This window comes from Ictalurus furcatus, chromosome 24, assembly GCF_023375685.1.
Source record: "Ictalurus furcatus strain D&B chromosome 24, Billie_1.0, whole genome shotgun sequence".
In the NCBI taxonomy this organism is placed as follows: domain Eukaryota; kingdom Metazoa; phylum Chordata; class Actinopteri; order Siluriformes; family Ictaluridae; genus Ictalurus; species Ictalurus furcatus.
The window spans coordinates 12,579,391-12,651,479 of record NC_071278.1 but is presented as its reverse complement, the minus strand read 5'-3'; the positions used below and the strand labels follow the sequence as shown (position 1 = coordinate 12,651,479).

The 72,089-nt window shown below is 39.4% G+C and overlaps 1 protein-coding gene and 1 non-coding gene across 2 annotated transcripts; one reads left to right on the top strand and one right to left on the bottom strand.

The window, feature by feature from the left end:
- Nucleotides 1–4,894: 4,894 nt before the first annotated feature.
- LOC128600845 (U2 spliceosomal RNA) lies at nucleotides 4,895–5,078 on the top strand. The gene has a single exon (XR_008384610.1). It is a non-coding gene; the product is annotated as a U2 spliceosomal RNA (small nuclear RNA).
- Nucleotides 5,079–23,224: 18,146 nt separating this feature from the next.
- hs3st2 (heparan sulfate (glucosamine) 3-O-sulfotransferase 2) lies at nucleotides 23,225–55,675 on the bottom strand. Its single transcript, XM_053613342.1, has 2 exons — nucleotides 54,977–55,675; nucleotides 23,225–24,084 (listed from the first exon to the last, which is right to left on the bottom strand). Exons 1-2 carry the CDS (start codon nucleotides 55,531–55,533, stop codon nucleotides 23,466–23,468), a joined length of 1,176 nt encoding a protein of 391 aa, XP_053469317.1. The 5' UTR covers nucleotides 55,534–55,675; the 3' UTR covers nucleotides 23,225–23,465.
- Nucleotides 55,676–72,089: the final 16,414 nt, after the last annotated feature.

Below are 72,089 nucleotides of genomic sequence, written 5' to 3'. Positions count from 1 at the left end.
TTGATAGGACACAGCATGGCACAGGAGTTGCTGGTCGTAAAATGGGCCGTGAAGGTCTACAATAAATTCACTGCCTGCAGCGCCTGATCTATCAGGATGCTTTGTGCATTTGCGCTTCATTGCAACATTCTTCCCAACTTTGCAAAGAAAACCATTAGACCTGTTGTCATAGGCAGTATACTGCTGAATTGTAGTTGCTTGTGCAGTAATGCATACACAATAACAGCCAATGAGTAAGCTGTAATGGTGCCATAGATTATTCCCAGCATGTTTATTCTCCACTCCTTCAAGAAAGTAATGGCAAACTCATTACTTTGCTTTAGCAGCTTGCGTTACTCATCTAGGCATGGCAAAGATGATCTCTGATTAGTCTTTGTCTGATAATGAAAGTTCATTCAGCTTTGACTTTACCGGTGACGCTTATTACCGAAGCACAGGTCCTACTGTATTGTTATGGGTCATTATGTATTCTCTACACGATAGAAACCCATAACAAGTGCATAAATATGCCTTGGACACTTCTTATGCCATGACTAAGCTTTGTTGTTTAAAGTTCGTTTGTCAAGTGCTTAGCATCGCACAGAAAAAAAGGGGTAGGGCAGAGTGTCTGTGGATGGCCAAGCTTCAAATTTTGTGAAAATGAAGGCATGGAGACATGCATGATGCAGGGCACCCAGCTGCTGTGCTTCATTTCAATGTGAGAATATCTTCTGCACAGTCTCTCAGCAGACGAGCGAATGTGGGAAGTAGCTAATGTGCTGGCATTACCTCGATTGTGTAATGAGTTGATGCATCATTCGGAGGAGAGGTGGCTGGGATGGTTCTGTGAAAATGTATGTAGTGTTGAAAAGAGAGCCTTTTTGCAAATGATGATTTTTTTTTTTTTTTAAATGATGCATAAGATCTTATAGATGTAAGATAAACTAAAATATATACGTTTTATAGAAGTATACTTATATCAAAGTATAATTTTGCCTATAAAACAAGTGCATGCTTATTATATCATACAAGAATTGAAATCCTCAGTATTCCTAGCTTAAATAATTCCGATAAATGGGCGTTGGGATATATCTCACACAATATACGTAGGTATCATGTGAGAAGTAAATATTGCTTCTTTTTTTTAAAAAAAACAGACCATTTATCAAAAACCTTGCTCTTTTACAATATTGATCCTTTTCACGATCATTTCTGTTGTGTAAAGATGACAAGAAAATGATCAGACAGCAGTGAGGAGAATCTTTGAGATTATTGCATTGCAGTTTTGCGAGTGTCCCCAGTATAGAATCAGTGACAGAAAATATTCACTCTCACATTCATCAGCTATCTCTCACACTAAGCTTGTGCAATCCCTCTCTACTTGTCATAAAAATGTTCCCAACTTACCTGAGAGCCCAGGGGGACTTAATAGCACATTGACTATAATAGCATGCAAATGGAATATACACACACACACACACACACATGGGCACACATACACTTACACACTTAGACACGAATCTGGGACAAGATGGCCATGACCCACAGAGGTCTTCTTTCTGTGCAGAGTATCTGGGGATTCGGTATTCTCTCCAGCCGGAGCTTAATTAGCCTGTCTGTGTGCCGGGAGAAGTGTTCTGCGGTTGACCTTTCCTAAAGGTAAGCGGCCGATGCGTGTTCAACAGAGCCACAGGAAAATGAGCAGCGGTGGGGAGGAAGCTGACAAGTCTGTCTTGGGCATGCCACTGCGCCCACAGCTCACACAGAGCCTGACTAAATAGTCTGATGGAGAGAGAGAGAGATATTTCCAAAAGGGCATCTATTCGGATTATTATCTGAACAAGGACACATCCGTAAACGTGAAGCGTCATTCTTCTGCATTAGCCGGATCGCTCTGCCAACGTTCATCTCCGAAATCTGTAGCTCCAGGCCATAGATATGGGCTGAATTTTGTGAAGGAGTTTGCATCAAACATTTTGAAAAGAGTTTTAAAATTTTAAGTCTCTCGTCCTTCATAACGTGGTAGTTACAGCAGTAGCTATTTATTTCTTCTAGCTATTTCACACTGAACGCCCCCCACCCCCTTTTTTTTTTTTGCACATGATGTTAATAAAATAAAAATCCACCTTTTCCTACTATAAAATTTAACTTGGAGTGTCCCCAACATATTTTCATATAATTATCAGCACGCCAAAAATATCGTTAAACAAAGCAACAGGGCAGTGATGGCTGGGAGGTTGCGGCTCTGGTCGGAAGGTCGGGGTTTCAAGCCCCAGCATTGCCAGGCTCTGGGTTACTGATCAGAAGGTCGGGGGTTCAAGCCCCAGCACTGCCAAGCTGCCACTATTGGGCCCTTGAGCAAGGACCTTAACCCTCTCTGCTCCAGGGGCGCCGTATCATGACTGACCCTGCGCTCTGACCCCAACTTCCAGACATGCTGGGGTATGCAAAGAAAAGAATTTCACTGTGCATATGTATATGTGATCAATAAAGTCTCATTATCATTATCAAGAAAATCATTATCGTTAACCAAAACATGTTTCTCAACATTTTAAATCTGTCATTTGGTCATGATTTTAACAAGCTAACACCATTAGTTCAACAGAAATAAGACGAATCGTGTTCAAAAATAATGTTCTCGGTCAATTTGGATATTCGTTGTATCATTATAAACACTTACTCTATACATTAAAAGGTTTTGCGTAAAAGAGGGGGATTTGATGTTATTACTCAAAAACATGGCGGTGAAATAAAATCTTTGGATACTTTGCATCTGTAACATGTGTTCTTTTGAAATGTTGTAATAAAAATATCAGACCTCAACTGAAATGTGTTAATTCCATTGTTTTTTGACCACCACATTATCTGAAACGTAGCAGCTTTGAACACGGCTTTAAGCTCCACCTACTCGGCACAATCACCTAATCAAAATAACAATAACAATCTAACAATGATAAATTAACTTGTCATTTTTAATACTTGGTTGCAAATCCTTTGCAGTCAATGACTGATTGAAGTCTGGAACACATAGCCATCACCAGACAGTGGGGTTCTTTCCTAGTGAGGGTCTGCCAGGTCTTTACTGCAGCTGTCTTCACTTCCTGCTTGTTCTTTGGGGTGTTTTGCCTTTGGTTTTGTCTTCAGCAAGTGAAATTCAGCTCAGTTCAGCTCAGGGGATTGACTTGGCCATTGCTGAACATTTCAATTTTTTGACTTAAAAAAGTCTTGGGTAGCTTTTGAAGTATGCTTCAGGTCATCTGCAGTGTGAAAGACCGTCCAATGAGTTTTAAAGTATTTGGCTGAATGTGAGCAGATGATATCATCATATACACTTGAGAATTCATCCTGATGCTTTTGGTATCATCAATAAATACAAGGAAACAGTGCCATTGGCAGCTGTACACGCCCACACTATAAGATGAGATGGTACGCTTCAGGTCATGAGCAGGTCCTTTCCTTCACCATACTCTTCTCTTCCCGTCATTCTGCTACAAGTTGATCTTTGTCTCATCTGTCCACAGGATGTTGTTCCAGAACTGTATGTGCTTTTAAATATGTTTTTGACAAACTCTAATCTGATCTTCATGTTTTTGAGGCTTATCAAAGTTTACATCTTGCGCTAAACTCTCTGTTTACTCAGGCGAAGTCTTCTCTTGATTGTTGACTTTGACACAGATACGCCTCCCTCTTGGAGGGTGTTCTTGATCTGGACAAGTGTTCTGAAGGAGTTTTTTCTTCACCAGGGAAATAATTCTTCTGACATCCACCACAATGGTGTTCCTGAGCTCACCAGTGTGTTCTTTCTTTTTAAGAATGTACCAAATAGTTGATTTGGCCACACCTAATGTTTTCGCTATCTCTCTCATGGGTTTGTTTTGATTTTTCAGCCTAATGATGGCTTGCTTCACTGGCAGTCACAGCTCTTTGGACTTGATTTTTAAAGTTAACAGCAGCAGATTCCAACTGCAAATGGAGCTTTAGACCTTTTATCTGCTTACTTGTTGTTGTTTTTTTTTTTAACTCTACAAACTTATGCTTATGCTATATTGCTTATTCTCATATCACTGCGATTTGCCAACACTTACAGTTTTCTGTGGGTTTTTTTCCCGGAAACATGACAAACAGTGCTTTTTTTTGTCTTTTACTTCAAGAGAGAAAAAAAAGACTGGCTGATGAGGGAATGGCTGTTTATAGCTGCTATAATATAAGTGATAACAATGAATGAACTACTAAATGTTAAATCAAAACACCCAGAAAACTTCACATCAATGATCACCTATAGGCTTTTGTTTGTGAAACAACAATCCATTTATTATTAGTCTTAGATTACATGGAGCATCTGCAGTAGATGTCCCTGTGTATGAGCTTTTATAGGAACGATAACAGATTAGAACGAGCGCATTAATATAAACCTTTAATTTATATTACAATCATAAATATTCAGATCCCTGCTGTTTTTAAAAAATGAATAAACACCATCTTATTAGAGAATTCATCTGTGCTGTGATATAAATTCATTGTAATTAGCACACATTCTCTATTAAAAGAAAAATGCTTTGACTTTAATCCAGGTGTGATGCCACATGTGTGCTGCTTAAAATTCCAATGCAAGGCACCATCCTGCATCCCGGATCATAAACGTTTATGGTTTGTTAATGTTAACATAACGCAGTAAACAATATTAGCTTTTTTTTTTACAGTTACGTACAACATTACAAAAAAGTCATAATCCAGTAATTAAATATACTCCAGATTTTTATTAATAAAATAAAACTGCTAGTTTATCTTTCCATCAGAGGATTATTGCACAAACCTGTTCAAGGCACTGACAGTAGGTTTCGTTGGTTACTGATTATAATGTAGCTTTATAATATAGGCCAGAGTTTGATCAGCATGATATGACATCAGGGGTAAAGTAGCTTCTTGGCTTTTTGGCTAAGATGAAGTGTAGTATCTGTTCTTATCAGTTTAATATCTGACATATACTCTACAAGAGGACTTTATATTAAACAGATTTTTAGAGCTGGAAGAGGGGCTTGCTTTGTCCGCTCAACACATCAACCTGGTATTGTAGTACCACCAGTAATGGTGCAGTCGTGGGGCAGTGGTGGCTCAATGGTTAAGACTTTGAAGAACTGATCAGAAGGTTGGCGATTCAAACTGCCACTGTTGGGCCCTTGAGGAAGGCCCTTAACCCTGTCTGCTCCAGGGGCAGCGTATCATTGTTGACCCTGCCCTCTGACCCCAGCTTCCTAACAAGCAAGATTAGGAAGAAGCTGGCATATGCTAAGAAAAGAATTTCACTGTGCTGTAATGTATATGTGACAAACAAAGGCTTGTTCTTCCAGTGTTGAAAGTTTAAACTCTGGAAAACTCTGGAGAGTTGCCACTCCCATCACACTTTCCAAAAGCATCATAAAGTTACGATTTTAGCAGGTAGAAAGAGTGTTCAGCTGATGTTTGCGCTGCCATTTAGTTGACGTGCGTTTTACTTTGGATAAAAGCCTGTGCCAAATATACAAATGTAAATGTGCATTTTCTGTTCGCACCACTTCTCTTCTCAAAGGTGAAGAATTTCCATTGTTGGGTCACTCGACTCCTGATGCTACAGACCTCCTGTCTGTACTCGCTTTGCATGAAACAGCTTTTTGGTTTCTGGCTCTGTCCTTGTGGCCATGCAGACTGTTTGTGTCGTCGAGGTGTTGGCCATCAGTGGCACTGTGACAAGCAAGCACAACAACTTTTGCTGAACTTTTGGTCAATTATTCTGTTTTAGTTTTGTTGGCTTGTATCTGTTTGTACTGACATTCCTTTATTGAAAGTTAACGTAAAAATCAGACTATTCTGCTTCATTAAGATTTGCAATAAATGTTTATAAAATATGCCACAAAACATGTCTAAATTATTAAACAAGCCAAGAAAAAGAACAATTAAATGCAACAACAATAAACACCTTATTTAAAACACTGCAATGGATTGGTTAGCAAAATGGACGTCAATAAGATAGATATTACCTCAGATCAGTCTTTGCATTTTAACTGTAGCTGAAACATCACTATAGTGTTCTGACACCCCCACCCCTCCAACCATGCCACATGAGTAGTAACTAGTTTAAACTCTTCTTTTAAATTTAAAATCGGTGTCGTAGACAAAAATATAATCGTGCCAACGTATTCATTTATTTCATTAGAATAGTAACATTTTATTTACAAAAAAATATTTATTTAAATGGACGAATCCAATATTCCAAAAAGCAGCAAATAAGTGTCCAGCGTAGGTGGGAACTCCTTTAATACTGTTTAAAAAGCATCTCAGGGGAATTCCTCAAGAAATTGGTTGAGAAAATGCCAAGAATACATTTCTGGGAATTCGAGGCAAAAAGGGCGTCTACTTTGAAGATGCTAAAATATGAAATTATTTTGATTTCTTTAGAATTTTTTTTTTATCACAACATCATTCCCATAGTTCCATTTGTGTTATTTTTTTATTTATTTATTTGAGTTTCTATTTGAGTTTTGATGACTTTATTTATTCTAAAATTTGGGAAAAATAAATAAAGAAAGAATGAGTGTGTCGAAACTTTTGACTGGTACTGTCACCACCAGTTAAAAAAACCCACCAAGCTAAAAAAATATTGTTATATTGTTATTCCACACAAGAGGATACACATCAGATTCGAGATCAAGAAATGCCTAGAAGGATCGAATTTGCAGAATTAAACTTAAATTGCTTAGTTGGATAAAAGCCCTTAATGCTACCACTTCATTTGTAAAGATGCCACAAACCTGCCTCAATATGTGATTAAATGAGACGTAAGTAAGTTAGCTGATTAATTAAAATGGCACAGTTGATGTTGTTGTTTTTTTTCTCTCCAAGCAACTAATTTGTGATTGGCAAAGATAAATTGTTCTTAGGTGTAAATAAGTAAGTATGTGTGTGTGTGTGTGTGTGTGTGTGCGCGCGTATTTGCACGCGTGGTGCTCTGAGATGGACAGGTGTTTCGTCCAGACTGTATTCCCGCCTCACTCCCAGTGTTTTCCTGGGATACGAGTGAGTGAGTGATCTAATTGTGCATGTTATAATGTTGCTGTTTGGCAGAACAATCAATTCTGTAGAAGGGTAATAAATTACACCAGAGCCCACCAAGCTAAATATTTAAGCAGTAAAGCACACCTGGCAGCAGTTTTAATTCTAGATGACTTCAGTGCAGTCCACAGTGTGCTAGCCACTTTAACTGTAAATTTACACTGGGAAATTCAGCCAAATGTAGGATACAGGATTATAGAACTATTACAGTAATACCCCTTTTTCATTTGCTTTATGTAGAAGAAGAAGAAGCTGAAGAAGAAAAAAAAGAAGAAAAAGAAGAGAAGGAGCCATCAGAGGTCTCGGCATTTTAGAATGAACATTACAGATGTAACAGGACAAGCCATTTTAGCACACAAACTGCTGTTCAGTGTTGCCTTGTTCAGTGACCATGCTTTACTCTGTAAGATTACTATGTTACATAAATACAGGTACAAAACATTCAAGTAGTATAAAAACTATAAACAAAGCTTGTACAGTATGAGAATATATCGCATGGAAATCATTTTGAGAAATAGCTCTAGTCTGATCTGCTCCTGAAAGCTAGAGCTCTGCCACCAGGTTCATTTACAGCCTTTGCACATTCAAAATAATTGACAGGCAGGAACAACCACCTGCTTGCAAAGAAGTTCCTTAATTGGTTAATACCGATTACAGACCCCAGGGCAATCAAAGAGAGTTTTTATATCAAACCATCTACTTTAGTGATTTAGCTATCAAGAAGAAAATGCAGTTAAATTAAAGTGTTCTGACCGAATTATAGGCCTATAGGAGCTTTAAGATTAATTGCCATGGTTCATTGCTACCACACTACTGCGTCCTCTAACACGTCTGTACGCTTTTAATTGTGCTTGCCTCTCACGACGTGATGATGTTTGAGTGCTGATCTTCATCAAAGCTGGGCTGCCCCGTTGTGCTGTAGCTTTAATAGCTCACACTTCATTAGCGTTTCATGAGACCTGTCAGATAGATGTGGCTAATCTACGCCAAGCAAAAGGGAAAACGAGCAAGCGTCTCGATCACACGCTCTTATCGGGCAATTTTTCCAGCACAGTGCTTTATAACGTGCTCATTTTTGTTTTTGGTCCGTTGCTTTGTAGTTCAAAATGTCATTTTGCTGTCGTTGTTTTGCGCTTGGAGGCTTATAGGAGTTGATGATGCTGATCCTGTTGAAGCAGGTGGAAGCTTTGCTAGCATGGTTTTTCAATACATAATGAGAAATCTGTTGCATGTTATAAATCATGCGCTCCGCTCATTATCTTCTGGTTTTGCCTCAGAGAGGAGAAGGGAAGAGCAAGGTGAGAAAAACACAGCAACCAAACACTGGCCTAAGGCTCTGCTGATGGCTAGTAGCTACGCATTGCAAATTAGTGTAATGAAGGTATGGAAGAAATGGAACAGTCTCAAACGTAATAGCTTCATCCTTGTGTACGGCACATTGTGAAGCCCACAGAAATCAGCTGGATGTTTCAAGAACTCAGCTGGAACAGACTTGACAGACTGTCTCACTTGTCTTAGAAGATCATCTCAGACAGCCTCCATGTTTCTATTCAGAAAAGTGGTGTGTTACTTCATATGTTGTTTCCTACTGAGCAGTAAACAGTAAAACACACAATAATTTTTATTTTTTTTTTATTATTATTATTTTAATGAAATCATGATTTTCTTTCGTGTTTAAAACTTCAGCATGATTTGATATCTTGGTGGCGACCAAATAGCCACACAAAGATAGCAGGGTAGGAAAATCTGACAGTTTTGACAAAAAACTTCAAACAAACAAACAAACAACAACAACAACAAAATACGTTAATTAGACTAAAGTCTTGCTTTTGGTTACTAAGGTTAGAGGTAGACTAAAAAAAGGAAAAACATTATTAACTGCATTAATAATTATGTTAATGGAAGGCCCTTACAAGGATAGTGGTTGTGTGTGTGTGTGTGATGTTATACATACAGTCATGTAAAAAAATAAGTACACCCAATGGAAATTATTGACTTTTTTGACATTTGGACAAGCAAACTTTAATCATCTTTGGAACAGTGCCTATTAATAAAGTTGATATACTTGAACAAAACCACAAGTAAAATTAGTTTTTTCAATCATTTATTCAACAGAAATATCAATAAATGTGATAGTCTTCTGTGGAAAAAGTAAGGACACCCTTGGCCTCAGAAGCTAGCATTGCCCCTTTAGCAGAAATAACTTCTTGTAGGCGTTTTGGATAATTGTCCACAAGGCTTGCTGGAATTTTTGACAACTCTTCCGTGCAATATTCTTTCAGTTGCAAGATGTTTGCGGGTTTTCTTGCATGTACTGCCTGTTTAAAATCCCCCCACAACATTTTAATGGGATTTAAATCCCGGCTTTGGCTAGGCCATTCCATAACCTTCCATTTCTTATTTTTGAGCCGTTCCTTGGTGGATTTGTTAGTGTGCGTAGGATCATTATCCTGTTGAAATGTCCAGTTATGGTTCAACTTCAACTTTTGGACAGATGGCCTCACGTTATCTTCAAGCACTCTTTGATATGATGCAGAATTCATAGCTGACTCAAGGAATGCAAGCTGTCCAGTTCCTGAGGCAGTGAAGCAACCCAAAACTATAACATTTCCACCACCGTGCTTCACAGTTGGTATGAGGCGCTTCTCCTGAAAAGCTGTCTTTGGTCAGTGCCAAACTTGTCTGCTGTTACTGTGGCTGAACAACTCTATCTTTGATTCGTCTGTCTAGAGCACATGCCAGAAGCCCTGGTCTTTCCCTATATGCTCATTGGCAAACTGTAGTCTTGCAAAGGCTTCTTCCTGGCATGCCTCCCATGCAGGTCAAATTCATGCAATCTCTTTCTGATAGTAGAAGCACTTTGATACCAACAGGTGCAAGACTTACTAGCAGATCCTGTGATTAAATTTTGAGGTTCTTTGAGACTTCTTTTTGTGTCACACGGACTGCTCTTGGGCTGAATTTGCTGGGACGGCTGATCCTGGACAAATTGGTAGTCATTTGAAATCTGTGCCATTTGTAGATGATTTTCCTTACAGTGGAATGATTTATTTCAAATCATTTGGAGATCTCTTTAAATCCCTTTCCAGACTCATAGGCATCCACAACCTTTTTTCCGAAGGCCTTACAGAACTCTTTAGATCTTGGCATGATGACACCACACACCCCAATAACAAAGGGAACACCAGACACTAGATATGAGAGGGATATAAATAAGACAGGTTCCACCTGCACTCCCTAAGCAGGTTCTAATCACTGGCACCATATCTAGAACACCTGATTCTAATCTTATGGATTTGAAGGTGTGATAAATGTAGGGGTGTACTTACTTTTTCCATGTGACTGATCTGTTTTTTGTTAATTTAAATTGTGGAAATTACTGCAAAATGTAAATTTTATGTGTCATTTGATAGAATGTATCACGTTTATTAATAGGCAGTGTTTCAGAGAAGATCAAATGTTTGCTTGCCCGAATATGTAAAAAAAAACAACAGCAATTTCCATGCGGTGTACTTTTTTTTTCACATGACTGTATGTAAGTAAACGCAAATTAATTTTTGTAATTATTGTAATTAATTCTAATTAATCAGTTATCAGTTACTTTATCAGTTACAGTTATCAGTTACCTTACTTTTCTCATTTAACCACATACCGAGAGTCAAATGCCAGATTTTAGACATAAGACGGTAGTGTTAAGGTGAATATGCAGCCTTTTTTTTTTTTTTTTAACAAGGATAGACAAATATGAAATGAGAACAGACATTTTTCAGACTCTCTGCTCATTAAGTGAGACAGCATGGTGACACTGGCTCAGCCCCTCACCGTATAGCAGTCAGAGCTCGCAGTACTGCAACTGCTGCAGGACACCAATTTGGCCCTGACCAGGAAAATATAGCGGCGAGGCAGCCGTAGTGCATGAAACCTGAATGCTAATTGAGAGATACCATTTCAGGTTGATATCCAGGTGTAGCTTCTATTCGCATATATGGGAAAATAGCTTTCAAGAAAAAGATTAAAATATTTGAATGTTTGAGTCTCACAGATTCCTTCAACTTCTAATACTTTTCTGGGTCAACATTGGGAATTTGTGCATGGAAACTAAATGAAAACGATTTACTTTATGCATCATTGTGTTAGACTGCAGTTTAAACCTGGTATGTTTCTGCATTTTGACTGAGGCACACAAAGGTTAGCCTATTCATGTGAAGTTTTCACAAATGAAGCTGAGCCATAAATAAACTCCAGCAAAAGCTATAACTGGATGATTCCTCAAGGGCTGGATTCTACTGCTGTCTCGCATGCTGGTTACATTCTGCTTTTACTTTTCCCTCATTAACACATTTCACAGAGACACGGGGGTTATGGTGTGAAAGAGGTCGAGATCCACCACTTTGCCCCTAACAGCTCTGGCACTATGCTTAGTGTGTGTGTGAATGTGTGTATCTGTGTGTATGTTTTAATATCTTGAGCTTGGTGGGGATCTTGTGCAGACATTTGGCTGGTTCCCTCTATTTATTTTGTTATGAAAACTACAGCATTAATTTGATAAATAAATAAATAAAAAAAGCCCAAATGTTTCCTTTTGGTTACTGAGCTTTAAATTTAGGGTTCAATTGAGGTTTTAGGTATGGCATTAATTAGCTGCCTACAACCTCAATTCCAAAAAAGTTGGGACGCTGTGTTAAATGTAAATCAAAACAGAATGCAATGATTTGCAAATCTCATAAACCCATATGTTATTCACAATAGAACATAGAAAACATATCAAACGTTTAAACTGAGGAAATGTGCTATTTTAAGGAAAAAAAATAAGGTAATTTTGATGGCTGAAAAAAGTTGGGACAGGGGCAACAAAAAGCTGGAAAAGTAAGTGTTACTAAAAAGAAACAGCTGGAGGAATATTTTACAACTAATTAGGTTAACTGACAACAGGTCAGTAACATGATTGGGTATAAAAAGATTATCTAAGAGAGGCAGAGTGTCTCTAAAGATGGGATGGAATCTGGATGTGTCACGTATCAAGAAACTCTGGACTCCATTTCCCATCAGCCACTGCACTGCACTAGTTGTCACATGACCACCTGCACCTGATTCACGTTTTGGTTAATGAGCACTCCTGTGTATATATAGTCCGTGTCTGCAAGGTTTGTTGGTCTTTTGTTGTCTTAGACCGCCGTGTTCCATGTTTCTTGAGCTTGTTAGTTTATGTTTAGTTTAGTTTTGCCACAGTATTATGTTAAGTTGTCTTAGACTCATGTTGTTTATGTCTCAGTGTTTTGTTTCATGCCATAGTGTTGTTTCAAGTGTCTTAGTGTCTTTGTTTCTTGGTACATTGCTTCAAATAAATGTCATTATCTGCACCTGCTTCTGGCTCAACCTCGACTTGTGACAGAACGAAAGACCAACAATCAGAAGCAGCAGATCGCCAAGATGGATAACTGGGGCGTCAGGATGCCACCAATGTTAGTGGAGTACTTTGCCACGTTGCGCCAACAGTCGGACAATTACCAAGCTGCGCTACGAAAGCAGCAGGACGCCAGGAATTACCTGGTCTTCAACTTACCGCCTATGTTCATGCAGGACTACGCCATGCCACGCCAACAGGAGGAGGAGTCCAGGTACAAGGGGGAGTTTGTGTTCAGTACAGAGACCCAGCCCGGGACCGACAGGGTGACCTCAGAGCTTGAACCTGAGCCCCACGAGGTGGGCTCACCTGCCGAGCTCCAGCAAAGGGTCAGCGGGGAGGCACTAGCACCAGGCTTTGATGTCCGAGTCCCAGTCAAGTCTCAAGTCCCTAAGGTCCCAGCCAAGCCTCGCGTCCCTGAGGTCCAAGTCAAGTCTCGCGTCCCTGAGTTCACGTTCAGGCCTACTGACCCTAATGACCAAATGCCGCTCACGCCCAGCCAAGCTCCGCTCACGTCACAGTCCGCCGACACGCACCGTCAAGCTCCGCTCACGCCACAGTCTGTAGGCACGCACCGCCAAGCTCCGCTCACGCCACGGTCCGCCGACACGCACAGCCAAGCTCCGCTCACGCCACGGTCCGCCGACACGCACAGCCAAGCTCCGCTCACGCCACAGTCCGCCGACACGCATCGCCAAGCTCCGCTCACGCCACAGTCCGCCTTGCAACACAGCCAGCAGAGTAACCTGAGCATCTGGGGCTTTCCACTGCAGGGGGGCACACCTTGCTGCGCAGTCCAGAGGTGAAGGCTGGCCCAGAAATTTTTTTGGGGGGGGCAATGAGGACAGCAGGGCTCCAGCCTGAGGCCTACGGGGAGGTCTCAGCTGTGGAGCTCTCACCTGAGGTCAACATGGCGACCTCAGAGGGACAGGCCGAGGAGGCTGTCCCGCTGCCATGCACAGCCGAGGAGGCTGTCCCGCTGCCATGCACAGCCGAGGAGGCTGTCCCGCTGCCATGCACAGCCGAGGAGGCTGTCCCGCTGCCCTGCACAGCCGAGGAGGCTGTCCCGCTGCCCTGTTCAGCTGTGGACGTCGCTCAGCCTCCCTGTTCAGCTGTGGACGTCGCTCAGCCTCCCTGTTCAGCTGTGGACGTCGCTCAGCCTCCCTGCTCCATGGCAGATAGCGTTCCCCTCTTCTGCTTCGAGGAGACCCACGCTCCTCTCCCTGGCCGCACGGAGACCCACGCTCCTCTCCCTGGCCTTACAGGGGACTTCGCTCTGCCCTCCAATTCAGCTGGGGACGTTGCTCCGCTTTCAGGCGCAGACGAGGACGTTACCCTGCTTCCCTGCTCCGCCGAGTACAGTGCTCTGTTTCCCTGTTCCGCCGAGTACAGTGCTCTGTTTCCCTGCTCGGCCGAGGTCGTCGCTCTTCTTTCCTGCTCCGCCGAGGACGTCGCTCTGCCGTCATGCTCCGCCGAGGACGTCGCTCTGCCGTCATGCTCCGCCGAGGATGTCGCTCTGCCTTCATGCTCCGCCGAGGACGTCGCTCAGCCTCCCCGTTCAGCTGAGGTCGTCGCTCAGCCTCCCCGTTCAGCTGAGGTCGTCGCTCAGCCCGCCTGCTCCATGGCAACTAGCGTTTCCCCCTTCTGCTTCGAGGAGACCCACGCTCCTCTCCCTGGCCGCACAGGGGACTTCTCTCGGCCTTCCAGTTCAGCTGGGGACGTCGCGCCGCTTTCATGCTCTGCCGAGGAAATATCTCAGCCTCCCTGTGCCATTGTAGAAGCCGCCCGGCCTTCTGGTTTTGCTGGGGACATGTTTTCCAGGGGGCCAGGACCACCCGATGGAGGACGTATAATTTTGGGCGCTCTGGGAGTAGCACCCTTGGGGGAGGGTTCTGTCACGAATCAAGAAACTCTGGACTCCATTTCCCATCAGCCACTGCACTGCACTAGTTGTCACATGACCACCTGCACCTGATTCACGTTTTGGTTAATGAGCACTCCTGTGTATATATAGTCCGTGTCTGCACGGTTTGTTGGTCTTTTGTTGTCTTAGACCGCTGTGTTCCATGTTTCTTGAGCTTGTTAGTTTATGTTTAGTTTTGCCACAGTATTATGTTAAGTTGTCTTAGACTCATGTTGTTTATGTCTCAGTGTTTTGTTTCATGCCACAGTGTTGTTTCAAGTGTCTTAGTGTCTTTGTTTCTCGGTACATTGCTTCAAATAAATGTCATTATCTGCACCTGCTTCTGGCTCAACCTCGAATTGTGACAGGATGGAAGCAGATGTTGCTCTAGAACCTGTATATACCTTTCAGCATTGATGGTGCCTTTCCAGATGTGCAAGCTTCCTATTCCTTAGGCCCCGCTTTAGTCCTCTTTACATTAGAGGACGTGGTGTCCATGGTTTCAAAAAAAAAAAGTCTAATTTTGACATGTCTGACTACAGAACAGTTTTCCACTTTACCTCAGTCCATTTTAAATGAGCTTTGGCCCAGAGAAGACGGCAGCGTTTCTGAATCATGCTCACATATGGCTTCTTCTTTGCATGATAGAGCTTTAACCAACATTTGTAGATGGCACAAATTTGCAAATCATGGTTTGCATTCTATTTTTATTTACATTTTACATAACATCCCAACTTTTTTTGGAATGGGGGTTGTAAATAATTAAGTCAATAATTTTGGATGGTCCTCAAAATCAGTGGTGGCTCATCGAAAGAGACATTTAACAAATGTTCATAAAGTCCTGGTTCTCATCTCCATACATTTTAAATTGCATTGAAATACTAATGATCTCTTTTGAGTGATCAGCAATTTAAAAAATGTTGCTTTTCAACAGATGTAAGCCGATGTTTTCATTGATTTTCTCGCCTTTTCTAATCGATGGGCAGTGTGCTTACTTTTGTACAATTCAAATGTACAGAAACATTCGAGATGTATTGCAAAAAATTAAGAGAGTGAAAGGAAGATTATGTGTGGATAATGTCTGGACATCAGTAATGCTTGTGCACCATGTGATCTTGTTTTCCATGCAAACGCTGAGATCTATTTCCCTTTTCCAGTGCCTGATTTTTTTGGGGCCAGTTTTGCTGGAACCTGTCAAACCTGGTTAATGATATTACCTTGAACAGAGATGAAGGTATATCTAAAACCTTCACAACACATACACTGTGCATAGCCAGGTTGTAAGAGAAGTTTATCCAACTCCAGTTGTGATTTGTTTGAAGCTTGGATGCAATCTGTAACAGTTGCATGAATAATGATGTATATGTGCATTGCTTTTGAATCGCTTCTTATCATTTAACTGTGGAAAGAGGTGGGCTGTGCTTGAACATGGTTTTCCAAGTGTAGTGTGGGAGTGTAGATGCATGTAATGGCCAGAACGTGGGCTTTATGACCTGTGGATTTTCTGGTGGGTCATTACTGTGGCCAGGCCTGGACAGTGCATCACTGGTAAATGTCAGCCTTTGTATGGCACATGAGAAATAAACTCCAGTAGATTCAAGTGAACGAAGCAGCTGTCTCTGAGAGGACTGCAGTTCTGTAATTAGACGCAGGTTTTTTTTTTTTTATAATGAGGGCATAATGATGAAAAGCAGCAGGGACGTGCAGGGACTTCCTCAGGGGCAGTGGCTCAAATGTAAAAAAAAAATGAGCTATAGCTATCACCAAAGAGCTAATTTTACTACTTTACTACTTTATCACCCTGGCAGACATTGTAAACAGACTGTGTGTGGTCATAATAATGTATATGAGAATGACACTACTAATATAACCTAATGGTATTTTACTTTTACATTTATAGAAATTGTAGTAGTAAAAGTTTTTCAAATTCTGTATTGCTTTCTTTTTCATTAATTTGTGTCTCTGGTGCTTCCTTTTCATCTTCTTGTCCCAGGTCAGATTCCACCTCTTCTCTCTCTCTCTCCATCTCAACATGCATCTCTGACTGTTCTCTTACACCTCCCTCTTTTTCTCAATGTTCCACCTCTTCTTTTTCTCTCTTCTCAACAACATGCATCTCTGGCTTGTCATTTTTGCCTTCTAAATTTCATTTTAAAAAGACACATTGAGATTATATCACAATTTTTATTATCACTTAGCTTACAGGACTAAATTTACCATATTAGTTAACAAGGGGCAAGTTACTATATGTATATAGTATAACTATATAACTATATATATAGCTATGCTGAATGGAGCAAATGCTTTCAGTATATAATTGTAGCGTCCACTGAACGTTCTCCAACTGAAAAGAAAGACGACAGTGGGTGCAGTGCCGCGGGTAGGCAAGGGTAATCGGTGTATGTCCGAACAGAACACCGGCTATCGCAGCAAGCCTAACTCTCTGTAAACATATGATTCATTTTTCACAACTATCTATCTCATATTAGCTCACCCTTTTTCACCCAAGTTGATAAGGTAGCTGTTCCTTTCGAAGCCTCCTTCTTCAGTTTGTCTTTCATTTTCTGCCATCTCTCTCTGTTTGGCATCGTGCCTTTACTGACTATATAACATACATATAATCTCTCAAGGTTGCTTGCATGTCTGGAGTTTTAACGAATGTGAGTAGCTAGTACTTACCAACACATTCCCTCTCAATAAATTTGAAAACTACCGGCGATAAGCATATACAATTCTGCTATTATTATGAAAAGGTTAGCAGAAGAGCTAGTTGTTTCAGAATACCTGTCTGCCTGTTGAAGCAAGAAGCATCGTGACTGTGTCATGACAAAGAGACTATCTGACAGCAGACTCGAGTCAGACAAATAAACAGGAAAATTCTCTGACTTTCTTGTGATTAATTTGCTACTGTTTTGTGCACGCTCTCATGTTAATTTGAATTCAAATGCTTTTTACATATGTGATGGCGAGCCTGCAGCCTGCGCACTTCAAAGACGCTGCGCTCCTCACACAACTGCCGACTAGGTGCTGAAAGACAGCGCCACTTCAGCACCATGAATGTTTTGGACAGCAGGAAAGCACATGGCTACGAGGTGGGGCAGCAGAAGCATACACGGCTGGCAGCTCATGAGTGGAGCAGCTGCTTTTCACCCTCCCGGGGAAAGCAAGAGGATATAAAAGGGTGTGTCCAGCGTGCTGAGGGGAGCCGCATCTCAGTTTCTAACCCAAGTAACACAGCCAACTTGGTAGACGACGACGACGACGACGACGACAGTGCTCTCTGGCATCCCCGCCGGAGCCCAAGCGCCACTCCTGCCGCTTTGGGCACGGCCTCAACAGTGCTGCAACCTGTACGCCGCGCTCCATGTCAGGAAGGCTGCAACCTGCTCCTGCTTACTCCGCTCCTGCACCCCTTACCTCCACCTACTCACTTTTAGCATAAACAAAAGAGCCCTTTTCCCCCACGTCTGCCTCCCGTGTATCCGTGTTCTGCCCTGCTTTAGCTCTGAATAGCCACAACATAATATAATTGTTTATTAATTAATGTTGAGAGGGGCACTTTTAAATATTTTAGAAAAAGGCCAGGGGCTCAAGCCCCCAGAGCCTCAGCCCCCCCCCCCCCCCTTTCTGCACATCCCTGAAAAGCAGAAAAGAGAACACCCCTTCTGAAGAGAGACCACTGATGCACCTTTTAAACACTGATCTGAATAAAACACCAGGATACATAGCTCTAGATATTCATTTACAAGGGGAGTTGATTGACTAGCAGTATTACAAAGCACACTTGGATACCAGGTTACTACTGCTTTCTGCTTCTAATTGTGTATGAATGAATGAATGAATGAATGAATGAACCAACCAAGAAACTACCACTATAAGCAAACCATGCAGCTGAAACATATACATGGAGATCTCAATAAACATCATTAAACAATTACCTAATAAACCGAGCTCATCAATATTCCAGTCTATTGTTTAATAAATTGAAGAAGACAAAAATTGAGCTCATGATTAAAATATGATTAACTGTGCAGCCGTAGTATACATCTAATCTGATTGTTTTGAATTTTACAATTGCAGCTACCATTTGATTATTCCTATTAATGAAATATGAATCCCTTGCAATTTTAAAACCTACTCCTTAGTGTAGTTCATGCTCTGAATTAAACTTGACTGTTTTGGCTAGTTCTGACACTCAACCTGGCAAATATTACTTGCTTTGAGATATTTCAATTGACATTTATATTCAAGTCTTTAACCATTTGTAGGTTAGTGTTTTTCCCTTATACTGTATCTATCTACTTTATTCCTTTTACTATGATTCAGTGTAAAATACGAAAAGTAACATTCAATTTGCTTGCATTAAAACAGTGCTTTTGTTAAACCATGTAAAACTCAATTTAACCTGTTTTGTAACTACACTGTTCTCACAAACTTCAAATCTATCGCACTTGTAATTTTCCCAAACATTAATCATTTCAAATGATTGTATGGAGTAATGCTTGAAATTATGAGTTAAAACCATATCCCATTAATCAACTAGAACATTTTCATCTTACTTGAAACTAATACATTTGTGTTAAATTACTCAAAAGGTCCATATAGCAGCAGTTTAATATTGATCATTTCAACTTGTATTTTCGAATTATTAAGTTTCAGAAATGTAAATAATAAATAAGAAAACAGTGAGTGAATATTACAACATAAATTCTTAATATTGTATGACATCAGCTGCAGGCAGATGATAAAGAGAGCTGGCAAAATGTAGTTGCCTCACAGATGCTGCTGTAGACATAGCATAACAGGAGTAACACAGGAGTGTGCATCAGTAGCAGTGGCGAAAGTGCTGCAGACTGATAATAACATTGCCCTAGTGGAATTGAAGCTGGATCTTCCACTCAACACAGCTAATTGAATGCCTAGCCCAATTTGTGGTATGGTTGCCCAACCAGGTGACTGGGCTATCCCAACATGTATCAGCTGGCCACTTATGTACATTAGAAATTGCATTAAAGCTGAGACTGGTTGCAATTGTAGATGCAGAAGCACTAAGATTGAGATTAATGCCTCTGGTACAGACACTGATTGTCTCACTAGTAGAAAGGCTGATCAGCGCATAAACATGTGCACCATTCAGCTGAATATAAAGGAGCTGACACAACAGTTGGCAAAGTGTACAGTGCTATACATAAGAATGCACCCCACTTTAACTTTTCCACATTTTGTAGTGTGACTTGGAACTGAAATAGATGTAATTGGGAATATACAGTTATACAGTATAGTTGCCACCAGAAGACACATAATTAACTGAGTGGAGTTCACCTGTGTGCGATTAAAGTGTCACATGATCTCAATATAAGTACACCTGATCCTGAAAGATTCCAGAATTTCTTAGAAAGCATACATAAAAACAGCATCAAGACAAATCCAGGACAATCAGGGTTTGTTTATCTTAAGCTTTGAACATTTAATGGATCACCATTAAATCAACCATAACTGCATAAAGGAGGCTGTTCACCAAAAATCAGTGATTGGGTAAGGAGGGCATTAGTTAGAAAAGCGACCACGAGAACAAGGGTATCTCTGAAGCAGCTGGATAGATCTACTCAGATGGGAAAAGCTGTTTGCAGGACAACCATAGCCTAGACTAAGCCCTATGTTTCTCAGAAACCCAATACTGCTCATCACCCTGTAAACTCCATCCATACAGTGAAGCTTGGTGGTGGTAGCATATGTTCTGGGGATGCTTTTCATCAGCAGGGACACACATGCAGGGCAATCCTAGCATAAATCCTGTTCCAGACTTGAGACTAGGGCAGAGCTTCACCTTCCCACAGGATAATAACCTTAAGAATACTGCCAAAGCTACACTGGAGTGGTTCAAACCCAAGAACCTGAATGTGTTAGAATGGTTCAGTCAAGCCCAGACCTTAATCTGATTGAGAATCCATGGCAATGCTTAAAGTTGCTGTTCACCAATGGCCACCAGAGCTTGAGCAATTTTGCCAAGAAGAATTGCAGAAATATCGGGATCAAGATGTGCAAAGGAGACATATCCCAAAAGAATTTCAGCTGTAATTGCAGCCAACGGGGGTTCTACCAAGTTTTGGTTTGAATACTTATGAAACCAAGAAATGTCTGTTTTTTTGTTTATTTAACCTTTTGTGTCACAATATAAATATTTTGCACCTACAAATGTTGTGTAAATAAAATGACAAAAATCCTAAATGTCCATTTGAATCCCAAGTTGTAACACGAGGAAAAGTGGAAAAGTTCAAGGGGCTTCAATACTTGCACAAGGAATTGTATGAAGCAAAATAAGACACAGCAGTAAAGTTCAGTAGATCACTGGAATTGTTAGTGCAGATGAGAAGGCAAGTTGGTTGGCTTAAACGCTGTTGCCAGAAGACCCACTGAACCGTCTGCTGCGAATACCATGCAGGTCTTTGGCAGAAATGGCCAGGAGGCATTTCCAAGGTGGTGTACCAGGACTGTCACAACCAAGGTGGTGTTTTACAAGGAACTAGTTCAGCTAATGTGGAACACCTACAGAAGTAGAAGAGCATGCAGATAATTGACTCTCCCATGTAGTTCATAGACAGGGCAGAGACAAAGCATGCATTGGTGCACAATTGCCCAAATCAGCTGCTGTATAAATTGTTGCTCTGGATGACAGTGTAGAGCATCCAACAGACTATAGCCTTACTCCACCTCCACCTGATGTTATTGTTACTGGCAGACACTCTGTTTCAACTGCACTTCAGATCTGGTGCCAGATGAATAGGTCACTGTGGTACAGCAGACCACACACACCTTGAAATTATGGCTTTGTCTCATGGGACAGTAAACTGCCATATTTGCAAAAGGCAAATATTTGCATTTGCATTTATGTGCTAGTTCTTTGCTGGCTAGTAAAAACTTTTCTCATTATGTATGAAATGCTGTTTTTTTTGCAGAGTTGCCTAGAAGCATTTTTTTCCAGGTCTACCACTAAAGTGCATGTCGCAGAACTGTCTGTGCACAGTTGACAGACTGATAGTTTGCCACTGGGAGAGCATAAAATAGTCAAAATAGCCTCCTATGGTCCGACAGAGGGACTTGGATTCCTTCAAAATTTTTTGTTGGCCATCAGAGTTGAGCTGGGGTCTTGAGTTCAACTCTGTCAGACTATGGCTGAATTCAGCATCCCTGCCAAAAATATTGGCATTGTGGTGTATATATATATATATATATATATATATATATATATATATATATATATATATATATATATTAATTATTCAGCCTATCTGTTGTTGCAGAATGTGCCAAGGATCCAGATGTACCAAAACTAGTACATCTCAAGCACTACAAGGAAATCAGAGGCAGGCAACCTAGGTCACTTGAGTTGACAGGATGTCCATGTGGTGTCATGGTGAGGAGGTGGTGAAGAGGTTCTGCTACTGGTCCTTGGCAAGGAAACAAGTGACTGGAAATGCTAGTTCTCAAGGAAACCACAGATCTTGTTGATTGGCAGTCATTCACTCAACTGTAAACCAAGGTAGTGATGAATAATATAAACCATAGCTTGTTCTTGGAATGATATGTGTGGCTCAAAATAATAAAAATATTGGACCTGCTCTAAATGTTAACTAATAACTAATTTAATTTGCATTTGCTTGCTCGTGAGTTCCGGTGCATCCTGTTGAAATTATTTAGTGACATAAACTGTTTAAACCTCTAGATACCTAGCCAAAGGCTGCACACAATTGCAGTACATGGATATTATTCAGAATCTCATGTATAAGGCTGTGCAATAGACAGAGCAGTGAAAAAATCGTTTCGTACGTCATTTTGTTTGATGCAGCCTAATAAGGCGGAGGTTCAAGTTGCTCCTGAGAAGCACAAAGTTCATGACATTTATAACATGGCCTGTTTGTTTCTCGGTATTTACTTTGAAGGTTAAACTGGCCTGTAGCAGTAATTACATTGTTGCCTCCTACATGATCATATCAAATCGATGGAAGACCTTTAAGGAAGACAGAGGGGTTTTAGAGATGCAAGGCTCAATCTGCAGTGCTGCTAATTAATATCATTGTCTAATTCAATTATTCAGGCACCAAAGCATTACAGTTGCTTAACAAAATCTCTTATTTGAACATCCTGTAACAGGACACAGAAGTCAAGTTTTAAAACCTCTAAACTGATCTTTTAAAAGGCAATGGTGATCAGTTAGAGGAATGGTTATGCAGGACCAGTCTTCTGGACAAAGATTGGCATAGCTTGAGACTAAATTGGATGGTCCATTGGGATTCTCTCAGTAGCTTAAAAAGGAAAAAGAACAGCCCCTAGAATTTTGCCAGTTATCCCACAAGGGTGTGACAGGGGTTTCAATTGCCTTTGAAGATCAGATCTGTTTTCAGATGCAAAACATCTGCTGATGACATGCAGTATTAATATATCTGCTGAGAGAGAAAAAAAATTACAAACACATTAAAAAATACATAATTCCACACAAATATGTCAAACATGATCAAATTGTTAACCAAACTCAGAGCATGGTGTGCTATTTCCCATTGTCAGGTTCATAAAACCTTGAATCAATCACTTTCTCTAGTAAAAATAGCCTTAAAGCTAAGTTAGCTGAGGCTGTGTTTAATCTGTTTTTACATTTTACATTAATAACACACTGCAGTTGTATGCTGTATGGGTTTCAGTTTCATAGCAAGATGACACGCTTTTTGTATTTTAAATAGTAACAGGAGGACAGTAAACAGACACAGTGCTGTGCATGACAAGTACTTTGAAACCGAATGACAGCTTCCCAGTTATTCTCTTGATTTAATGAGCAAGTGTCAATCCTAAATGTCGTAAAGGATTTCAAGTGGATGGCACAGTGTCCTGAGCTACAGTAGGAATAGCTATGGATTTTGCCTGTGTAGAATCATTCAATAAGCTTATAAGCTAGTTTAATATCTTAAGAGCATTTGGTCTTCATTTGTTTAAGGTGTCCTTTGAGGTTTTCTGTTTTCATTCACTTCTTCTGTCAATGGCCTTATCTGACTGACAGATCTGATCTAACGACTCATTCATCATTTAAGAAAGTGTACCACTTCAGTCCCATCTGAAGTCATGTCCTACCATTTCATAAAACTTCACATTGAAAGGCCTATAAAAGTCACGCAACTGCTCGATGACCTCCTGGTCGATTTGAACATGTGTCCTGCCCTTGGACTTGCCAAGGCACCGAGGAGTGCTGCTGCTCTCAGGCTTCTTCAAACAGGGGAAGCCTTTTGTTCGGTTGAAATAGAAGTGCTTGTCAGTGATGATGCGTTTAAGTCCCAGAAAATCCTGCACGCGGCCCAGTTCACCAGCCGGGTCAGTGATGAGCCGTTCGCCACTCACAAAGTGGATCTGTGAGATCCGGAAGTACTGCAGCCAGTTCTCTAGGTGCAGTATGTACATGCCTATGCGGATGGCGTTCCACGAGGTGTCCACCAAACCCTGACTCTTGTTCTTGAAGGCAAGCTCCTCAAAGCTGGGGATGTCTGGCTTTTTGGACAGTGTCTGTGTGTAGTCAGAGATGGCTCGTGTTACTGGATTTCGCACCACCACAATGAGTTTGGTGTCTTGGGACATACTGGCGATGCGGCGTGGAGCCTCACGCGTTACATAGTAGCTGGGTGTTTTCTCCATGGTGATTTGGCTGTCCAGTGTTCGTGGCATTAGGCCTCTAGAGAGGAATAGAAAGAAATGACAGTGGTGAAAGACCTGGGTGCAGTCCTGGTTTAAACTGCTAAAAAATATCTGACATATTAGGGACATATGTAAGATATGTAACAAAATAATAATAATAATAATAATTAATAATAATAATAATAATAACAACAACAACAATAATAACACAACAATATGTTATGTGCTTCTTTACATCATACTTTACATTGAGCAGTGAAATACCACCAATTTGAACCAATCGAACCCTTTAAAATGTTCTATATATGTGCATAAATATTGACCTAAAACAGCATCAGATTTTCACACAAGTCCTAAAAGTAGACAGCGAGAACCCAAGTAAACAAATGAGTATGCTCATCAGGTTGGAAAAGATTACAAAGCCATCTCTAAAGAGTTTGGACTCCACCAATCCACAGTCAGACAGATTGTGTACAAATGGAGGAAATTCAAGACCATTTTGTCCCTCCCCAGGAGTATTGACCAACAAAGATCACTCCAAGAGCAAGATGTGTAATAGTCTGCAAGATCACAAAGGAGCCCAGGGTAACTTTTAAGCAACTAAAGGGACTCTCTCACGTCGGCTAATCTTAATGTTCATGAGTCCACCATCAGTTTGCAGTTTCACAAAGCCATAGAACTGTGTAGTATGCAGAATAAGTAATTATTCTGGCCAATATTCCTAATGAAGAGGTAAAAATAACACTGGCCTTTGGGTTTTATTTATAGAAAGAGAACAAAAATCAAGAGGATAAAAGACAACAGCCAGTGCACATAGGTGCAAGCCTTCTTGAAAAATTTAAATTCTTTTACAGTCATGAAATCAGTGCACATACTCAAACACACACAGAAGCTTTTAATACTTTCAGCCAATATTTCCAGTCCCTTATCTCCCCAGTGTGTTTGATGCTGAAGGGCATGGGGAAATTATCAAATCTCAGCCACATCCTGCACTCTTAGTCATAAATCACCATCACCTGCATTACAGATGCACAATACCGAGAGAGGCTTTGGGAAATCTAGGACACTTGATATAGGTCATTATTATCACAAAGTTTTCCAGTAGAAAGACATTAAATCCTCCAACTTCAAAGTTGTTCAAACATGAATTGGTGAACTACGGAAAGTGAGATTTTCTTCTTTCTTTTTCTTTCTTTCTTTCTTTTTAAACAGTATAATAATCAATACTGTGCTATACAGGTTTTCTGTATTGGTATCAATCTGAATTGAGGGACATTTTTATCCCCTGATAAATTTTTCTCAGAATTTTGTCATATTAAGTAATAGATTTAATAACATTATTGATTATTGTTATGTCTCAAAGAGACCCAATACACATAGATAATTTTATGTAGGAGATAAACTGCATTGGGATATTTTTTTATAATACTGAAATACTAGAACACAATACTTTAAACTGCACTGTGATACATGTTTTGTTAAAAATTAAAAAGAAAATGGCAGGAAAGAATAAAATACTCTAAAAAACCATGTACCAGAGCTGTTCCACTGTCCCAAATGGTGCACTTGCAGCTTGGTGGACCTCGTTTGTGCATGCCCATGAAGCCGCAGGATGTCTCATTTCTCATTTACGGATCCAAAAGGATTCTCACATGCACCCTTTGGAGACGCTTGAATCAAAGCGGACTCGGCATCGGTCTCTTACCCAAAATCCCTTGCGATTGTTAGCGAGCACCAATCACAGTGAAAGGGTTTGCTAAAAGAAAAGAGAGCTGCAAGGCATATGAAAGGAGAAAACCAGATCTTCAAAGAAAGAGTCCTATCGTGTCTTTCGTTATTATTTTACATGACATTAAGCAGCATTAGGGTTACAAATTGTGTGAAACAAACCCATCAAAAGTAATCCGTCAAAACTGAGTATGTACTAACCTAAATTAGATCACTAGCTACTGAATGCGTATAGTCTACCTACACATGATGTCATATGGAGCTACTGGGTTTTCATTTTGTACATCATTTGCATTTTTCAAATCATTTCATTTTTATTTTTTTTTTGTGACAAAATGATCATGAACATTTATGTGTGGATAGAAAATGAAGTTTGTTTCTACTGGTCATAGAATTGCAGCCAATTATTTCAAATTATTTTCAGCTGTCGACTTTGGGTGCGTCTCAACCAGCTCCCTAGTTCAGTAGTTCAGGGCACTGGTCGGGGAGTCGGCCATTTTAGGTGCTGTCTCAATCTCAAAATCCTTCCAGTGCACTCCCTAAAAAAAAAAATCCCACAATGCACCGCAAAAACCAGGACGCATCCATGCTCACTATGTTTCCTTACTGGAAATGACACAATGTTTTCTGAAGCCTCTCAGCTAAAAAAAAAAAAATGGCGGACAAACTCTCAGTCTACAAATGTAAGTCACTTGTTATTGTTGGTGTAGCTCTCAAATGATTACTCAGATTTTTATCTATTTTTATAGATTTGAAATTCTATATACGGTTTGTTTGAGTCTAACGACTTTTAAGTGTTTAATGATTTTTTTTAAATCCACTAGCTCGCCTACGATCCTGCTTGAAGAACCATGACAGAAACAAATGTGATTAAGTGAATACTGCCGGTTGTTGATAAATGACAGTGGTGACGTTTTACAAAGCGGGTACGTCGCTGGAAATTGAGTCATCAGTGTCCCAATATAGTCACCTAAAGAACTGCGCTCGGGCTGCACGATTCTTGATGAAATAGGAATCAAAATTTTTGGACTAGGAATTGAATCGTGATTCTCACTCACTTCTTTGACCAATTTTATAAGCAACAATATCCATATTTTTTTAATTCATACAGACCGTAGTAGCTACCGTAGACCGTTTTCCTAGCGGATTTCAATAGGTGGTCTCGGGTAAGAGTTGAGATGAGCGAGCGGGACAACGCTGCTCATTTTTCCGGCCGAGCACACGCACATCGGATTTATGACACTAACTCGATATGGATTAATTTATTCGGAAAATGATTTGAAAAAGCATTTACACAAGAAAAATTCAGTTAGTTGATACATTCGTCTCCTACGAGAGCTCCTGAGTTTGTGTAAATTTGTGTAAGAAAACTCACTAACATAAAGCTCGACTAAGCTTCAAATCATATATTTGCCATTACTGCAATTTTATGTAGGCCTATAGATTATTCTGTCAAGTTTAACTTGATAATTGTAATGAATTTCATGAACATTGTGCCCAACCGCACTTGAGACTTTATGAAAAATACTTCATCCTTTTAACGAGGTCAAAGAAACCAATTCATAACAAATCCATTAATGATGACAAATAAGACTAGCTGTGCTATTAGATGAAATAACTCTTTTGTGTGTTTGTGTGTGTCTGTTGAAGCTGACACACTGCAGTTCATGAGAATTACTGAGCTTACATTACTTGCTTCTTCCTGGGTTCATATGGGTTTCCTTTGGGTTCTCTGGTTTCCTCCCACCTCGCAAAAACATGCAGGTAGGTGGACTGGCTATGCTACATAGCCTCTAGATGTGAATGAGTGTATGAAGGTGTGTGAAATCTTATACCCGGTGTTTAACCCTGACCAGGATAAAGCAGTTATTGAAGAAGAATGAATGAATGAATGCACATAGGAGGTACTCTTTCATCATTTGGTTGTCATTTTGTTGCTTACAGCTGTCTGTGAACTTTGTCCGCCAAGTTTAAGCTTATGGGTGAGTGGCATTTATCAACATATGCGTGTGAAAACATGCAAAAACATTCACACAACTTTAATAAAACACTTATAAATGAAGCACATTGTCTGAATCTCTTGGAAAACAAGTGTTACAGAGTTACTTCTGTCTACACTGTTAACTGCTGAGTCTGCTATACTTAGCTGGGATTCCCACTAATTTGCAGCTGCAAAACTGGTCCCCAAATGCCACAGCCTGAAATGTGTTCTTGTGTCAGTGGAATGTGATTAGTTTTTAGCCCGCTGGCAGTGTAGGGTATTTCTATTTTTTTCTATTTCAGTATTCTTATGACTGTTGGTTTTGGTGGCCCTTGCTACCAAAATAGTCCAAAACAGTTCAATCAGTTTCAAGGCATTGATTAACAGATTTAAATGATGTGGATGCCCAAATACACTTCGATGCAGAAGTCTTAAGATTAAGGCTTTTTATTTCCGATTTCACTGTTAGCTAGTTGTGCTGTCAATGTCACGTAGGTCTCTGTAGAGATTGAATCCTGTGTTCTTCATCACCGAGTAGGGTCTCATATCTGCAGCTATGAACTTCCCAATTGCTGCCTGGATTGAATTAGTGAGGAAAGGCTATCTGAATGCAGTAGAGAGAGTTTGCTCTGCACGCGTGTGTGTGTGTGTGTGTGTGTGTGTGTGTGTGTGTGTGTGTGTTGCATTGTATTTTCTATCACAGAAGGTTGATGTCAGAAATCTTTGTGGTATAATGCTGCCTTCAATTCCTGTCATAATTACGAGGTGAGTGCACTTGATTCTTGATTAGAATTGTGACTTGCGTCTTGATTACAATTCAGGAGCTTGTATTTTCCCACGAGCCCTGACTTTCCGAGACGGGAGCGTGTTAAAAACAAAACATCATGGCGGCTGCCAAAATAAATGTGATGTCTACAGCTGACAGTAATATTTAAGCAGGTAATATGGCATAATTTTTTCATTTCCTTTCAGTAAAGATTTATAAACCCTCTTGTCACTGATGATGCATAAAAAAAGATGTTTTCTTACGCCGTCCATTTTGTCCGACCAAAACCACTTGAACACAGGTTACTTACAAACAAACGTCCGAGGAGGATTTAAAGGCTGCAATAGCACTAGTATATTCTACACATATCTGGCAGATTTCAGTCCACATTTTCATCCACAACTCTGCATTGTAACATACTGGGTAAACTACGTAGCCTCTCCTTTACATCATACCTTAAAATATTTGGGGGGTATTTTCCAGTTCCTGCCTCACAAGCTAATATGCTGATACCCTAGCTGCACAGCTAACATCCCTGAAGCCTCTCCTGATTCAAGATAAGGAGGAAGACATATGGGATTGATTAAATTGAAATCTATATTACATCTGATGTAATATTAAGCAGAATTTAATGACGAATAGCCTACTTTATTATGCAGATATATACAGATATATCGATCTAAGAGCCTCATATCAAACGAAACTGGAAAAAAGGTCACATATTGGTGCCAAGGGTCACATACTATTCACACCATCTTGCAATATTTTAACTGCCATTTCATCTCGTCGATCCGTTTCTTATTTATTAAAGTAGAAACTGGTCTTGGATGACTGGAAACGTCTGGGAACATTGCCAAGATGGCTACCAAGTGGACAGATTTTACTAGAAGGTACAAACATTGTTAGAAATGTTCTTCCACAAGTAGCTTACAATAGCATTTTTCTACCAGAGTGGGCTTCAGAGGCCCTAAATGATACATGCAGCAGCTTTACCCTAGCTGAATTGAGATATATACTGTATATATTTATAAAATCCGGTTGTCACACACAACATAAAACTGTACAGGCTGCGCAGACAGTTCTTAACATTCTTCAATTAATTAGGCAGATTTTAAGCCCATAGTTGCCATTTATGTAATGTCATTGCCAGTCCTTCCATTTTAGTGCTCCGAAGTGTCATTTACACATGAACTTTATACATGAAAATGTCAACATTTTAAGATAACCTTTATTCCTCTAGGTCAGTGCATGCTAAGGGATCTTTTTATTATTAGTGAAAAAAGCAATAACGTAGATTAATATTATATTGACCGCCCCATGGCAATGAAAGTACGGGTTAGAGAATAAGCTCAAGTCTCTATCAGTTGTGAGTCATTCTCAGTTTTTAATAGGCTTTCCTGGGACAGGAATGACTATAAGTTATCTCCACAGTCCTCAGAAATATCGATCCGTTTAGCTTGATTTATAAACAATGCTCTGCTGGCCAGGCTGTCTCAGTTAGCCTTACCAGTTCAAGGCCAGAGGCAACAATTAATCTTGTACAGAATGGAGCAGTAGCTCATCTCCAAACAGCTTAACTGCATGTTTAAATACATGCCACTAATCATAGCTTTATGTTGATGGAATACACAATAAAGTAGCGTAATCAGTCAGGTCTGTCTTGCTATGTGTACACCATAATTGTAACTTTGAATTATAGGTTTATTGCTCTACAGCAGCTCATATAGCTCATAACTCATATTGATCATGTTGCTTGTGTTAAATCTTAATGAACTGATTTTGCTGAAAGAGATACAGTAAATCCTCATTTATTCAAGTTCACAGATAGCACACAAACCTTGGTGGGTAATATTTATAAAGGGTGAAGTTTCTTTTTTTAAACACCGTTTTTTGTTTGTGCATCCCTTTCCATCTTTGAATGAAGGACCCATTAGAAATTAGCCAATAGAAATTAAGCACACAACCGTGTGTACCCGTGAATTTGAAGCAGCAGCAGCAGCAGCAGCAGCAGCAGCAGCAGCAGCAGCAGCAGCGAGTGACCCTGGCTAACAGAAAGTTAAGTAAAATCTTGTTCTTCAGTGTAAATGTAGGTCAAAAACATTTTACAGTACAGTTCCGTAATTAAATCTTAAGTAGTAGTTCCATATCCATCTGGGGCACAAGGCAGGGGACACCCTGAACGGGGTGCCAAACCATCGCAGGGCACAATCGCACAACTATTCACACACTACAGACTGATTGTAGACTGATTGTCCATTTGGAAATGGACAATCAGGCTACAACACATGCCTGTTGACTGGGGAGGAAACCGGAGTACCCTCGGAGCACGGGGAGAACATGAAAACTCTGCACACACAGGGCGGAGGCAGGATTCAAGCCACCAACCCTGTAGGTGTGACTCAAACGTGCCAAACCACTAAGCCACTGTGTTCCCCAGTAGTTCCTCAATAATTCCTAATCATTATAATAAACGTCTATCACATTACTATGCTGATAAAATGTTTTGTGGTAATGAAATAAACTGGGCTATTCATCACAACTATGCTTATTACTCATCAAAATTATGCTCATGACTCATCACAACTATGCTCATGACTCATCACAACTATGCTTATGACTCAACACAACTATGCTTATGATTCATCACAACTATGCTTATTACTCATCACAACTATGCGTATGACTCATCACAACTATGCTCATGACATCACAACTATGCTCATGACTCATCACAACTATGCTTATGACTCATCACAACTATGCTTATTACTCATCACAACTATGCGTATGACTCATCACAACTATGCGTATGAAACACGTTATGACTTCTTATCAATTTTGGATACTAGTTCCTAGTGATTTAATAGTATGATGAGGACATTTATTTATCACTTTCCTTGTCAGTGAAGAAAGGATAATAGGTAATGTTAATCAATTATTAGTATTTAATGTTTTAATGCTTAAGGTAATGACATAGTACGGACATTGTACGACACTAATACATGCAGATAACAAAGTGGTTTAAAATGGTCATTTTTAATATTATTATAAATTATATAATAATATTTTAATATTAATTACCAAATCATTACACTTTAGTTAACATAGTAGTTTATTACAATGAGTAGTGATTACCGAGGAACTACTATGGAAGCACTTGATTACTTACTGCTAAGTTAATCAGTACTTACAACAATATGGAAACGGGTCTGATCATGAAGGCTAGTTCTCTAGCCTTGTTTTGCTAACTAGTTTGGACAGTGTGTGTTTAATAGTAAAATGCTTTCTTGTATGCTTATAGCCCGAGCAGAAACTGACAAGTCAATGTCAAGGTGTTAATGTCCAGGTACACCAGCTGCTCATGTCCTCTAACAGCATGAGTGTAGGCTGCAACTGACTAAACTTCAAATGATAATTACAGTACTACATGCTGTATATAAATTCTTGTTTTTTATTTTTTATAAGATTTGTAAAAGTTTTATATATTTTTTGTTGTGTTTTTTTTTTTTTTTTTTAAAATAAGATTCCATTTTATATTGTCTTTAAATATTGGTTGCTACAATATAGTTCGACAAGTTATGCTGTAGTTTGTCTTTCTAAAGCCTTCATCATTAAATTTGAACACCTTCAGCTCTACAGCCCTGGCATTAATAACATGACAGGCAACTCGTGCCACCAGGTTTACTGATCGTCTGCTGTCCGAGACCAGTGGATGCTCACCAGTGTACTCGCTCATTCCTAGTGATTTGTCATTGATTTTTTTAAACATCCATACTTATTACGATGCAATAAGCAGATTCATTGAATTACCTTAACAATCAATGATTTTTCTAATTTTTAGCGCTTCATTTAAGCAGGTAACAAATGACACACTGAATTCTCACTTGCCTAAGTAAGAGAACTAAGAATATTAACAACATGTACTGACAATGCAAAATGTTGGCTAGATATTTTTGCACTGTCTTCCCTGAATCCTCTTTAGGCAGATTGATATAGGAGTGCTGAGGGTAAATGTGAGACTTGTGTATTCTTAAAATAGCATTAGTCTGGCTATGAATTATCTTTTTTTTTTTAATTTGTTTTTATTTTTTACTGACCAGGCTACACAATTAAATAATCCTAGAGTAATGCTGAAAAGTCCAATCATGTAAATAGGCTGAATAATTTAAAAAGTGGGGGACAGCAATTGATTTTCTATTAAACAGCCTCCAGTTTACAGTTTGTTCGTCACCATCTTAAACAGTCATAGATGTGTATAGTTGATTACTCTCATTAAAAAGGAGAATTGAGATTTATCATCCCCCTACTGTGTCCTTATAATTTGTCTCCTTGCTCTAAGACAGGTTAGATGAGACACCAGGTGATCCTGATTACATGTGTCAGCTTCCCCCCCCCACAAAACTACCAAGACAAACTGTTTGAACAACCAAACATTCTTTCCTTCACTGACCCATTACTGTTCAGCATCACTAACCGTCTAATGATCAACAGCGGTTCCTGCCTCATCTGCGCACATCTGTTTCCTCTGTTTTGACTGAAGATTGGTTTCTAAGAGAAACAGTTGAATAGCTCTGTCTCTGACAGCTCCAATTAAAGGAAATATGTTAGCTGATGATAAGAAGACATTATTTGAGTTGAGTGGATTCTAAAAGCAAAATGGGTTTTAAAAAAAAAACATTCATATGGTTTTATTACATTTCTCTTCTCCCTTCTAAAGAAGACTTTCCTTAACAAGACACTCAATGGTACAGTGCACAGACCAAACGGTTTCCCAAAAGAAGCCACAACTAAAATATTACACTACTCAATTTATTCACATCAGAGAAAGTGCTTGGTCATAACTGTGTTAAAAATTGTTAGTAATTAAAAACTCAATTAGCTTATGATGAAACTACACAAGACACAGTATACAAACCCCCTTTTATCTTCATTCTGAAGTTGGTATTTCATAACAGTAGGATGGATTAAAACCTAATTGAATTCTCTTCATCAACAAGTTATACAATTAACTATAAACAAAAGCTGTCATTTTAGAAATTGGACACTCTTCAAGATAAATTCCTCTCAAACAATTACTTCCTGACCACCGGCCATGCACTGTATCAATACAACATCCACAAAAGGATATTTCTGAATGCATGGTATCAGTGGCGTTTTCTCTTAATAGAGATTGACATTCCAATTCATCCGAAGGCTTACTCAGTTCATTACTACAGACACATCTACCATCTTATTGTAACGAGGACTGACACCAGGCCATGGTCTGATATTACATCTGAAAGATACAGCAGCGTTAATTGTTTGCCATTCACATGCCCTTGTTTTCACCACTACTTTTTCAGTTATGGTAGCTAGCTTGCAGTGAGTTGGACTTCTGAATTGGATGGTAGATGTAAACATACATAGCTATGTCATTAGGCTACAGTATGTGTCCTTTAATCATTATCATAATTTGTATCTATGCTAACTCTCAGCTGGGCAAATCATTTATGCTACACAGAATCCCAAGCTACTATACCACTGAGATTTTTTTTTTAGTTCTTGTATTGACAATTTATTGTAGACTAAATTGGATTACTGCACCAGGCAAAATGTCATCCGCTAATTACCAATCCCTTCATAAGTGTGCTGACATTAGAGAACTTGAAACTATGCAGGGCTGTTGATCCTCAAGACTGCAGTAAAGAAACCTGAGCTAAAGGATCTAGGGCTGTCTGAGTAATTTAACATTTGAGTACATTAACATTATGTTGTTTACAGTGTGTTGGATGGTCCATGCTGCATTTTTCAACAGAGGATATAAATTGTGGATATATAGCAACCAACAACAAAAAAAGTTTTCAATAACCTGGTTGCACACGTGTGCACACCGCTTAACTGATACTTTGTTAAAGAACCTTTTGCTTGTAATACAGCACTCAGTGTTATTGGGTAAGAGTCTACCAATTAAGCACATCCTGTTCTGGCAATTGTATTCCACTCTTTCTTAAGAAAAATTCTCCAGAGACCTCCAGATCTATCAATTTATGAGGACATCTCCTGTACAAAGTCCTGATCAAGTCACTCCACAGGTTTTCGGTGGGATTTAGATCTGGGCCTTTTCTTCTTTTGAAGCTATTCCTTTGTTTATTTGGAGTTGAGCTATGGGTGATTACCATGATGGAAGATGAAATTTTCATCATCTTCATGTGTCTAACAGAGACCTACAGGTATTCTGCCAAAACAGATTGGTTTTTGGAGCTATCCATGATTTCTTCTATTTTGACTGGAGCCCCAGTCCCAGCTACAGAATAGCTGATAGCTATAATAGCTGAATAGAAGCAGCCCCATAGCATGATGCTTCCACCAGCATGCTTCACCGTGGGCATGGTGTTCTTTGGGTGATAAGCTGTCTTGTGTTTGCACAATATGTTTTAAAACTATGCCCAAAAAGTTATACCTTGGTCTCAGACTATAACAGAAAATAACACATTTTCCCCACAAGGTTTGGGGTGATTTCATTGAGCTTGCATTTTTTGTGAGAAATGGCTTCATCTAGCTACCCCTACCCTATAGCCCATACATATGAAGAATACAAGAGATTGTTGCCACATGCAGGTAGTGACCAGTACTTGTGAGATATTCCTGAAGCTACGTTAATGTTGCTGTAAGAATCTTGGCAGCCTCCCTGATAAGTTTCCTTCATGTCCTTACATCTATTTTAGAGGGACGTCCTGTTCTCAGTGATGTCACTGTGGTGCCCCATTTTCTCCACTTGTTGATGATGGCCTTCACAGTGTTCCATGGTACATCTGTTTTGGAAGTTATTTCGTAACCCTCTCCTGATTGATGCGTTTCAACAGTGAGATCTCGTATATGCTTTGTAAGCTCTGTGCAGACCATGCCTTCAGCATTTGGATAAAACCAAGCTGTCAAGAAAATCCTACAGAAACAGCTGGTCTTTATTGGGGGTTAATCAGAATCACTTAATTGAGAACAGGTGTATGATAGTTAGTTTTGAGCATGAGTTTGAATGTGATTGTTTTATTTTGAGGACAGTCACATGCCCCGTTATAAAAGTGTGTGCATGCTTATGCAACCAGGTTATTGTACGCTATTATTTTTAGTTGTTCCTCTATAACATTTATATTTCTTTTTCACTTGAATTTTGTTGGTTGCTCTATCACCCTAAAGAAGGAAAAGTTCTGACATAATTTCAAAAACCTGCAGGGGTGTGTAGAGTTTTTAAAATCCAGTTTATGTTTATATGGTATTATGGTACAGATTCATATAGACTATGCTGTTATATGGTTTTGTGTTTTATTGTAGTTAGAAAAACTGCCACATCATGGGAAAACATGATGCTTATTTATTTAAATATAATCACTTTTGCACAATCAAACTTATTGTTTTAAAGCTATGCAGTCAAATCCAGAATTATTGCCACCATTTATAAGAATGGGCAAAAAATAATTGTATAAAATAAGCATTGCAGTGCTGCACAATGGAGCAGTAGGTAGCGTTTCTGCCTCACAGCTCCAGCACCCTCAGTTCATTCCTGAGCTCAGGATACTGTCTGTGTTCTCCCATCTTCCATGTGGGTTTCCTCTATGGTCTTTGATTTCCTCCCAGCTCACATAAACATGCCTTTAGGTGGACAGGCTATGATATATTGCCCCTAGGTGTGAATGTGAGTGTGCATGATGCTCTGATACCCTGGCATCTCATTCATGGTGTATTCTCAGGGTTCCACCACCACCCTGACCAGGATAAAGTGCTTACTTGCTTAAGATTCCATCTACATAAAAGAATCAAATAAAATAAAGTGTGTGTGTGTGTGCGCGTGCAGATAACCTCGTTAATGTAGGACAGCATCATGAAAATATGCACATGTTAACAGACAAAAATGCTGTTATTATTAGCTATTGCACTGAAAAACGATAAGTGCTGTTAGGTCAGAAAAAAACTGAGGAGTGAGAATGTAATGGAGGAGGAACTGTTACCAAAAACAGAGGAACATCTCTATAAGCACTTCAGTTAAACACACAATGTGTTCAGCAGCAGTGGCTTTTGAAAAAATAAAACCCCTTGTAACAATAGTTTGAGTGGAGCTCATTTCTGAATTTACTTGTTAGGGAGAATTCAATAGGGCTTTTTTGGTGTCTGTCTATAGTATTTTTATCTTTGAATGAGAGCTGACAATCACTATTACGTTCTGCTTCATCTACTTGAACATGTATTGTGCATGACTAAAGCCTCTGTAAGACTGTCTCCTATTGGTTGAGACACATATATGTCAGATGTTGAAGCAAAAAAGTAACTCTGGTAATTTTACTAAGTTTTTTGATTGATACCAAAAGTCTTTGTGCACACAGGTTCACCTTCAGCTCTGTTTTTCCCCCGCTATATTTTGTTCATATAGTGCACTAGGTAGCGTGTACATTGCATTTATGTTATACCCTATGCATAGTGCATGAATGACTATTGTAATTAGCACCATTAACATGTGCTCTGTGAAACACTGGGTGATTGCATAAGAAGTAGGACCTTGAACAAGGCAGTGTTTGCGTCAAAGTGTACGAAGTGTTGAGGCCTGCGAGTTATAAGATACAGTGTGGGATCTGTGAGGGATAGCTAATACGGCTAGCAATTCTAATGAGAGAAGGCTGACCCCTGAGTTCCTGAGCAAACTCTGAAATAAGGGATGCTACATATGTATAAATATTCACTCACCACGCCAGAAGAGATGGGAGGAAACTGTCTCCAGCTTTGCAGGATATATTACTGTTAACTCTGACTGTAGTCATAAGCCACTATTGATTTAGATCCATATGGTGTACAGTACATTTGGTCTGACGTGTGTGCAAGATGAGGAAAAGAAAGTGAAAGATGGCTGTATGACATTTGTATTTACAGTAACTTTCAAAAGTAGGTATACAGGTTAGTCTCAGTACCTGTACTATACACTGCATAACTGGAATTGGGATAAAACAGTAGTTGGTAAAAGCTGAGGGATTTAAATAGCACAGCATTTTAAAGCTTCCATTGAGTTCTGAAATCTGGTGTAATATGAGCTTTAGCCTGACACACAGAATCAGTGTATGGATGACCGCTGTCTTGCATTTGTTTTGGTCTTATTCATTCAAACACATACACAGAAAATGTTGTACCTTGAGCCAGAGGTTAATCTTGGCATATTTGGATAATGTATGCTATAGGCTTAGCAGTACTGCATTACTTGTAGACCGAATGGTGAATAAGATAATGGTGACAGGTTTTCTACATAATTAATCAGAGCCTTACTGTGCTAATTAATGTGTTTTATGATGAGGTAGAGATTTGGACAGTCACGTTTAAGATGCCACTGATCTGATTGTTTTTTTAAATTGGAAAGCATCAATCATGGTCAGTTAGAAAACGCAAGCTGAGACTTAAACAATGCCCTGCATTTCCTGTAGGAGAGCAGATGTTACTGATTAACCAGACAGCACAGAGCCCAACAATATCATAGACTAAAGGTTCAGGCGATTATGCAAACACTGGTGGTTTAGTTAATTTACTGTGTACAAGCTACCTTCAATCTGTTCTTCACGTATCTACAGTACACTCGATCTGTAAATCTTCGTGCCTGATCAAGTCCCAGCAGTCAGAATTATATACAGATTAATACAACGTTCTAATACAGTGATTTCAAGGAGTCTTACATGAGCATACAAACATACATTCATTTTAAACCACTCTTGTAGTAATAAATGTAGCCCTCATACGTGCCAAGCCTCTGCCTCCTATTCCTGCCTCTGTCACAGAGCAGCAGCTTGTTAAATATACAAAGGATACGACAGAATGATTGTGCTTGAGTCTACCTGAAACGAGTCTGGACCTGACAAATCACGAAGATGTGTGTGTGGTGGTGGTGGTGGTGATGGTGGTGGGGGAGGGGGAGAGTGTAAGCTGTGAAATGCTCCAATAAACAAGGTCTGAAATAATCCTGCAGCCAGTGAACAAACTAATTACTAATTGCAGTCCACACTCCCCTGGACTGATAAAGAGGAATGGCTTAATTCTGGCTCCTCTGGAATACATTAGCTCATTAATATTTCATTCACCCACATTTTCTTCTGGCAGGATGTCTGACCATTAATCAGCAGCCACTGAGCCACAGCGAAAAAATAAAATAAAATCCAGCAATAGTCAATTTGGAGTCATTCACACAGTTCGTAGGTGAGCTTTAATATGAACATAAACAGAGATGTCATTATAGCAATAAGAACACTTTTTAAATGAATTAACTATCATATAATTTTTTTCTGCTGATACTGTATAACACATTTCTCTGAAGTTACTTCAATGCTCTACTTCAATGGACTGCTAATAATGTTCCGAAACACATACACATACTGCTTTTCAATCAAATTACACATTACGTGCACCTCGCTTGCCAAAGAAAATACACAAAACACCACAGAACCACCTAAAACCTTTAAGATACCTGGACACCTGTCCATCGCATCCATATGTGCTTGTTGAACATCCCATTCCAAATTTATTAGCTCTTTGCTGTTATAATAAGCGCCACTCTTCTGGGAAGGCTTTCCACTAGATTTCGGAGCATGGCTGTGAGGATTTGTGTTCTTTTTATGGGAGCATTAGTGATGTTGGGTGAGGAGATCTGGGGTGCATTCAGTGTTCCATTACATCCCAAAGGTGTTCAGTGGGGTTGAGGTCAGGGCTCTGTGCAGGACATTCGAGTTCTTCCAGTCCAACATTCTCAAACCATGTCTTCATGGAGCTCACCTTGTGTAAAGGGGCATGGTCATACTGGAACTGGTTTGAGCATCTTAGTTAGAAGGGAAATTTTAATGCTACAGCATACAAAGACATTCTAAAATGGTAAATGGTCTGTACTCATATAGCGCCTTTTAACCTTAGCGGTTCTACAAAGCTATTTACACTGTGTCTTATTCACACACACACACACACCAATGATAGCAGAGCTGCCATGCAAGGCACTAACCTGTCAACCCAATGGGTTTCAATGTCTTTCCCAAGGACACTTCGGCATGTGGATTCATGTGGGCCGGGACTCGAACCACTAACGCTACAATAGTGGACAATCTGCTCTACCACTTGAGCCACAGCCTAGACAATCATGTGCCTCCAACTTTGTATCAAAAGTTTGGGAAAGGCCCACATACGGGGGTCATGGTCAGGTGTCCACAAACTTTTGAGAATATAGTTATCAAAACCTTGAGTGATTTCAATAGTTTTTCCACACAAATAACCAAAAATATTTTGTTGCCATTTTTGTAAGCACAATAAACTCAACTGAACTTGCTCTCACATCTCACATTCACATAACTCATTTAAATTTCCCCCTCATACTGATGTCAGCTGGATTAATAAAGCACACAACACAGTGCAATTTGTTAAACAGTTCACACACCTCTTGGAATGTTGCTATGTATATTAAAAGAGTCACGTTTTAATGTGCTGGAGCCTGAACAAACAATAAAGAAGAAGAGCCTGGAGAAAGCATGGTATAAGAGCAGAAGATCTACTATGAGATACAGCCTACACTAATTGACAATTTCCACAACCATAAACTCTTCTAGAGAAGGCCTGGACAGAAACTATACTGTGTAGGGACCACACAATATAGCAAATCTTCTCATTCCACTGCAACTGAGGCAGTTTGAGGTGGTTTGAGACAAATTACATTACCACCATTTGAGTTTGGCTTGAGGTGGTTTAAGACAAATTCCATTACCACCATTTAGCACTGGTGCACACAAGTGGTTCTTCCACCATATTTTCCATTTGTAAATCATATTGAGTTCCTGTCTTCCTGGAGATGGAAAGTACACTATAAATCCAAAAGTCACTATCAGACCTTAATCTGTGTTTGAACATCCCATTCCAAAATCATGGGTATTAATATAGACAATCTTGACTCATTTGAAAAGGCTTTCCACTAGATTTAGGAGCATGGCTGTGGGGATTTGCACATTCTTCCACAAGAGGTACTGATGCCAGGTGAGGAGGTCTGGGGTGCAGTCAGGGTTCCAGTTCATCCCAAAGGTGCTCAGTGGGGTTGAGGTCAGGGCTCTGTTCAGGACTCTTGAATTCTTCCACTCCAACCTTGGCAAACCACATCTTCATGGAGCTCGCATTGTGCACAGGTACACTGTCATGCTGGAACAGGTTTGGACCTCTTTAGTTCCAGTGAAGGGATATTTTAATAATACAGCATACAAACACATTCTATACAATTGTGTGATTCCAACTTTGTGGAAACATTTTGAGGAAGAACCACATATGGGTGAGAGGGTGACCACATATTTTTGGCCATATAGTATATATGAACGCAACGCACATGACAGAGTGAGACTTCAACAGGCCACAAACAAAGATTTGGAGGTATTCAGCTAAATACATCCTAGACATGCATCTGTTTTTCCCTCAGGTGAGTTGGTACAGAAAATACAGGCTATCGTACGATTCAATCATTGATCTTCAGTAACCTTTATCCTGGTCAGAGTTGCTGTGGATCCGGAGCCTATCCCCGAGCTGTGAATTCACCCAGGATGAGACCATTGCAGAGCACCATGAACGCACATTCAGACCTAGAGACAATTTAGCATATCCAATCCACCTACTATCATGTTTTGCGAGATGGGAGGAAACCGGAGCACTCAGAGGTATGGAGACAGTAACTTGAACTCGGGATTGAGCTGGAGCTGTGAGATGGAAATGCTACCCTGAACGACATGATGAATGAACTCAAAGCTAAACTAAACTCATATCAGTGAATGTTCCTTCTTCCCATTTGCAATATTATGCAAAAGCAATCCATTTCCAATACATTGAAAAGGGAAAAACTTGCAGTTATTTAAGGAACTGTAATATATCACCTTTTCCTTTTCTAAAAAAAGACAAGTGAGTAGTGATGTGAGAAGAGAATAGGAGAGAAGAGACGAGAAGTGCAAAGAAAGCAGTATTTCATTCTGCACAAAGTTTTTTTAATGGCTAACCTTAATTTTTTGAGAGCATTGAATTCTGTGTCCTATTGATTGAATAAAAAAAACCTCACTTATATTAATACCATACATCATCCACACTCCTGGTGAATGAGTCATGTCACATTCTATCTATACAGGTATGGTAATAAAAGGGTTTTCCCACAAAATCTTTAATGAAATGTATGTATGGATTATATTCGAATTGAAACCTATGCACCAAAAAACAAACAATGGCTTAGTAACGCTTCCAATAAGATTATAACTTTATTGCTGCTGCCACTGAAAGAGACTGAACTGACAAACTGACTGATCTGAGTGTTCTTTATACTTCATTGTGAAACATTTCCCTTTGCACTTTAACACTCTCAGATGAGAGAAGGATCCATGGATTTTATACTCAAAGAGACTCTTCAGTATAGACTATAAAAATGAAGAGGTCCTCAACTTGTCAACCCACAAACTCATTTGTGCTGGAGCGGAAATGTCTTTTTTTTTTGCTCTTTGGTGCCGCTGTGATATTTTTGGTATCATTTACTTCAGCTACGGTCCCAGAGAGGGGAAGCTCTCGAAGAGCTGATGTCTACTGGATGATGGATGGAATACCACGTAGCCTGGACTCACACAGTCATTTTTCAAAGGAATGGGAGCTTGTACAACAACACGTCATGACTCAGACTTACAGCATATTGAGATAACAGTTCTTTAGAGAACTGTAGATCGTATGATTTGTAATGCAAGTATGCCGTCTAGAACTTTTTCAGAAATTCACACAGATTCAGACAAGCGAGCATGATTAGTAGCTGGATTTTGGTTGATTTTAAATCATATTAAGAAGAGTTATTTTCCTAATCGTTACCTTTATAATAGTTATGAATTTGGAAGCGAGAGACCATGCTGTTAGCAAAGGATTTTGGGTTGTTTAACCAGTGCTAAGCTAAACACTGTATATACTAAATGCATTAATGAAAAAATATCTTATTAATATCTTGTTAACATAAAAGGAAAAATATGTACATTTCCTTTTTCTATATATTACTTGACACTTTTTTCTTTATTTTTATGCCTTTGGCACTAATGATGTTTTTGGGTTGTTCGTTCTTCCATCCATCCGAGATTCACTTGGCATGGATATCTCAAGAACAAATGTTTGTTGGATTTCTATGGAATTATCACTGTAACCAGCAGATGACCTGATTCGATGATGGAATTGATCCAAACAGGGTCAATGTCACAGCAAGGTCAAATGTTGTTGAAGCTCAAGGAAGAGATCTACTTGTTTCAGTTTAACCCGATGTTTGCTTAGGTAACTTAAATGTACCTCTCATAATTTGAGTAAGAACTTTTGGAAAAAAAATATCTTAGCAAGTTAAAATATCTTAAAGATGGGAAAATCTATCAAACGCTTCTTATTATGAGATTACTGTAAATCAAATATAAGATTATTCTGCCTGTTTTAAGATGCTGTTACACATTTCAAGTTTTAAATTGTCTGATTCAGGCAGATCATTTTGCTTCTCTCTAAAAATAATTGCTTAAAATTAGAAAACTTATCTGCACATTTCGAGTAGAAAAATGTCTAGAAACAAGTTTAATAATATATTTGGTTTATTTTAATCTTACAATAGGAGGTACTAGATAAATTTGACTATATTCAAGATATTTTCACTTGTTGTCATTTTTTTTGCAGTGATGTGATCACTGATTGGGAGTGTAATTGAACAAAGAGAGATGCGAAGGGGAGAAAAAAAGTTTTTTTTTGATGCTTTGTTGGAGTACACTGGTTTATAGAAAATATATTAAGTGTTAAGAATCTAGTGGTAGCTGCTTCCCATAAACATACAGTATAAACATACAAGTATTCATCCTCCTTAAAAATCATCAGGTTTGTCTGTATTACAAACGACACTTTAATATTTTGTGTTGTGTCACATTTTATTGTAAAAGACTGACCCGCAAAATGAATGAATTTAAAGTAATATTGGTTTTATGTAAGAAAATACTCTGTGAAAAAAATTACTAACTAAAAACTGTTTGCTTAATTATTCAACACCTTGCTGTGGGAGCCCCCAAGTTTATGCATATGAAAGATATCATCCTAATGAGGACACAATTGGCCTCTACCTGTGAATTATTAAAAAAGTTTGTGGTCAGATGTGATCAAAAACTGAGCTTTAATAAGCAAAATTCTAAACGCTATGCGTGGTGCAAACTGAACACTGTTCATTCCTCATCAAACACCATCCCAACAGTGAGGCATTGGGATGGCAGCATCATGCTGTGGGGATGCGTTTCCTCAGCCGGGACTGGGCATCTTGTTAAAATTGAAAGGAGAATGGATGAAGCAAAATACAGAGAGATAATCCAAGACAACCTGTTTCAGTCTGCTAAAAAAAACTTAAGCTTGGGAGTTATTTCACCTTTCACTGAAAATTACAGTCCATAAGTGTCATGCAAACAAACTGAAGAACCTGGAGTAAGCTAGTAGGAAGAATGGGCAAAAATCACTCCCGAAGCTGGTAGGAACCTCAAGAGACTTAAAAGTTATTGCAGCACAAGGTTTTTCTACCAAGTACTAGTCTGAAGGGATTGAATACATATGCAGGCAGCATTTTCCAGTTTATTTTATTTTATTCCCAATGATCTGCTAACAAATAATGGATTTTGACTTTGAAAATGTACTTTAAGAGCATATTGGTTTGCAATAGACCGGAATGGGAATGCTGACTGGAACAATCTGTGTAAGTGTCATTTGTAATCCAGTCAAATCTGCTAAAGGGGGTTGAATACATTTGCAAGGCACTGAATGTTTCTGTGAATAGTTTCCTCCAGAATAGGGCTTTTTTTGTTGAGAGTTTGAGCACTGAGGTCACTACATAGCAGGAGACTCATGAGTCAGTTTCGGCTTCGAGCACTGTTGCAATCTGTAGCCATTTCCCTACATTTTCTTAAATGTTTGTAATCAAGCCAAAAGCACCTGCCATATTGAGCTGCTGTACAAAACTGAGAGCATTTGGAGTGCATCTGGAATCAAAGGATACTATCAAGCTAAAACATATAGTTAGAGAAGAGTTAGTAAGAGTTACAGCAAGATGTTACAGAAGATGTTATACAGCAAGAAAACATTGAAGTGCTTAGTGAAGAGGTAGGACTTCATATCTTTGTTTAAGGACAGACAGTGACTCAGCTGTTTGACAGTTTGTTCCACCACATGGCTGCCATGACAGAGAAGAGTCTCGATGCATGTTTTCCTTGTACCATCTACATTATTACCCATTCCTGTCAGCAAGACTTTCTTTCACAAAATTGGGGAAGAAAAACATGATGAAAGTAAACACTTTGTTTTCACTTGTAGCTTTGCTTGCTCTGCCTTGAAAAACCTACAACAATTATAAAGTCTTTGCATCTGAAATCTTTTCTGGCTTTGATCCAGCACAGGCTTCACTATGCTGCTGTTGGTGATAGACAAAAGAGGTATTTGCGAGTCACTTTATGCAAGGCTCTTAGTGACAATTTAGTGAACTTTAGTTAAAACTGAAATCGTTACATGTATGTGTAGGTTTTACTACATATAAAAAAAAAGCCCTGCAATATTATTGCATGGGAATGCACTGCAGTGAATACTGTATAGATTGCAGAATTGCTCCTGTTCAATGTCAGAAATTGTCATAAACTAGATTTCACCTAGAGCCAAGTTCAAGTCAGTACACAAGCTATTTAAATCTGACTGCATAATCTGCATATACTGAAAATGTTCAGTAACACACTGCAAATGATATGATTTGAAACTGATCAGCTGAGGTTTACATTAGCTAGACTTCTTATGTGAATTTACACCCACTCAGGACGACAAGTTGGATGTGAGCGTTTTTCCAAAATTACAGTGAATTAATTCCATTGTGTGTGTGTGTGTGTGTGTGTGTGTGTGTGTAAATGCTCCTATGAATGATTTGTGAATAAATCCATTAGTAACTGATTTCATAAATGAGGCTTATTATTAGAACTACAGCCTACATAGTGTACAGTACTACACTACAGAAAAAAAAAATGATCAAGTGCAGCGGTTTTATTTTACTATCATTCCTCTATATGCAGTAGCTCATATACATTGGAGCGAAATGTTGTTTCTCCAGTAACTTATAACCCAGGCCTACATAAAATGCAGGACGAGTGCAAAACATACTGTTAATACACAGGACAATAAATACATAGAGCAATGCACATTGACCAGACAGGACAACAGAACAGTGTTATAAGGGAGAACCAGTGGAAGCAATTGTCTTTAAACTGAAGACTGAAGAAAAGTCTAGCAGCAATATCATGTGAGAGGTAGCAACAAAAAAGTGTCTCAATAGTAAAAAGTGTCCCATAGCAGCATCAGTGCAGGTGTGCAGTGACGGTTGTGTGATGGTGGGAGTTGGGAAGGGTTTGATTAGTCCAGGTGAGTGTTGGAAGGCAACAGTGTGTTGAGTAATCTGATTGCCACAGGGAAGAAGCTGTCGCGAAGTCTGGTGGTGGAGGCATGGACGCTCCGGTACATTCTGCCAGATGGCAGGAGTGTTAGTAAGTAAGTAAATAAATAAATAAAATCCTTGTACTGCTTCCTTTGCTGTACTAAATCTTATATAACAGAGTTTTAGCCTTATGTTATTTTTAGACCATAGCCTATTTCTGACTTAAGTGCTCATCTTTAAGTAATAGTAGCAGAAGTAACAGACTCACCCAAACTGGACAGTTGAAGATTGGTAAAAGTCCAGGTGATTTTTTTTCCAATCTTCAACTGTCCAGTTTGGGTGAGTCTGTGCCCATGATAGCCTCCAATTCCTGTTCTTGGCTGACAGGAGTGGAACCTCATATGGTCTTCTGCTGTTGTAGCATATCCACCTCAAGCTTTGATGTTTTGTGCATGCTGAGATGCTTTTCTGCTCACCATGGTTGTAAAGAGTGATTATTTGAGTTACTAAAGACCACCAGTCTGGTCATTCTCCTCTGATCTCTCATCAACAGGGTGTTTCAGCCTGCAGACCCTCAGCTCACAGGATGTTTTTTGTTTTTCTAGAGACTGTTCCCAGGAGAAATCCCAGGAGATCAGCAGTTTCTGAAATACTCAAACCAGCCCTTCTGGTACCACGACCATGCCACGGTTAAAGTCACAGAGATCACATTTTTCCCCCGTTCTGATGTTTGATGTGAACATTAACTGAAGCTCTTGACCTGTATCTGCATGATTGTATGCATTGTGCTGCTGCCAGAAGATTGGCTGATTAGATAAGTGCTGTCAAGTCAAGGCAGACTAGCGACTCCATTTCCCAGAATGCACCACAAACTATAAACATGGCAGATGACTACAACTCCCAATGGAACACACAGACACGTCACCTCCTCCTGAGGACTAATCACACACCTACCACTGTTCTCAATCACACTGACAATCACACCACACTACTTAAGAGACTGCTCATTCACAAGGTCTTCGTGAAGTAATACGTTCAGTTGCCATTGTCTCTGTATGTCACTAAGCCATTCCATTGTTTGGTCTATTCTGGTTTTGATTCTGCTTTGCCTTTGATGTTGATTTCTGCCTTACCTGCTCTAGCCTGTTTACCTGATCGCCCTGATGACCCTTTGCCTGTTTTGACCACGCTATTTGGATTTGTCTGCCTATATCTCTCATAATAAAGATCTTTACTGCAGTTACATCCGTCTTAACCCTCATTACGTGACAACTGCATAAATGAGCAGGTGTACAGGTGATCCTAATAAGGATGATGATGAGTATACATACACTCATATACGAAGATATACTTTAGGAGATGCTCTTAAGCAGCTTATTCTTTATATATATATATATATATAAATATATATATATATATATATATATACGTAACTAAGAATAAGCTGCTTAAGAGTGGCTGCTAAAGTATATCTTCATCTATACACATGTACTCGAGTAGGATTAAAATGTAATCCTCATTAAAACTACTCTTACAATTTATCTGTAAAAGCCGGTCTTGCTGAGACATTGAGACATTAAAAAACAAAAAAAAAAAGTGAAGTGCCAATAGAGATATGCCTCCACTTTTCAGTACTAATTCCTCCTCACTTAATTGCTCCATCCTTTTCTCCATCCGACACTTGGTCGAACAGCGGTCATCGTTTTCAGTCTAATAGCTAACGACAGCAGTTTTTTTTTTAGCTGTTCACATGTGTATGTTTTGGTTGTACTGTCATACACTAATGATGCCACCTGTGCGTACACACACACACAAACACACACAGCACAACAACTGAATTGCCTACAGTAAACATGGTTAGACATTTTCAGTGGGTCTTGATTGGTGGTTCAATACTTCAGGTTTTTTCCGATTCTGTATAATTATAAAGTAAAGTGCTGGAGGATGGGTTGGATTCAGAGAAAACATGCTGGTGGGCTGCCATTTGGAAAAAAACATATTAAAACAAATCCATCATAAAATATGATTTTGACCAAATTGTTTTGATCAAATAGGCATACTTCATGTGTCAACTTCCAACAGGATGGCAGGCTTGAACCATCAAGACCATCAAATTTAGTCAGTCCAATGAAAATGCACATTTTTGGACATTCTTTTCTTTTAACTATAATACTATTCATTACATCAAACTATAATCGTGATTTTATACTGGCTACACTGCAGAAATGACATCTTAGCAAGTGGAAATACTGTGAATGTACTGAAATCTAGCTTGTCTTATAAAGCAAATATAACCAAATTATTAAAACTATTTCTATGCAATTAAAAAAATTTAAAAAATAAACTAAATTCAAGCTTAAAATGATCTTGTTTTATTGTTATTTATTTATTTTGCTAATTTTTCAAGAAATAAGCTAAATTACCTGCCAATAGAATAAGGAAATCTTGAAATTAGTTTACAAATGTCTAGAAATAGGTTGAATAATCTCATATTTGGTTTACTGTAATCTTATAATAGGAAATACGAGATACATTTGACTACAGTGGTGCTTGAAAGTTTGTGAACCCTTTAGAATTTTCTATATTTCTGCATAAATATGACCTAAAACATCATCAGATTTTCACACAAGTCCTAAAAGTAGATAAAGAGAACACAATTAAACAAGTGAGACAAAAATATTATACTTGGTCATTTATTTATTGAGGAAAAGAATCCAATATTACATATCTGTGAGTGGCAAAAGTATGTACATAAGTGCATACCATATGTGAACTTTTGCTTTCAGTATCTGGTGTGACCCCTTGTGCAGCATTAACTGCAGCTAAATGTTTCCTGTAACTGCTGATCAGTCCTGCACATCGGCTTCGAGGAATTTTAGCCCATTCCTCAGTACAGAACAGCTTCAACTCTGGGATGTTGGTGGGTTTCCTCACATGAACTGCTTGCTTCAGGTCCTTCCACAACATTTCTATTGGATAAAGACCAGGACTTTGACTTGGCCATTCCAAAACATTAACGTTATTCTTTGAAATCATTCTTTGGTAGAATGACTTGTGTGTTTAGGGTCGTTGTCTTGCTGCATGACCCACTTTCTCTTGAGATTCAGTTCACAGACAGATGTCCTGACATTTTCCTGTAGAATTCACTGGTATAATTCAGAAGTCATTCTTCCATCATTGATGGCAAGTCGTCCTGGACCAGATGCAGCAAAACAGGCCCAAACCATGATACTGCCACCACCATGTTTCACAGATGGGATAAGGTTCTTATACTGGAATGTAGTGTTTTCCTTTCTCCAAACATAACACTTCTCATTTGTTTTTCCAGTTTCATTTTTATTGAACATTTCTGCTGTACATTTCTGATGAACATTTCTGCTTAACTAAACATTTCTGCTGAACATTTCTGCTGAACTAAACATTTCTGCTGAACATTTCTGCTGAACATTTCTGTTGAACTAAACATTTCTGCTGGACATTTCTGCTGAACATTTCTGGTGAACTAAACATTTCTGCTGAAGTCATTTAAACCATAAATTCTATTTTGGTCACATCCATCCACAAAACATTTTTTCCAACAGCCTACTGGCTTGTCCACATGATCTTTAGCAAATCACAGAGGGGCAGTAATGGTCTTTTTGGAGAGCAGTGGGTTTTCTCCTTGCAGCCCTGCCATGCACACCATTGTTGTTTTTCTGAGGTCCTCAGAAATCTCCTTTGTTTGTGACATGATACACTTCCACAAACATGTGTTGTGAAGATCAGACTTTGATAGATCCCTGTTCTTTAAATAAAACAGGACACTCACTCACACTTGATTGTCATCCCATTGATTGAAAACACCTGACTCTAATTTCACCTTCAAATTAACTGCTAATCCTAGAGGTTCACATACTTTTGCCACTCACAGATATGTAATATTGGATCATTTTCCACAATAAGTAAATGACCAAGTATAATATTTTTTGTCTCAATTGTTTAATTTGGTTCTCTTTGACTACTTTTAGGACTTGTGTGAAAATCTGATGATGTTTTAGGTCATATTTATGCACATATATAGAAAATTCTAAAGGGTTCACAAACTTTCAAGCACCACTGCATAGATGTTTTCACTTGCTGACATTTGCTGATTTACTGTGTAACAAAACAACAACCGAGAACAAAACGTGACAGCGACAAACCTAAACGTTTTTTGCTGTAGGTTGGTTATCATCGGTCCAACAAAATCAGCATGTTTAATCCTTTCTATCATGACACATCTGTGTGTGAGTGTGGGTGTAGAGAGAAAGAAAGATATACTGAGCCATCTGTGCTCAACAGAACGCAAATGAGTGACAATAAACCAGTTTTTCAGTAGCTGTGTAGTGATCGTGATAGCTTCCTAATAATGCTTTTGCTGTTTCTATTGTGTGAGATTAATCAGAATGGTTCTTGTTGTTGTCGCATTACGGATACAGAGTCAAGCTGAATAACCATCCAGTCAATATATTTTTCGTGGTCCGAGCTAGTAACTTGTATAGTGTATCCATGCTGACATACGATACTGAAAGACATGCTTTCACACGAAACAAAAAATAGACAATACTTTCTGGAAAATTCATTTCAGTAGAAAATTATCAAATGAATTGTATGTATTGTATATACGTGCTGTAGTCTTAAATAATGGGATATATTAATCTTTCATTTCAAAAGGCACACAGACTATTCCTTGCTTTGGAGAGGAGGAGAAAAGCAACGGCAAACAAATTCCTTTCATTTTCTAACAGAGCCCTTAGGACGGCCTTCTCCATCACAGACCCACAGGCTGCATATTGTCCAATGAGCTTTTTGGTTAATTAATTTATGTCAGTGTTTTTGATGAATTTTTCATAAAGCAGCACGCTATATAAATCTCACACTTTTCCCCGAGGACTCGTCAGTTTAGCCAAACTTTTCACACTGTTTACTTGCTACTTTAGAGGTTTTTTTTTTCTTCTTCCCAGCTCTCAGCTTAAGACTCGATGCAAAGCAGCAGAAAATAATGGGAACATTAGCATGGCATAATGAGAGGCAGACTGGCTTCACTCATTGCGAGGTAGAAATGCAAATGTCTGGCAGGGCCACCTGAAAGCGTGCGAGCCATGCATTAATGCCTGTACTTTATTTAATGCCTGAGCACTGAGTGCCACCGAGCACATTCATGAGATGCACAACTGACAGTTGCATTATGTATTTAGTCGCCACACTAACATCTAACTTATCATCTAACTATCTTAGATGATAATATGGCATGTGTGCACAGCGTTTGTGTTAGAAGAACTGTGCCACGAAAATGTATACAATGAGTTTACTGACATGAGTTTGTTATTTGCAGTGTTGTGGACTTACCTAGCTATTAAGGTTGTAACGATAGCATAAATATATCTTATGATACTATACCAGCTGAAGTATCACAATACCACGCAATATTGTGTTAATTCATAATTCAAATTTACAAAATGAACCAAATTTACAGAAATACATAAATTTCAATGAAAACAGAGCTCTGCTTAGCTCGCTTACTATCAAACAATTTGAGTATTTCTACACAGAGTTTAGTGTAACATTAGCTTGCTTACAAGCAAACAGGAAGTCTTTAAAGATTAAGGGAAAGAATTCAGGTTAAATGAAGTGTCACTAACCTTTGTGTATTCTACAAAAGCAGTGAGATGTGCTGTTTTAGTGAAAATAGTATTAACTGCCGCAAAATACAACATTACTTACGATACAACCGTTTAAAAAATACAGTGACATCGGTGGCATTTTGAAGCTTTAGTATCACGATACTACCGTAGTATACTGTGCAACTCTAATAGCTATTAGGGTTGAACAATATGAACAAAATATGATACTGCAGTATAATTGCTGTATATTACATTAAGTGTGATGTGCTTTTTTTATGATATAGAAAAATCTCCTTGACCAAAATGGTGCCACTCAGCCTTAATGAGTAATTTAAGCTAAAAAATATATACCTCTACAGTCACATCGACAAGAGAGTAGTTCTGGTTATTTTACAGTAATCTCACCATCTCTCAGACTTCTACTCAGATCAGGAATTCCCATTAGTGAAGGTGGCAGGCTAAGTCATATGTTCGAGAAAGGATATGTAGGGGGGTTTTTTTCCTGCTAAATGAGCTTCGCCCAACTTTCTGTCCTTGTCAACCTCCCTGACTGCAGCGTTTCTCCCCTGCCTCCTCCTCCTCCGAGCCAATTAACGCAAGACCAGGAGGAAACTCTGGGCCTGCAGCAAATGTTAAAAGGCTTCTCTCACGATTTGAGCACTTTTTCTGAAAATCTACTTGAAGGGCTTCAGTAAAAATCAATAGAAGCATGATGCTCTTTTAAGTTTTCCATGGTGTGGAGCATTATTTATTTGTTTCATTTGATAAAACCAGGGGGAAAATCTAGCTTTTGGAAAATGTTCATTTCTCCAGGCGGCAGAAAGACGTGTGGTGGATGTCCAAAATACAAACAATGAAATAAGGGCATTATCCTATTCTGAAAAAGACACCAATAAACACTGCAGAATTTATCCTGTTCAAAAACTCAACAATTAACCAAATTAGCCTCGTGCCATTCTTGGGCTAATGGGGATCTCGTTATTTCAGAAAGTAGCACCAGGGAGCGCGGCTCGTAGGTGAGCCCCATGAACACTCTTCTGGACATCGCGCACAGAATTTAACGGACTGGAGTAAAATGGATAACAAGATTAAAACCCATTGTTAGGGAGCTTTCTAAGGATGTTTTGACTTAATCAACCAGTCATCTTTTCACTGCTTACGGCCTTTATCGCAAGATGTCACAAGCTAAAGGAAAATTGCTTTTAGGGACAATTAGAGGAACTGTTTCAGTGTCTTGGCCTCTGTGGCTTTTTAATTAAGCAGTCCACAAATAGCATTGATAGCTTTGTGTGTGTGAGTGTGTGTGTGTGTGTGTGTGTGTGTGTACTTATTACTGAAACAGGAGGTGGTAAAGGTGGCATAAATGGTTTGTACTTATATAGCGCATTTTTAACCTTAGTGGTTCTACAAAGCACTTTACACTGTGTCTCATTCAACCATTCACACACACACAAACACACACCAATGACAGCAGAGCTGCCATGCAAGGCACTAGCTTGCCATTGGGAGCAACATGTGGAGTCATGTGGGCCGGGAATCGAACCCCCAACCCTACGATTAATGAACAACCCGCTCTACCACCTTAATCACAGCCGCCCAATAAGAGTGTGGAGTATTTGAAAACAAACAGTGTTTTTTTTTTTTTATATTAGTACATTTTAGTAAAAAAAAAAAAAATCTAGGTATAGGTATAGGAGCAGAATACTGCAGTGGGTGATATCGCAAAAATATCGTGACATTCATATTTGCTGAGGTTTGCCTGCAAAGCAGCAGGGCCCACCTAAAAACCCTGCACAACAATGTGTTATTTAAGACACAAGGGAAACATCAAACAACTTGTAGTACTTATAGAAGTTACAGCAGTACCAATGATACGCACAATATTCTCAGCATGTATTATTTGACCATGATATTGATATCATATTTATATTGCCCAGCGTGTCTATTATTTGGTAGCATATATTTTGCAACTCATAACACTTAGACCTCTTTTTTTACATTCGATGCATTGATGTTTTTCTAAATGCCACTGAAAAGTGCATTTCCTGTTTTTCAGCCACCTTTGTATCATTTGTGTCTTGATCACATGGTATGGCAAATTCCCATCTTTTTTTACATCATAGATTTTCTCTTGCAGTTGTAGATGTTTCCAAATACAACGACCCTGATTAGGACACCTCACACACACGTGTCTCAGTCGTTCTCAGAGCAGCAGGTTGTGAGTTACACAAGTGGCCCCTGTAGTACCTCAGAATGTGTTCCTGACGTGCTGAACGTCTGTTAGCAGGTGATTACCTGCATTACCTTTCTCTTCAGCACATCCTGAAGACTTAGATGGATTCTAACGCTCGCTCTTGCTCTCTCCGTGCCGGTTTCGGCAGGGCTGTGATGTATGTGTAATTACTGAGCCCTGAGCCGTGGGCAGCACTGCTAGCGGGAGGTCTGATGCACTCTCGCAGAGTATCACACTCCCTAGCCTCATATAGCACACGGCCAGGGCAGGCTCAGCTACCAGCCCGATGGCTCCCGAAGGTGCATTTCAACGGCTGCCCGTCACAAAAGATGGAAGGCTCCGATTTGCAGGATGGTGCTCAACAACTTCGACTGCTGGGTGTGGTTTAATGTGTAACTTTACTACTGGGGCAAAAAAAAAAAGATTTTCCTTCTGACATCAAACACTGCAATCCTTTGCCATAATTTCACCTTGACTCTTTGCTTCTTAGTATGATCTAGTATGAATGGCTTCACCTCAGCAGCTGTGGCTTAGCTTGCATTTCATTTTCTTTTCATGCATTTCTATCTGTTTATATACAGTATGTACATCTCTATATGTAAATATGTTTATGTGATTTGCCTAAATGTACTTTCTCAGGAAAAAAAAATGGTACCTCTCCACATCGCTGAGGTAGTACAATTCTCTTTTAGACCTTTATTATATATATTTTAGCTGTAATATATGTGGATATACAGTAGTGTACCTTTAAGGTTCACAGTTGGACCTTAATTACCTTTGACCTTAAAGCTACACAAAATCCACTTTACTAGGTTTATATTCAAAGTTACAAAAGGTGTGCAAAAGGGTCTCACGTCCGCACCAAGCAATGAAATTTAGTACCCATTTTTAGAGTGCATATAAATAAATATGCACATTCTTATCATCTTAACTTGCAAGTAAATAAAGTGAAAATAAAATAAATAATTGGTGCTAACTGATTATTTTCGTGCATGACTTTTCAGGTGTACAGAACACTTCCCCCTGTAATTAGAAGATATTAAATGAGGTTTTGCACATGCACAGTGCGAGTGTTCATTCACATGGACAGTTTGGGTCAGTGTGTGGGTTCCTGCGCTCTAAGTGCTTACCTGTACCAGTCCATGCCTTTGTCGTAGTTCCGGTCGAAGAAGTGCGGCTCGGTGCCGAGGGCGCGCACATCCGGGTGGATGCGGATGAACTCCAGAACGGCGCGCGTGCCGCCCTTCTTCACGCCCACGATCAGCGCGTTGGGCAGCTTCTTGTTGCCGTACCGCTGCGCGCTCGCGCTAACTGTGGAAGCATTGGCCGGTTTAGAGCGCGCCGCGTCGGCACCGCGCGCACGCGAGCTCCGCGTGCCCGACAGCTCGCTCCTGTTCGGAGCTAGACGCAGTGGAGCCGCCGTGGCTTTGAGTTCACTTCGGCTCGAGTTCCGTGCCTCCGCGCACGCAGCTGACCTCTGCAGCAGCTTCTTGGCGCCGGCGCTGTCTCCGCGCGCGCACCGCCGCTCCTCAAACCGGCTGCTCGGCATGACTGGAGCCGAGCAGAACAGCACGCTGTAGCACACGTACGTGAAGGACAGCGAGAGCGTGAAGATGAACATGAACCTGCTGCTGAACTTGGAGCTGGAGGACGGGGCCGCGCGGCTGGACAGAACCCTATTGGCCATTTCTCCATGGGTTAAAGCGCAGCATGGTTTTAGCCTTCGAGTTGCTCCTTGATTCTCGCGCGCCACATTTTCCCCACGGAGTAAACTCCGAGCGCGCGGCGGTGACTCCTCAACTTAAATCTCATTCTGCCAGCTGGATGAAAACAACCTTTCCAATTCCAAAGTGACACGTTTGTTGAAAGCACTTTAACTCACGTAGTCTTGCGCGCTCGCAATGCGCTAGGAAAAGCGGTTTAGTTTAAATGTGCTCGAAGGAGAACCCAGTGCTCCTGCACTTTTAAATGCGAGCTGCTGTCGCGTGCGATTCGCGCGATACTCCCTGTGTACGACCACACGCATAATAATCCACACAATCCGCGCTGGGGACTGAATATCCCGCACTCAAAAGAAGCATTCTTCTTCAAAGTTTCCCAAAACATGTCGTCCCAAAGCCACGGCACTTCCTCCAGCTTGCGTGGCGTCTGCTCCAAAGTTCTCCGCAGCGGCTCCAACGCGCGTCCACCGCCTGGGACATGCTTAAAGACGACGCCTGACGTCACGTCGTGTTCTCGTATTCCTTGCGCGTTTGTCGGGTTTTTTTTTTTTTTTTTTTTTTGTTAAAGCTACACGCTGTGCACGTGTCCTGACATCTTATCCAAAACCTTTACATCATGAGTGGCACTGAGTTCCCTTACTGATGAAGCGCCTTCATTTCATTTTGAATATACATCTCCAGTAAGGTGTGTGTGTGTGTGTGTGTGTGAGAGAGAGAGAGAGAGAGAGAGAGAGAGAGAGAGAGCGCGAAAGGGAGAGAGAGAGAGAGAGAGAGAGAGAGAGATATTTCACCTTAAATGTCCCTTTCAATACTTTCTTCTACTGTCTCAGAGATTGTCAGCAGGATGAGAGACAGTTTGATAGTACTCTCTTTCTCTCTCTCTCTCTCTCTCTCTCTCTCTCTCTCTCACTCTCCTTACTGAAGATGTAGATGTAGTACTATCAAGCTCTGTCTCTCTCCCTGCAGACAATTTATATGAGACAGTAGAAGAAAGTAATGAAAAGGACATTTAAGGTGAAATATCTCTGTCTCTCTCTTTCTCTATCTGTGTCTCTCAATGTCTCTCTCTTTCTATTTCACTCTCTCTGTCTCTCAAAGTCAAAAGGTTGCTTTATTCTCTCTCTCTCTCTCTCTCTCTCTCTCTTTCTCTCTCCGAATACAGTCATCAAGACATCAAGACAAATAAGCATGAAGACCCTTTAATCGTCATGATCTAATCTGCTGCTTTTCCACTGGATTGCATTTCGTTAGAGGAGCTTTAAAGTCGACAGGTCTCATTCCCCTGTGGAAAGACTGTATCAGATGAGGCTTAAGCTTGCACAGGCAAAAATCCTTGTAACACGATTTTCACGTTGGGAGGTCTTAGTCAAAGCCTCGAAGGTTTGATGCTAAGAGCAGACACTCCTTTCCTTATTAAGCTCCACTTCAGCGTGTCCATTTTTAGTCGGCCATGCTCGCGAGAGAATACTCCACCCCGATGTCAAATTTATGGCACCTCGAGTGACTCGTTGAGCAAGCGCTGAGATTTTCCATCAGCGATTCTGACTAACTCATTTCTCACTAGGTTGAGTCTGATTCTGAAAAAAAAATACACTGAATCTGCAGATTATATTTATATAAATGATGACAATCCTGTATGAAACGAACACTTTCTGGTGAAACACTGAGACTGAGAATCATTTTGGTACATTTGGATACAGTTGGCATTTCGTTTCTATTTGTTACGATAGAGTATATGTAAAATATTCCCGGCTCCTCCTTGCCTCATCAGACATTGTTACCAGCTCTGTTGTTTGCAACGTCAAGTATTTATAGCTGACTGATATCTGAACGTGGCATGCACAACCCAAATGTTGTGAGAGAGCGAGAGAGAGAGAGAGAAAGAGAGAATCTCTCATTTTCCCCCCAATTAGCCAGGCCCCATGCAGTCTGTCTCTCTAATCAGCAGAACCTGACCATGAGTCTACAATTAGTGTAATGTAATCAGAGATGAGATCAATTGGGTTAACAGTTGCCATCAAAATAATACTGATACAATTAATGGAAGTTCATTAACCTTTTCATCCTGGTAAGACTAGAAAGCCTTGTGCGCAATGTCTCCAAACGCTCCTGGCGCCATTCTCAAGGGTATGCACAAAGGTTACCGGTTCTAGAGCTTAGCTTGGAGTGTGGTACTTGAAAAAAGAAAAGAAAAAAAGTAGCGACTTGAAATAAACCCAGATCTGTCTGGAGCTGTCAGATGAAAAGGTGTTGCTTCATTTTCAGATGTATGATTTCAGCATCTTTTGGCTGCAGCGCAATTTACCTCTTTTATATGGCTTGCAATTAACTTCCTGTGGCTCATAATGGACTGCTAGGATGATGCGGTTCACTTTGTCATTTAAATCTGTGTATGCTGTTGAGAGATGGTGCTATAGTCTCTCCATTCTTTCTCTGCCTCGTCTGGTCAGAATAACCTGATATGCACTCAAGTTCCAGTGAATGACTGTTGTTTAAATTATATTTAATGTCTCTTGTAGCTGAGAGCTGACAACTATTGTTGAAATGTGCCTACACTGCAGGGAAAGCACTTTTTCCACAAAATATGCAGGACAGCAGACAAATATAATTTCAGAAGGGCGGCAGCAGACAAATATAATGTCTCCGGATGTAGCCAATAATACTGACCAGATTATATCAAAGAGTCCAGGTCTTGGTACAACACACATGCCAAACTGGATCTCTGATATTACAAAGGTATGTATCTGCTGGCTGTTTCTATTTACTCAGAGTTGTTTGATAATATTTTGTTTTTTGTGTGTGTGTTCTCGCTGTGTTTGTGTGGATTTCCTCCTAAAGTCATGCCAATAGGTGCATACGGCATGCGCTAAATTGCCCCAAGGCGTGAATGTGTTTGTGTGTGTGTGTGTGTGGTACCCTATGATAGACTGGTGTCAAATCCAGGGTATATTCCCACCAGCCAGTCAGAGTCCCAGTGTTCCTGGGATTGGCTCCATATCCACCATGACCCTGACTTGCATAAAGTAGTTCCTCAGGAATGAATGAACATCGATGCATCCATTTTCCCTACCACTTATCCTACACAGGGCTGTGGGGAGCCTATACCAGGAAACTCGGGGCACAAGTCAGGGGACACCCTGGATGGGCACAATCGCACACACATTCACACACTAAGGACAATTTGGATATGCCAATCAACCTACAATGCATGTCTTTGGACTGGGGGAGGAAACTGGAGTACCCAGAGGAAACATGGTTAGAAGCACACAAACTCCGTGCATGTAGATGTGGGATTCGAACCCCCAACCCCAGAGGTGCAAAGCAAATGTGCCTAGCCACCGTGCCACTGAGTGTTGTAAGACAAACATTCCTTCCTCACTGTTCCAGCTTTTTTTTTTTAATAAGGCGCATCAAGGTATACCAAAGAAAGCTTCATCTAACCATGTTATTTCATTAATTCATGCATTTTTCTGCTTTCCTGAGCTTTACCACTCAGGAACAGAGTTATGAAGATGGATGCTCTTTGTGTTACTTCTTCAGCCTTGGCTGAGAATCCTACCTCCAGGCTTCAGTCGCAGTAGCGTGCCCGTTTGTTACTCCGAATTTGGTTGTCATGCTATCATTCAACCGTAATTTGATTACAGACCTTGTCTGCATGCATCACTGCTTGCCTCAAAGATATAAGAAAATCCACACATAAGTCTAAAAATCACAAGGGCAACCCCATTCATTATACTGTAGAACCATTGACATTAGACTTGCTCCTTCGTAAAGGAAGCTAAAAGCTGCAGACACTTATTCAGTGGTTTAGTGAAGAGTATGGCCTACTTTACTACCTCTTCTTCTGTGAAGAGAATTAATATTGCTGAAGCCAGACTCCAACCAAAGGCCATTGAACAGCAGGTCATTTCTTCCCCTGCCAACAAGCCACTGGGCTAATTGTTACTGACATTTCGCCTGTGTTGTTCAAATCCGAACTGTTTTGATGCATCGATCCCTAATGTTGTTCACAAGAAGGGGACATGAGTTAGAAATGTCACCCTTTTGGTCATCAGCTGGCTGTCTCACCGGAGCTGTTGCTTGGAACCTGGTAATTGTCCAACAGTCCATATTGGCAGGAGTCAGTGGGGTGCTCAGCAGGGAGGGGTATTTCCTCCTGACAAGTCTCCCTTATACTTATGTCCTGAGCTCTCAGTGGAGAAACCTGGGGGAAATCTGCTCTGATACTCTATATACAGTATGTGGACTTGAGATTTGAGAGCGTTATGTGGCTTCTTTGTCAGCTAAGATACGGAACATATCACAAGGCATATCAGCAAATCTGTTTTGGGGTTTTTTTTGCAATATGACAGAACAAATATCAAACACCGACTCAACAATTCACCCTAAAATGGCTTCACGATTGTGAATGGTTTGTGGCCAGTGATGGAAGAATTATGCTTTTTGATGGATGCTTTAGTGACACTAACAACAGCACACAAGATCCCTTATCTAAAAATGTCAAGCTGGAAATTACATGTAATTTATCTAGTCTGGGTTGCCTCTCTGCCAGACAACTGAGCATTTTGCTGTAAAATATTATTACAGGGTTGTAAAGGTTTCTCCATACATCACAAATGTGTCACCCATGTGTTTGATTCTCCTCTGAAGTACAGCACGCACTAATACGAGTAATATTTCAAAATGTGCTTGCATTACTAAATCTGCTTGATACCTTTTTCATTGATACTATTACACTCAGCATCCACTTTATTAGGTACACGTAGTCTATAGCTATACCTTATCAGAACCTCTTTACTACTGTACCTAGACGCTAGTTTATGGTAAATTGTCTCATATTGTACTGCACATAACATCATACTGTACAGGCACTATATATACACTGGCCTTTTAAATAAATGATCTTGCAGCAGTACCAGTGCTGTCTAGATTTTTTTTTGCATATAAATTCATATATACATATATGCAAACATTTGCAAATATATTCATAAAGCTGAAGCCTGTGATGGAAAGCATCTTAATTTGTTTTGTATCATACATAATTAAAGGAGTTAGCTACAGAAGCAGGAAATTAAAACCCTCTTCATGTGAAATAAATCAATCCATTGTCTCTTTTTGAATTGCTCATGTATTTAACCCTTAGGCTAGGCTATAAATGAACAAGGAGAGATGTGCTAGCTTGATTGACTAGGAGATATACAGTGCCCTCCACTAATATTGGCACCCTTGGTAAATATGAGCAAAGAAGACTGTGAATAATTGTCTTTATTGTTTGATCCTTTATTTTTAAAAAAATTCGCAAAATACTCTGCAAAAATCTTTGTAAAATATAGCTGTGCAACAATAATTGGCAGCGATATGAATTAATATGAGAAAATTATATTTGAAGTATATTCCCATTAATATTTTACATTTTTAGTACACCTGGGTGATAAATATGAGGTAACACACAGGCCAAATTACCTTAGTCATTCATAACAATGGGTAAGACACAGGAATATAGCTGTGTTCTGCGGCAAAAGGTTGTTGAGCTTCACAAAATGGGAAGTGGCTATAAGAATATGAAAAAAATAAAAAAAAAAACTAGGATGTGTGTCTCAACGTACTGTGAAGAAGATGGTTTGAGTGGCCAAAAAACTCCAAGGATCACAACTGGAGATTTGCAGAAGTAGAAGTTAGTTGCGTCTTGGAGTCAGAAAGTGGCTTATGGAATGAATTTCAGAGTGGGCTTATGTTTGACCGAAAGTTCCAATTCTAGTGAAACTTACTAGAGGGGAACCCTCAAGGCAATCTGGGCTCCTTCAGAGAATTTCTGGGAATTAAAAATAATAAAAATGTTACTTGTCTGATATTTTTAGTTTATTTTGTATTTCATAGAATTGTTATGCTTACATCCCGTTGCTAATTGTTCTGCTGTAAATAACTGGGTTAAAATCTTGAAACATCAAAAGTCAAATCAGTTAATCAGATGAGATTCCCAGAGCATGCTGTCCCATAGGCTACAGTGGTACTTTCACATTGCAGCGAATCGAAACACTTTCACTGCCTTGCAGCTTTAGGGTGTGTAGCTAAATATCGAGCATGTTTAGCTTTATCTAGAGTAAAGAACACACAGAGCTGTAGGTTTCTTCTATGCACAAGCCAGAACGGATGTTTAGACTGACTATACATACTGAAGATTTCTAATATTTTTTTCGTTTTTCTGAAAATGGATTAAAATACATCCAGTGTCCTGCTGAATGTTTGCATATATTCTGAATATATTTGCATTTTAAACCAGCATTCATATACTGAATACATTACATTTACTTGTGTAGTTATTCCCTGCTTGTTTTGAGGGGATATAAAAATCAACTTTAAGTTTTTGTGCTGCTGTAATTATAGATTGGCTTGCTACTGTACCGTGCTGTGTTCCTCTTCCCCTTCCTCTTCTTACACAAATTTTCACATGTGGGTTGACATGAGGGATCAGAATTTTTTTTGTTTTATTATTTTAGACACATTACAGTTGTCTCTAAAATACTATATTATTTTTTCATGTCAGTTTTTTTGGTCAAAATGGGAGTCTCCATCTTGTGGAAATTGGAGCCAGAGCATGCGTAGTAGATACGGATGGTCAGACAGTGGGTCCATCTCTCGCCTGCCTATATTTGTGATGGACACTATATCGTTCATGTTGGGAATGCACACACAAGATGAAAGTGGCATGTACAGCATATAAAGTGCTAAATTGTAGCTGCATAATTTGCGCAAGTAAACAATTTTAGAGCTTTGATTCATGACTGACTGAGCTACCATTTGCTAGCTAGCTGACATTATCATTTCAATCAAAAAGATATAAGTATAAGAAGCTAATGTAACATACCAACTTAAGCTATACTGATAAACATCAGTCAACATTTACACTCAACGCAACATATATTTTGGGGAAAATATTTGTGACTGGCTAACCATACCAAGCTACTTCGAGTGTTCTCTAATGTCGTTCATTCAATAGAAAACTGTCATGAAATTCAGCTAGTGTTAGCTGCCCTGGTTTTTGCCATCACCCACATTGACTTGCTAGATATAATACCAGTAAAACAAGTTTAAAATATGTCAATCACCTCATCAATCACGCCCCTTTATCAAATCACAAATCACAAAATAACTCCTATTAAACACATTTATCTTAAGGAGAAATACTGAGGGAGATATCAGGGTCGACTGAACTTGAAACGACAGAACAATGTTCCTGAAAAGAATTTGTGGAAATGTAACTTGTCTTTTTGCATTCAGTGACATGGGAATGGGTGGGGTTAAAAATTGTAATGCAACCAGCCAGTAGAGGGCCTCAAGGACATTTTAGCTTCACTTTTAATCCCTGTTATGACTTTTACCCTTGTGTACAGTCATTGAAAAAACAAACAAACAAACAAAAACAACAACAACAAACCTCATACCAGGCTTTCTGGAGAACCAGGATACATCACTGATTTCGAAAATGAGAGCAACCCAAACTCTAGCTGGTCTTGAATTACACACTGACACATTTTACATATTGATAGTGTCCATTGTAAAAGAAATTAAATCCCTAAAATTGTTGCAATTGCAGCGAAAATCTAGCAGGATCTCAAAACCACAGTATAATTAGGAATTAGGAAAGGCTAATCAGTTAACTCACTGCTATGTTGCAAAAAATGACATCTTAGAAAGTGAAAATATCTTGCATACAGTGAAATGTATCTAGCATTTCCTACTGAGGTACAATAAACCAAATATAAGGTTATCAAACCTATTTTTATTTAGAGATTTTTTAGTAATTTCAAGCTTTACATTTTCTTATTCTATTACTAGATAAATTTTCTTATTATTAGAAATAAATGTTTAAAATGTATCTGGCAATAGAACAAGGCTATTTCAAACTTGAAATTAGTAAAAAAAAAACAACTATAAATAAGTTTAATGCTCTTATAATAGCTTTTTTGTAATCGTATAATAGGAACAACTAGATACATTTGACTATATGCAAGATATTTTCACTTGATAAGCAGTGTACTGTAGCATTTTCTCACTGGTGAATTACTACTGTATTTTTTTGTACACATTCTTATGTTACAGATCACAGATTTTCAGATTTGTTGCTTAACACAGTTTTAATTAACCTGATTTAACACCAATCTGGCTGTCTAGAGGTCTACTGGTTCTCTGGTAATTATTTTTGTTGGTGGCTGTGCATGAGTGCTTGCTGAAAGCCAACGTCCTTTGCTGATTTTAAGGTGGTGGTGTATTAAGAACCTGCAGTGTGCGATTAAATGGTTTGGAATAAGCTAAAGGCCTGGATCTAAAATGCATGGTTCACTAGTTACACGTTCACACAAACAGTCACCTGACTCCAGGGCCTCAGCTTCACCAAAATAAAACAGTAATCATTGGATACATCTGGGTTATATTATACACTAGTTGTTACTTGTTATTTTCTATGAGTTGTTTCAATGTTCAGCCATAACATTAAAACCACCTGCCTAATATTGTGTAGATGCCCCTTGTGCCGCCAAAACAGCTCTGACCCGCCGAGGCATGGACTCCACAAGACCTATGAAGGTGTGCTGTGGTATCTGGCACCAAGACGTTAGCAGCAGATCCTTTAAGTCCTGTAAATTGCGAGGTGGGGCCTCCATGGATTGGACTTGTTTGTCCAGCATGTCCCATAGATGCTTGATCGGATTGAGATCTGGGGAATTTGGAAGCCAAGTCAACACCTTGAAATCTTTGTCATGTTCCTCAAACCATTCCTGAACTATTTTTGTCCTTGTCCTTCCTTGGACCAAGGAAGGTACTGGTAGGTACTAACTACTGCATACTCGAGACCCCATACTCAACACCCCACGAGACCTGCCGTTTTAGAGATGCTCTGACTCAGTCATTTAGCCAAGACAATTAGGCCCTTGCCAAAGTCGCTCAGATCCTTACGCTCACCATTTTTTTCTGCTTCCAACACATCAACTTCGAGAACTGACTGTTCACTCGCTGCCTAATATATCCCACCCCTTGACCAGTGCCACTGTAATGAGATAATCAATGCTATTTATGTCATCTTTCAGTGGTTTTAATGTTATGGCTGATCAGTGTAAGAGAACAAAGTTTGATCTAGGTTTAATCTAATATTATTTGAGTAATTAGAACTTGAGTTGTGCTTATTTATAATTTCACTCCCAAATGATTGAGCTCTTTAAACGATGTTCAGTTACTGTACTGATGTCTCATAACTTTATTCAAATAAGTAAATCTGACATTTAAACATATTTTTGTAGTGATTACTCATTTCATTTAGTCATTCCCACTGTTAGGTTGTTACAATCAAACTAGAAATAGTCACAACTGTGATTAACATAAAAAAAAAACTGTGTGCGAGAGTAAGCTTTTATGTAAAATGTAAAACTCTTCATTGTGTAGTTGCAGATGAAATATATCAATTCTTTAGGATGGCAGATGTGCTAATCTATATATATAGAGTATCTCCCAAAAGTGAGTACACCCCTCACATTTTTGTAAATATTTGATTATATCTTTTCATGTGAGAACACTGAAGAAATGACACTTTGCTACAATGTAAAGTAGTGAGTATACAGCTTGTGTAACAGTGTAAATTTGCTGTCCCCTCAAAATAACTCAACACACAGCCATCTAAGCCGCTGGCAACAAAAGTGAGTACACCCCTAAGTGTACTCTTATATATATATATATATATATATATATATATATATATATATATACATCTAGATCTTGCAGTATTTACCACCCACCACGACCCTCACACGCTCCAAAACCCCAGAAAAATAAAAGTGGCTACATTCATGTGATGATGTTTTTGACATATTCTCAACCCCTCCCGCCATCTTTTTTAGATTGCAATCTAATATATTCGTTTTACCATCTGCCTCTCTGACACTTCTGTGAAAGGCATGCTAACAAGAAGCTCCCCCACTGAAGTGTCACCCACTCGGTGCGCTCAGCAAAATTGAATCCAAACAAAATGGAGGCGAGATGAGAGTTGCCCCTCATTGGTGCCATCTATCACCCAGCCTCCACTGGCAAGTCTGGAAATGATTCCTGTGGTGATTTATGCTGAATCTGGCCTTGTGCAAATGGATCCGAAGGGCAGCTTCGGATCTTGGAGTGACGATTAGAAAGGCATTCATGCCTGCTTTGCAGATGTTACTTGTTGATTTCCATACTTCCAGATGAACTGTGTGCATGACCTGGCTTTGTACAGAAAGATGAGCAGTTATTGAAGGATGCTGTTTAAAAGACATTAACTAGTTTTGAATAGAAATGATGTGGATGCTTACTGAAACTTAAAGAGCTGTTGTGTCTTTATGGTCTTTCTGATCATATGTAAGAGAAAATACTTATTTTTTGTCATTTCAAATTACACTGTTCAAGATACTAAAGTGATAAGTACAACCAGGAAAGAAAAAAGGGCATAGCATAAAACTAATAGAAGAAAAGAAGTCATATGTGTAAATGAAAATGAAATGGTGATGCTCAAGAGTTCCAAGAACTCCAGCTGCAATAAGGAAGCATACGTGTGGGATGCGGTGAAAAGCACAGCGTGCAGCACTAGAGCAGATCTAGCATGTGGGTAGGGGGCCAATCAGAAGGCTGTAAAGATAAGAAAAAGAAAGTTGAAGTAAATTTAGAAGTTGACCATGAGGCAGTGGATATGGTAGAGAAAAAAATGTTGAATTGATCACCAACTTTGATGTAGGTGCAGACAGAAACGGCACAGATGGAGCTTATTGATGTGCTTGGTAGGGTGCCAGATAGCAGACAAGTGCAGTAAGCCAGCCGTGAATAGACGTAAGTACCTATAAGTGAATGATAAACTGTGGTGGTTTTGCAGAAATGGGATGAAGTACAGTAGCTAGAGCAGTCAAATTATGAATGGAATTTTAAAAAAAAGCCATTGAGAGCTGGTGTTTGGAATTGTGAAGTTATTAAAAAAATTAGCAGGCTAGATACAGAGCAAATAAACTTTTTTTTTTTTTTCCAAATATGAGAGTTTATTATTGTAGTACAGTGCTCTCCACTAATATTGGGACCCTTGGTAAATATGAGCAAAGAAGGCTGTGCAAAATTGGCTTTATTGTTTAAACTTTTGGGCTTTTGTTAGAAAAAATCACAAAAATACTCTGCTTTCATGGATATCAAACAATTTCAAACACAACGCAGGTTTATCAAATATATATATATATATATATATATATATATATATATATATATATATATATATATATATATATTTGTAAAATATAGGTGTGCAACAAATATTGGCACCCCTATGAATTCATATGAGAAAATTATATTTGAAGTACATTCCCATTGATATTTAAAATTTTTTAGTACACCTGGGTGATTAGGAACAGGAAATTGTTCAACCATGACTTCCTGTTTCACAGGGGTATAAATATGAGGTAACACATAGGTCAAATTCCGTCATTCAGAACAATGGGTAAGACCAAATAATATACTGTAGCTGTGATGTGCGGCAAAAGGTTGTTGAGCTTTACAAAATGGGATATTGCATCTTTGGGTCAGAAATTCTCCAAAACTACAATCCAAAGTCACCTAAAATCACCACAAGTTATTTGGAAGGGTTTCAAGAAAAAAAGCATCTACTCTTATCCAAAAACAAACTCAAGAGTCTTCAGTTTTCCAGACATTACTGGAACTTCAAATGGGTTGAGATGAAACCAAAATAGAGCTTTTTGGCAATAAACCCCAGAGGTGGTTTTGGTGCACACAGAGAGGTAGCCATATGGAAAAGTACCTCATGCTCATGGTTAAATACGGTGGAGGCTCCTTAATGTTTTGGGGCTGTTTTTCTGCCAGAGGACCTGGACATTTGGTTAAGATGGCAACAGGGTGCACAGTGGCGGTGGCTAGCACGTTCGCCTCACACCTCCAGGGTCCGGGGTGCGAGTCCTGCCGGGGCCATGTGTGTGCGGAGTTTGCATGTTCTCCCTGTGCTGTGGGGGTTTCCTCCGGGTACTCCGGTTTCCTCCAAAGACATGCATGGTAGGCTGATTGGCATGTCTAAGGTGTCCGTAGTGTATGAATGAGTGTGTATGTGATTGTGCCCTGCGATGGACTGGCACCCTGTCCAGGGTGTACCTTGTGCCCGATGCTCCCTGGAATGGGCTCCAGGTTCCCCGTGACCCTGAAAAGGAGTAAGCGGTAGAAGATGGATGGATGGATGGATTAAATGAAAACGTGACTGCCTCTGCCAGAAAGCTTAAAATGGGCCGTGATTGGATCTTCCAGCAGGACAATGATCCAAAACATACATCAAAATCAACACAAAAATGGTTTACTGACCACAAAATCAAGGTCCTGCCATGGACATCCCAGTCCCCTGACTTGAACCCCATAGAAAACCTGTGGGGTGAACCGATGAGGAGAGTCGACCAGCGTGGACCTCGAAATGTGAAGGATCTGGAGAGATTCTGTATGGAGGAATGGTCTCAGATTCCTCACCATGTATTCTCCAACCTCATCAGGTATTATAGGAGAAGACCCAGAGATATTATCTTTGCAAAGGGAGTTAGCACAAAGTATTGAATAAAAGTGTGCCTAATTGTTGCACACCTATATTCCTATTTTCCTGATAAACCTGTTTTCTTTGCAATTGTTTGATATCCATGAGAGCAGAGTATTTATGTGGATTTTTTGAAGAAAAGATCAAAAGGTTAAACAATAAAGACAAATTTTCACAGCCTTCTTTGCTCATATTTACTAAGGGTGCCAATATTAGTGGAGGGCACTGTATATTTGCATTACGCTATATTTTTGTTTCCTATCTCATAATGCTATTCTACAAATTTACAACAGATTTGAGATATATTCAACCTCATTCTTGGGGTGGACCATTCCAGATGGTCCTGGTGTTTTTTTTTTATTTATTTTTTATTTATTTTTTATTTATTTATTTTTTATTGTAGAGAATCATAGCTTTAGAAGAGGCTATATTGCACAGGTTTAGATTGCTCTGGGCTGTTAGTGCACCCAGAAGTAGTTTATGTCAAAAAGCAGACAGCAATGTTAGAAACATAAGGATAATTCAGCAGTATTATGTTCTCAGGCAGTATGAATTCTCCATCTATTTGAAGTTGGATTGTCAGATCCTGCCTTGTTTTTAACAGTATTTTTTTTTTAACACTTTATATTTTCCACTCTGATTCCATGAGGAACAAGCCTAATGGGAGTCATCAAAGTGTCCTTTCTATGGATGTACAGAATGTCCTTATGATATGATCCTGTACAGACCACCTGGAAGCACTGTGTTACAGTGGGATGATCTGTCAAACAACATTGAAAAATGTCTTTAATCATTTGAAAACTTACAAAACTGTGAGTTTAATTTGAAACTAGAAACTACAGAGTGTCCCAAGGCTCCATACATACACCACGTCAGTTGTGCCTTCGTCGGTGGATGTTCGTGGACCTTGGTCCTCCTCAACACTTCCAGTCTTTTTGAATTTGTTAATAAGTTTGGCAGCAGTGTCGTTTATGATGTGCTTGCCATGTTTCCTGTTAAAGCTCAACTTTGCGACAGCTTCCCAAACAGCCATGAGAATGATTTCAGTACATTCTTCTTTTGTCAAAGGCATTCTTAAAAGCTATCTGAAAAAAAGATACATTTTTGCTAAAAATTATTTACTCTATTTCACAATTTTATCAAGCTACATGATATATATTCACCTATGAAACTACAGTATATTGTCATGGACAAATATTGTCGGGTTACCATCAGGAGTAGGGAACCACAGTCACTATGATGTTAACTGATAATTTTAAAAGCTAAGCTAAAAGTGACCTAATCCTTTTGCCTTTTTAATCCAATCTTGTAGCCATTTTGTTAGATTTAATCTCATACAGTATTAGGCATCTTGCTCTTAGTGATTCTGCAACTTTGACTATTGGCTATGTAAATCAGCAGTATTTGTGCCATTGACCCTGGCCTCAGGGAGAAGCACTTGTCTGTGAAATAGGTTGACACAGGCCATTGATCACAATTATAGCAGGTGATGTGCTCCAGGCCATGGCCAGAATGCTGCTCTGAAATGAGCGAAACTGGAATCCATATTGTATCCTGAGGTAATTAACACGCTCCAAACCCCTATGGGCTGTGGAAGTGATAATGAGTAGAATTTCAGCCAAGTTTAAAGTAGTAGTAAGCTGAACCCTAAGAGAGATGGCAAAACTGTTCTGGAAACTTCACAGTCATAAAGTCATAAAGTGTTCTGCAGCTGCTGAGCTCATTGCATTTCCCTTATAGAAATTCCATCACAGAGCCAGTATTGTTTCCCCATGAGACCTTAGGAGGGCTGCGTGAAGGGAACAAGTGCATCAGGTTGTGATACAGCCTCTAGTTATCACTTTAGAGAGCTGTCTTCAGTCTTATGCCAAAAATAGGCCCAATTATTTCACTTTTGGCTATAAGAGATTAACGCAATGTGTACTCAACTAAAATAGTATGTATGGGAACATATCTACAGCAACACTATCCAACCGTGTTCCTAAAGGGTGTTATCCATCTCTGGTTTGTGCAGTCTGTGTGCTCAGTAACATTTCATTCTTCCCAAGCAAATAGAACACAGACTGTTTGGCTCTTTCCTGTCACAAACACCAATGCTGAAGTCTAAAATGGACCGGCCGAACACTAAAGCACATCCATAATTCATATGTAATGGAGAAATTTAAGAGCCCACAGAGGCTGGCTGTATTTATTATTGATGTGAGGATCCTGCTCCAGCCACTCTTTGCGTATTCACCTCTCATTTACTTTCACTCAGCAATGGTAACACCTTTATCCGGCTCATATCAACTACTAATTCATGTTAATGCTGGGATTTTTGGGCTTGGACTTAAACGAAAATGCTTGCTATTATCATTTTGAATCCATATTATACTAGAGAGTAGAGTCGTATGAACTGTGTTTGCTTTATTTTGCTCTAGTCCTAAGTGGCAGGCATTGTGTCATTCATTCATTCATTCATTCATCTTCATTATGTGATTTATCCTGGTCAGAGTCATGATGAATACAGGGTGGATTGCCATGGATGGGAAAGCCTGTGCACCTCAGGATGCTATGTACACACACACACACACACACACACACACACACACACACAGGTACAATCATTCACACCTAGGGAATGAGAGAAAACCTATGTGGAGAACACGTGAAGCTCTTCACACACAGAAACCCAAGCTCAGGACTGATTCTGGAGCTGAACTAGAGGTATGCACATTTCTGAAATAATCTGCAAAAACACCTCTACCAGGAAGAGCAATAATATCCATTATCACCAGAGGTTAAATTAGGATTTAGGAGGTGAAGATGCTCTGCTTCTTTCATGGGTGTGACAGCATTATTAATTGGAGTTCTCAACACCGATATTATGAAAAATTTGTTCTCAGTATGTCTGTTTCAGTTTTCTGTCCTAGGGGCTTAATTTTTGTTAAGCATAGCTGGGTAGCAAGATCTTATGTTTTTCAGTTATGTCAGTTTAATCATTATAATCACCACTATGCCACGCTGTGATTGTTCGCTTAGGCCTATTCTACCTTCTTAGCTATCTTGACTAGTTATAGCTGTCTGTGAAAATGTAATGTCTATCCATCCATCCATTTTCTATACCGCTTATACTACTGGGTCATGGGGAACCTGGAGCCTATCCCATTTCATGGAACCTGAGCTAACCAAAAAATCTAATTTACTTGTTGTTAACGGCGGAACACATATAACTTTAGTTATTTAGTTTAGTTTAACATTTAGTACTGTAGGGTGAGGAGAATACACGAAACTCTGAACAGCTCTGCTACCATTGGAGTGTAGTGTGTGTGTGAATGGGTGAATGAGAAACAGTGTAAAGTGCTTTGTAGAACCACTAAGGTTAAAAGGCACTATATAAGTGCAGATCATTTACCTTTTAGCTGTACTCATGTTTGACGCATGAGAATCGAAGAGGGCTTTGACTGAATGCACGTTGTGATGACGTCACATGGCCCAATCTGTGGTAATTTAGAAAAATTGCCAGTGCCTCCGAATATTGTGGTTTTTGCTTGATTTGGCATTTATTTTCTGTGATCGCAAAACGTCAGCAAGCATGGTTTGGTTTGTGTTGCTTAGCTAACTACACAATATTGCTAACCAAACATTAGCTGAAGAAAATATTTATTTAATAAAATTTCAATCAATTCCTCTTATTTGTATTAAGTACGACTACTTTTAAATATTGATACTTGTAAATTGGTAATATTCCAAAACATAAATGATATTGATAATATATTGTTTATGGAAATGGTTTGATACAGATATTTACAATCATATAAAAATGTAAATATTTATGTTACAGATATCTATTTGTCATTAAAAAAAAAAATCGGTTTGTATTGCGAGAGCTAGCAATAAGAACTGTATGTAGGTTTGATTGGAATGTCAAAGATTTTAGCATGCTAGCTAATGTCTGATTAG

What these genes read in the sequence shown, in the direction of transcription:
- hs3st2 (XM_053613342.1), bottom strand. Translation starts at nt 55,533, where the DNA reads ATGGCCAATAGGGTTCTGTCCAGCCGCGCGGCCCCGTCCTCCAGCTCC. An exon ending in AAAGGCATGGACTGGTACAG is followed by an intron (nt 24,085 to 54,976) that starts GTAAGCACTTAG and finishes ATTCCTCTCTAG; the next exon opens with AGGCCTAATGCCACGAACAC.